Genomic DNA, 72,089 nt, shown 5'->3' with positions numbered 1-72,089 from the left:
ATTGGGGAGAGACACAGTAAAGGATGGTGAAAAGCAGAAGTCTGTGATAGCAATGGATGGTGGGTTGTATGAGCACTACTCTAAATTTAGTACCTGCATGGAAAGCACTCTCAAGGAGTTACTGGGAGAAGAAGTTTCTGACAACATCGCCGTTGAGCAGTCTAACGATGGCTCAGGCATTGGAGCTGCTCTCCTAGCAGCCTCACATTCCCAATACCTGGAGGTCGAAGAATCTTGATGATAACCCATTACATTAAGTAGTGTTACATTTTTGTTTTTTGTATATTATCCCCTCACACTCGACTTCAAATCATCTAGAGCTTTTCAACCTAGTTCTTGTGATGATGCCAGCGATGTCCATATTTTGTGGTAGTAAGTTGAGCAGGAGATCAAATACTCTTTTGAAAAGTGCCATTAGCGGTCCCAAGCTTCAGTGAGGGAGTCTGTCACACTGCTCCTCTTTACTTTTCTGTCGTTTACATGAATTACACAATAAAGTGGGGGATGTAAAACAATTAATATTTTTTCTATGGTCCTGATGGAAAATAAAGTGAATTTTTATGATCATGATTTATTTCCAGGATCAACACGTTGTAGGCTAGAAGCTATATCATTGCCAGATATGTTTTGTTCGTTAGACGAACTATTTTTTCACCTGCATGCATGACTGTTCTTTGTTGATCTTTTGTTGCTGGTGGAAGCCAGGTGGCGAGTATTTTGGGTTTCGCCTTTACATGCGTGCGATTTTAAATGGTGGCCTGTGGCTGTGGGAGAAAAAACGATTCGCAGGTGAAATTATTGTGAAGGTGGCGCTTGCATCTAAATTCATATCTCTCTTGTATATTTTAAATATTTGTATTTTAATTTTATTTTTTAAAATTTTATTTTTATATTAATTTTGGTGTTTATTTTTATAATTATTATTTATTTTTTCTTATTATTTTTTAATTAAAATTTTATATCTATCAAATTTGATCTTTATTATTTTGATTGTTACTTATTTTATTTGAAATAATTTATAAAATGTTAATTATTATTATTTTAATTTTTTTTTATTTTTTTGGATTTGATCTTTATTATTTTGATTATTATTTATTTTAGTTGAAATAATTTATGAAATTATATTTTTTTTTTCAATTTCACTCGCATTCAATATTTTAATTTGTAAGATTTGTTCCTTATTATTTTAATAAACTTGAAAAAAATAAAACATTAATAAGTTATTTTTTCGACTTATTTTCTATAACATAACTAAATACGGAAAAGCGTTTTTCAATTTATTTTTAATTATATTACAAATATTGAAATATAATTTATTTTTCTAAATTTACTTTAGTACACTGTATATCTTCTCGGATATCATGCATCCCAGCTTGGACACTGGTTTTAAAAAGACCGTACAAGCTACAGCATTGCATACTTGTAGCTGTCGATTTTATTCTCTGAAGATTTAGATGGTATCTGCTATCTTAGGCTTATACTAGCTCATTATGTGCCTAACTACGCAAACTATACAATTTGAACTCAGAAATAACACTCTTTATTCTTTAAGGAAAGCAGAGAGTAGTGGTGATTTCTGTGCATAAAGCAGAGTGATCAATTATCGGATGCCAGAGTGCTGTCACTTTCTGATTGCCTCTCGCGTTTTGAGTTCTTAAGCAAAGGAGTGGAATCATACTCACTTCCATTGTTCTTCGCTCCGTAGACCAATGGATGGTTCCTTCCGTGTAAGATCTGCAAAACCTCCTTCATGTGAGGCCTAGCAGAAGGCACTTCGCTGGTGCAGAAAACCCCTAGTAGGAAAACATTGCTCATTTCATCAACGTAACAAGGTTCCGTTATCTCCTCATCCAAGGCATCGACTATGGTTTTTCCTTCTTGCATGTGACGCAATGCCCATTTGGCGAGGCCTGTATGCTCATCACCATAATTTGCTGCTTTTCCCGTTGTTAGTTCAAGAAGGACAACCCCAAAGCTATAAACATCGGTCTTCTCATTTACTCTAACTGTTTGAGCATACTCTGCGATTCGAGTTATAAAATAAGAAAGTTCAATGTTAGGTACTGGAAAAGGAGGGCAAGGAAGCAAGTACACAAGGATAAGACCTGAAGAGTGATCTTTTACCTGGAGCTATGTAACCAAAAGAACCGGCAACAGCTGAGACGGTAGCAAGTTCTTCCTGCTTAATCAGCATCTTTGCTAAACCAAAATCAGCAATTTTTGCATTAAACTCGGAATCCAACAAGATATTGCTTGACTTGACATCTCGGTGAACTATTGGGGGAGAGCAGTCGTGATGCAGGTAGCACAGACCCTGAGCAGCTCCCACTGCTATCTGCAGTCTCTTCGGCCAGTCCAGAACAACATGATTTACTGAAGCTGATGCACTGTTTGATCGCCTTGCTGTATGCAGCCATTGATCGAGACTATGATTCATCAGATACTCGTAGACAAGAAGTTTCGAATTGTCACTGACAGCACAACAGAGCAACTTCACTATGTTCAAATGCCTTATTGTACTCAGTATCTCAACTTCTGCAAGGAACTCCTTTTCAAGTTTCTTCTCCAACGGTCTGTTATTCCAGATTCTTTTCACAGCAACAACACTCGAGCCGTTTGCAGCAACACGATATACTTTTCCTGATCCACCGCTTCCTATCAGGTTGCTTTCTGTCAATCCTGACAGTATGTTTGATTCAGTAAAATTCAACCTATGGAAGTTAATGAACTTCCATTCTGAATCCGATCTATGGTTTCTCTTCCAGTGAACTCTGATAATGATGAATGCAAATAACAATGCTAACAGAAAAGCTGTAATCAAAGCACTTAATATCAAGGCTAGGAGTGGGATTGAAGTTTTGCTTGATTTTTGGGGTCTGGAAAAGCAAACCTTAAGGTATTGCAATGGCCTACTTGCACAAATACCAGGATTGTTCAAGAAGCTACTGGAATATGCTGCATTTTCATACTCAGCTGGGATTTTTCCCACGAGATGATTTGAAGAGAGATTGAGATAAGTAGGTCTCAGCAAGCCGAGTTGAGGTGGAATTTGGCCAGAAAATTGATTTTCTGACAAGTCCAGTTCGAGCAGGTGAGGTAGGGTAGCAATCTCCTCCGGAATCTGTCCAGAAAGCTGATTTTGACTGAGGTTTAGAGTAGTTAAAGATTTCCATGAGATGATGTCAGATGGAAGTGCTCCGGTAAGCTGGTTCTTATCAAGTAAAAGAACCGTCAGATTAGGAAGAGCGGTTAATTCAAGAGGGATAGTGCCAGTAAATTGGTTATTGCTCGCTTTGAAGACTACCAGATTCCTCCAAGAATTCCCTTCAATGGAAATACTCCCAGAGAACTTGTTGTTACTTATCTCGAGCAGTGAAAGACTAGTTGACACTTCATTAGGAAGCTCTCCAGTGAACAAATTATCACTTATCATCAGTTGTTGCAAATTTAAAGCTGTCCATAAACCAACAGGAATATTGCCAAAAAATGCGTTGTTTGAGATTCTTACTGTTAGCAAACTATTGCAATTCTCAAGTGATTTTGGCAACTCTCCACCGAGCTTATTATCAAAAGCTACCACTCCTGTTAAGCTACCTCCATGGCATAAATATTCAGGCAGGTTCCCTGTAAGCCTATTGGAAGCAACCTGGAAGCCTTCAAGGGATGAGTATCGACCAAGATCTGGAGGGATTGGCCCTGATAAATTGTTGCTAAACAACCTAAACTCTTTCAATGCCGGAAGACGACCAATGCTTTCTGGGATCTTTCCAGATAACTGATTCAAGAACAAACTCAAACCTGATAATTTGTCAAGCTTCCCAAAATCAACAGGTATTGTACCAGTCAGATTGTTCTGCGAAAGATCGATGACAATCGAGTTCAAAGCTTCAACAACCTGAGGGATCTGCCCAGATAGCAAGTTTTTGTAAAGAAACAGAACCTTCAAATTCTTCAACATGAACAAGCCGTTTGGGATACTCCCAGTCAATTCATTCATTGATAAATCCAAGTGCTCCAGTGCCACCATTTCCCCAATCATTTGTGGGATCTCGCCAATCAAATTCGCTTCAGACATCCACAACACCCTCAGTTTCTTCAGCTGGGTGAAACTGGAAGGCAACTTCGATGGAAGAAACCCATTGTGAGCCATATATAACTCTTCAAGTTTGGACAATTTTCCGATTTCTGCAGGGAAAGTACCATTAAACAGATTATTATGAAGATAAAGAGTTCTTAGCTCTGGTATCCGCCCAATGGCAGCTGGAATGTTGCCAGTGAAGTTATTAGCACAGAGGTTGAGGTACGAGAGCCGAGACAAACTGTCAATACCATCAGGAATGGTGCCAACAAAGTAGTTTTGAGAGAGGTCTAAGATCTCTAACTTGGAAAAGTTGTAGACAACTTCAGGGAACTTTCCAATAATGCTGTTATTGGAAAAATTAAGAACTTCGAGGTTCTTAAGGTCAGAAATAAAGGGTGGGATTGTTCCAGGGATGTTCTTGTTATCAAGAAGGAGCTGAGTGATGGAGTTATTGGTGCAGGCCACTCCTGGCCAAGTGCAATGAGAGGAGCTTGATGGGGTCCACCGGTCGAGAGACGATGGATTTTGCCAGTGTTGCTTCAGTCTCAGTAGAATGGCTTGTTCTTGATCATGGGGCTGTGGGTTTGCATGGTCGAGAAAAAGAAGGAAGAGGGCAAGGAAGTGAAGTGAGAACATAATGGGGTTTTTCTTCAACATTTTCTGGGAGGTTCGGAGTCTGTTGTTCTTGCTCAACTCTGTTATTCAAGATGAGCTGCCGAGAAAGACTTGGCTCCTGTTTTTTTATTGAGCAGCCTTTGATTTGACACCAGAACCTGAAGGCGAATGGCAATAACTTTGAAACTTCAATTGTGGAATTAATTTTCAGTCTTTGTACCAGAAGCTTTTTCAGTCTTTGTACAGCACACAACAATGGAGCAGCTGTCTGTCTGAACAAGAGAAGTCAGAACCTCTGATCAAGTAATTTTGAGGGTCTCGTAGGTCCATGTTTAACCAGCTACTCTCTACCAAACTACAACGAAAATCACAGTCAAGCTTCCACAGAAGCACCAGCCAATTGTTTTTTGGCTAACAGTCTATAAAACAGACTCCTTTAAAACCGAAAAGTCCTTCCTCACAGCAGACTTTGACAGTAAACTTTCAAAACAAAGAAAAAAACACAAATCTCAAATCGAAGCCAGCCTCTTTTGAACAATTTGCATGGTCAGCACGCCAAATGGAAGACTTTGACGTAGACGAATTTTTACAGCAGTAACTAGAGGATTTAAGCATCTTGACATGGATTGATCGGAGAAGAAAAGAAAGGAAGGACTTTGACGTAGACGAATTTTTACAACAGTAACTAGAGGATTTAAGCATCTTGACATGGTTTAAAAAAAAAAAAAAAAAAAAAAGGAAGGACAAGAGCTGAGAAAAATGTTCACGCCACGCTAATCTCATGCTTGCATCATTATTGATTTTCCAGAAACAGCAATGGTAGTCGAATGAACAGAGAGAAACCTCCAAGGGAAGAGCATCCTTCCCGCATCAATAGATCAATAGTTGATTCCAAACCTTCACTTAAATGGAGGAATATTCCACTTATTATTTCTTTTGATAAATTAAATATTTAATTGTACGAAAAATAGACAATTATTTAATTTCTTAACGTCAACATTTTAGTGCTTTCTTATTCTCTTACTATGAAAAATTAAATATTCTCTTAGACTATACGCACTGCTCTTCTATATCTTGATTCGTGTGTTGAATATTGACTTTTTTAACCAACCAAAAATCAACACACGAATCAAGATGGAAGAGCGCATAAACTAAATAAACATATCTCACCCTTATCCACAAATCATTAATAAATATAAAATAAAAATAACTAAAATCTTGCAGCATTGCATATCCTATACTTGGTCCTAGATAACATCTTAGACACAAACAAATCACAGTATTTAGACTTTGTACTAATTTATAAAGGGGCCACACTATTACTATGGCAGATTGCTTGCCCACATATACAATTTCAATTTATTTTTATCTACTTTTCTTTATAATTTTATTTTACTTTTTTTTTCATTATTTTTCTAGTACCTTTAAACTCCTACAATTAATCATGATATATTATATTTTTTAGGTCTAAAATCTTGCTATTCTACATTGTCACTTTATTTTACAAGATTGCTATCTGTCTCCTCTTGAATTAAGTTTTTATTGTGTAATTTCTTCTCTTTGAAAGATATAAATAATTAGTTAATAATATAATTGATCAGAAGATTATCTAATAGATTAATACATGATATAGGAAGATTGAGTTTAGTGTAATGTTTAATAAACATATATCAATATAGGTTATTGGGAAAAAAAAATATAATTCATATATTTTTTTTATATCAAAGATAACAACCATTTGTTTGTTGGCCTTAACTAAAGAAGGCTATCTTTTAAGAAGAATAACATCTTTTTTTTTTCTAGAGTTTTTATTACGAGAAAAATAAATAATAAAAAGAAAAAAAATATTAAATAAAATAACCAAAACCCTCCTTGTTCCAAAGCTTAACAGCTAAAACAAAATAATCTATAGAGCACTCAGAAAGCCATTATCCATCTTCCAAGCCTCCTTCATGAAATCACTAAACCTCGGATTAGATAACGAAAGTATATGGAGCTGCAAATATATGGGCCTGCGGTCCAATTTTATACTGTACTCCTTATATTTATCGAAATCAGACCTACCAACTTTCTTATTGGAGCATAAAATAACACCAAAATTCACACCAATGGCCCTGACGATTAGAGAACGACTGTGAGAGCCTAATTAACCCCTTTCATAAAAATTAAGTCTAAAAACTTAAATAAAATTTTAATAAATCAATTTAATTTAATCACTAAAAGTTTAATTAAATTTAATAATTAATTTGAGTTAAATTAAAAGATTTAGTTAAGTAAAATGACTTATTTAGACTTTTCATGAGTCAAATTAATTTTATTAGAAACTTAATTGGTGAAGAATTAAGTTTAGAAGCTTAATTTAGAGGACTAGATTTAATTTCTCCAAACTCATTTGGATGAAATTAGAGATAAAATTGCAAGAAAATCAAAGTTTTGAGATCAATTAAGGACCAAATTGAAGAAATTCAGAACTAAAGACCTTTTTATAAAAGGTGCATGAATTTGAAGACCTAATTCAACTGAAAACAAGGGTGAAATTTGAAGAAATTATAAGTTTAAAGGTCAATTAAAAAAAAATTAAAAATATCCAAGATGAAAGAGTAAGATGAAAATGATACTAAACTTAGGGAATCGTTTTGAAACATGATTGAAATTGAATTGATTTTTATAATCAAAATTTAATTGAGGATTTAATTAACTAAATTAAAAGATTAGAGAATAAAGTTAAAAAGAAATTAATGACCTGGTCAAAAATACAAAAAATTACCTACTGTTTTATTTAAATAAAACAACATGTTTTAATATTGTTTTGACCCGTTTTGGTCCGCAAAAACAAATAAAAAATAAAAAAAATCATCTATAAGCACTTAAAAAGCTATTATCCTTCTTCCAAGCCTAGTTCATGAAATCACTAGACCTCGGATTAGATAACGAATGTATATTGAGCTGCAAATATATGGGCCTGCGGTCCAATTTTATACGAATGTCTAACAATAAAATCTGCACTCCATATTAAATAAGTTTCTATCTAGGAACTCTTGAACCCCACCACAGATCATGTAATTCGAAGAGCAACATAATCAAGATCCAAAAAATGTCAATGTTTTTCCCTTTACCAACTCCTCTTCTTCGCGTTACATATATTCCTTTTCATCAGTGAAAAGTGACAATTATCAAAGCATTCCCTGAGGGGTACGGGTCAAATGCAGTGTCAGAAATTGCATCAATAATATTTTAGAGCCATTCTATGTAACAACGCATATAATAGCTAGTCTTTTTATTGTGAGACACACATGCAGCTGGCAGTTGAACACACACACACTGGTAGTTCTTGATTTCTGGTGTTTTTGATCACTTAAATAGAGAAACCGATCGTTAGCATCTGAAATTTACTACTTTTGGTAGAGCTTGTTTTCTGATGTTCGATCTTGATATCACTCTGAGTTTCTTATTAGTTTCCATTGATCTGTGAAATCTTAGCAGTTAGGTATGTAATCAAGGGCGGAGGTGTGCTAAGGGCTAGGGTGGGCTCTAGTCCAGGTTAAGATTTTATCAATATTTTTTGACTAGTTTTATATAAAATAAATTTTTAATTTTTAATTGAGTTATCAAAAATTTTAAAAATTTGCGTAGAGCCTTGTAATATAATACTTTAGCTTGGATTAAAATTTCAGAATTTTTGGAGAAATTTAGAAATTTGATGAAAAATCACAATTTGACTAGTTTTATGTTATTGAACGTAATTTTCAATCTGACTATTAAATTGAGCTGAAATTTTACAAGAAATCTTAAAATATATTGAATAAAATCTAGTTAAAATTTTAGGATGAACGGAGCTTGGTAGTGCTAACAAAAAAAAAGACTATCAAATAAAAGCAAAATAACTCATTAAGGGTAAAATGATTATTTGCCATCAAAAAATAAAACAAATAAGCTCTTCCTTTCTTTTATATGTTGCCGACTGTAAAGAAGCAGAATAGAAAAAGAAAGAAAAGAAAAGGCAAGAGAGAAAGAGAGAGAAGCAAGGGAAAACATTAAAAAAAAAGAAAAAAAAAGCAAGAGAATAACCTTATAAACTTAGAAAGTATAACTTATAAAACCCTAATCTAAGGAAGAATCAAGTGAAGGAAGGAGGAATTGAGAGAGAAAAAAATTTAATTTTTTTTTCCAGTTGACATGAGATTATTATTTTATCTCGGTTAAGGAGTTGTTATAATATTGATTTAGATTTGATTATAAATGAATTATATTTCATAAAATATCGAAGAATGTAACTTTAATAGTGATTTTCTTTTTACTTTTTACTTCAATTTTATGCATTTTTTTAATATTTTAGATAATATATTTGAATTAAAACTGTAATGTTATCTTCAAAAATTTATATACATGAATTAATAGTTATTTTTTAAAAAAATTATACATTTGTTTAATAGCCCAGGACAGGAAAAATTCCTGGCTCCGCCCTTAGGTATGTTCCTGCTTAAACTCTCTGGGAATTTCGTTCATTTTCTTTCTAGTTCTTACTGCTCACGTGTAGTCTGCATCATTTAGTTTGTGAGCATATATCTCTACAGTGTGGAAAGCTCAAATTAATCACTTGTATCTTACTTGCTCTGAGTTATTAATTCTGTTTGGAGGTCGTTGAAGCTTTGTATGGTTTGGAATCTGTTTCATGGTGTTTTGGTTGGAGTTTTCATGGCTGTTTGGAGGTGGTTTTGTGGCCTATTTTTAGGGTGATTTCAGGGTTGTTGCGGGGTTGTTTTGTGGAGGTTTGAGGGCTGTCGTATGGTGGCTGTCATGGGTGGAAGGGGTTGTTGTTGGTTTGAGGGATGTTTTTGGGTTTGTTTCAGGCTGGAAAGATTAAGGAAAGGGTTGTTGTTGCCATCGTTAGGAGGTCTATTCATGACACTGTAACTAACTAAAGACAAAAGCTTGTCTTGCTCTGCAACTAACTAAGAGAGGACTAAGGCTGTTTTTTCAGACAGAACAATGCTGGGTCTGTTTTTAGAAGAAAATCGGTAGCTGTGTTTAGTGCCTTTAAAGCTGTAATTTTGTTTCAGAGTGAAGTGAAGATACCAGAGCATAAGTTGGCATAATATTTGAGTAGTTTAGTGAAGGGTTGAGGGAGATATTATGGCTAAAAGGTGGGCACTTGATCATTTTAATAGGAAGAAAACAATAAATAGTGAAATTATGATATTTTTAATTTGATCTTTAATCTTTTAGATTCCTTGTAATTTCACCCTTGATCTTCTTTAATTGGACCCTTAAATTTCTGTGCTTTTTACAGAGCTGTCATTAGTTTTGAAATTCTTCAATTTGACCTTCAATTAACCTTTAAACTTCTAAATTCTTGCAATTTTATCCTTGATCTTATCCATCCAATTGAGCTTGGAAAAATTAAATTTAGTTCTTTAAAATTTAAATCTTCTCAATTAAGCTCAAATTAGATCTCTAAACTTAATTTTTCACTAATTAAGTCCCTAATAAAATTAATTTGGCTCACTAAAAGTCTAATTAAGTCATTACACTTTGATAATTCTTTTAATCTAACCTAGTTAACTCTTAAACTTAATTAAATATTTAATTAGGCTCATGATTAAATCATTTTTGCTTATTAAAAGTCTAAATTAATTAAGTTTTATCAAATTCGTTTAATAATCATTTAATTTCATATTGAATTTGTATTGTCTTTCAACTTTGGATATAATAGGGTGTAATTAGATCTTTAATTTTTTTCTAAAATTTTATCTTGATTCCTTCATACATTTGAAACCCTTTTTAATCTGCTTTGATAAGCTGCTAATCTTTTTTTTTTTTTTTTTTGCTTTATTTGTTTTTCATTTTTTTTTGGTTTTCTTAAAGAAAAATAATGTTTTTCGGGGAATCCAAAATTAGAATTTAACAGCACTAATCCAATATATCCTTCTATCTTTGAAACTTAGCTCGACTTGGATAAGGTTTCCCTCAATAGCAACCATGGTCGCTATTGACATTATCATCATCTTTACTGGCTGATTTCTCAGGAATTTTGAAAGGGCAAAGGATGATTATGACCAACCTGACCATAAGTGTAACAAACTTGTGGGAACATCTCATCATAAGACACTTTCTGATCGATTTTTCAAGATCAATATCAACCTTTACACGAGCAAATTTCCCTCTCTGATTGGTCTGGGTATTATAATCAATCGTAACCATGTCACCAATCAACTGGTAAGGCAAGGAAAATGCACCCAAAACACCACCCCTGTAATGTGTCCTGATGATGCATGGAGATAACCAGTTATTGTCGAAAACTGGGCAAGAAAGAACTCATTCCTCGGATCCATAACCTTAAAAGGCTTTGCTCTGTTCCAGATAGTTTTAGATTTCAGTCTAGTGCATAAGGTCGTGTCTGAAACTGTGTGACCCAAGATCCTGACAGCAATAGCCAATTCCTATGGCTTCCGTCGGGGGGCTTTATATTTCCAACGCAAGACCCTCCTTCTCCGCCACGAGGATGCCCCCATCCTCCACTTCAGTTTTTCCCATCTTCATCCACTCAGAACCTATGGAGTTTTAGGTGGCATCACCTAGAGGCTCATTTTTCTGGAGAGTTTTTTATTCTTGTTGGAAGTTCTTTTTGCTATATTATAGAAAGCTAGAAAAACTAGTAGAAACTCTATTTTTATTTATTTATTATGTTGGATTTGTTAAAAAAAATTTACAATTTTTAATTTTTTTAAGATATGTTTTTATTTGTTCATGCTGAATCTTTTTTAGCTAGTTTTTATTTTATTTTCAAAAGTCAAAGAAAAGACTTAAGAAATAAATAATTTTATGTAAAAATCAGACTATACAAGATTCAAATGATCACTAAGCATTTCCTAATCATTTTAGTGATAGCAAAAATAAGGAATTGAAAAAAAACAAATAAAGCATATTTTATTTATTTATTGACTTCTCAAAACAAAACATTTTTTTTTCTAGTGTGAATCAAAAACTTGTAAAAAAAAAAAGGCAATTTTCTTCGGCAACTAATTCAAGGAATTGACAAAAGTCCTTAGTGCTTCTTTGTTTTTGAGTTTTTCATCCATTTTTATTTTTCTTAAAATGGAGACCAATAGAAACTGGCATGTGTTCATATAAAAGTTAGAATTAATTACAACAAATACTAAAATAGCTCAATATCCTTTTACTATTCACTTAGACACAGATTATTGTAGATTGTAGCAGTGTGATGATAAAATTATCATCGCCAAAGAAACTTGCTAAGCATGCAGTTGAGGGTAGGATTGTATTTTTCATGGAATACATTTGACATTGAAAGAATTTTTTGGGACAAAATAGTCTGTTCAAGTTTTTTAAGCTACAGTACATATATTGATTTGCCTCTCAGGGCACCAAATTATTATTTATGTTCAGAAATGGTTGAAGCATGTTGAGCAAGTGCCAGAGGGTTGACGCTGCACACGCTATTTGGGTGGCGCGTGCGACTCTAAAAAAAACTGAGCACCGCCTTCAGAGTGGCGTTAGATGCGCTTTGCTACCCCAGGCATAATGGTGAGGTGCTTGAGCAGAGGCGGCCTACAAAGAAGCTCTGATTGGAGGTTTTTTTTGTCCCTCCCTCTCTCCTCTTAGATTATGCTGCCCATTGCAAAAACCCGTGGGTAAGATATAATTACCAAACTTAAAAAAATAGGTCAAGCATGTTTGTAAGACTCAAGTAACTTGGGTCTAGCATATTTTTTATTATTACTATTGTTATTACAATCACAACTACTACTACTACTACTCTTGTTGTTGTTATTTTTATTGATATTATAAATATTTTTATTTTCATTATCGACATCGCAGCGGCCCTAAAAAATAATAATTCTCTTGAATTAATTATGGAAAAAGAACAGATTCTGGCATCCGGTTATTTTAGGAAAAAATGTCTTGTTTGAGGAGTCGCCACCTAGTATTATGGTCACTAGGAACCCTAACTGGTCAACAGAGATTCGATGACTCGGGATTGGTTACGTAAAAGGGAAGATATTATCACCCTTTAAACGTTTTGCCTAAGGCAGACTGCATTGTTGGTTTTGTCTTAAATTGCTAAATATTTATTAATTTATGCTGTGATGATTTGTCTATAATATTCCTGACTCTGGCGCCAGTGAATATTCGAGCTCGAATAATTCCAACTATAGCGTTGGTAAAAATTCATAGCTACGACAAAAATTAGATCAATATATTTTATTCCCTACTCTAGCGCCAGTGAATAAATAAATAAAAATAAAATTTATTTTTACGCATGCACATATTTTTTATTTTTCTAGCTAAACAAAATAAAAATACAACGAATAAAAATAATATAAATTTAAACTAAGATTTTTTATTCCTGACTCTGGCGTTAGTGAATAAACCAATAAATTTACATTATTTTTATTTATGCATACATATTTTTTATTATTTTTTATTTTTCTGCTTTTTATTTTATTTTATTTTTTTTGGGCTGGGTCCAGCTCAGCTCATATGGGCTGGGCTAGACCCAGCCAGCCCAGCCCGGTCACTGGCCCAAGCCAGTGACCCGGCTGGGCCACAGCAACACACGTGTTGCTGCGCTGTGCAAGTGAATTAAAATTCACTTGCACAGTATACTGCTAATAATTTGAAAACAAATGAAAGGCAGGGGAAGCGGCTTACCTGGTTGGCCGTAGGCAACGAAGATGATGACAAAGCTTCTTCTGTGTGATTGAACCACGCTTGGCAGGGCACCCTTTACACCTTTCCTTGCGTTCTTCTCTCTGGGTTTTTGTTTCCTTTGCTTCTGGTCTTGCGCCTATTATCTCGGTTCTTTGAGATGAAAGGATGAAGACGATGGCGATGCTGGGGGTTCTTCTTTTCTTTTATTTGCAGGAGGCGATCAAGAAGACGGTGATGTTAATGTTGGTATTCTGAGTTTGTTGCTTGCTTTTATCTCTGTATACGATTTTCTTTGTCTCTGTGTTCACCGATTGCTTTCGTGTTCCAGTAGCTTTTTAGATGATGAAGGAACTAAGAAGATGAAGAAGACGCTGGCTGGATTTATTTTGACTGATTTCTGGGTTGTTCCTTTTATGTGCAGGAATGAAGACAATAGCAAGGCTAATTCATGTCCCTGTGTCGCTGAGGCCTTTTCTGGATTTTGCTTGAGTCCTTGTTCCCGTTTTTGTTCCCCTGTTTATGCTGGGTTTTTCCTCTGTTATTTGCTCTCTCCTGGGTATTTTTTTTCGCCCCTGTTCGGGGTTCTGTTTTTTTTTTTCTTCCCCCCCGGTTCTGTGTTTCTCCCCCTTTTTTTTCCTCCCTCTCTCTCTCCTGCCGTGCATGGCTTTCTTTCTTTCTCTCCGTTTTTGCTCCCCCTGCGCTCTCTCATCTTCTCTGGCTTTATAGCCAGAGAATACCAACCATTTGAAACGGCTTCAAGGCCATTACTGCCAGAAACGGCTCCTGAAGAAGAAGGCGATGAACAGTGTTGTGTTTAATGGCCATTTGCATTTTGGTCCTTGAAGTTCTGAAATCATGCAATCAAGCCCCTGGATAAAATGCAATTGGATCCTTGTATTTCCGCGCCATTTTCAAGCTGGTCCTTGGATTTTAAGTTTTGCAATTTGGACCCCAATTAAACTCTAAACTTTGATATTCTTCAATTAAGTCCCTAATTTCATTAATTTAATTAAATCCAAAGTCCAATTAAGTCTCAAAACTTATCGATTCTCCAATTAAACCCTTAATTGGATAAATTAAATTAATTCCAAGCTCAATTAAGTCTCAAAACTTATCAATTCTCCAATAAAACCCTTAATTGGATTAATTAAATTAATTTCAAGCTTAATTAGATTAATTCCAAAGTTTAATTAAACCCCAAAACTTCCAATCATTTTGCCATTAACCTAAATTTTAATTCATTCTTCCTTTATTTCATTTTACTTATTTTTTCATCATTATTATTTTTTTCATCATCATTTTTTTTTTATCATTTTCAGTAAATAAAATAATAATAATAATTAAAATAAAATGGTCAAAAATTGGGTTATGACAGTTATTACAATCACAACTACTACTACTACTACTCTTGTTGTTGTTATTTTTATTGATATTATAAATATTTTTATTTTCATTATTAATAATATTATTAATAAATTTGAAAAAACAATTGCTATTACTATTGAAAAAAAATCGTAAATTTCATTTGAAGGGTAGTAGTAGTAGTAATAAAAATTATTATTATTATTATTATTATTATTATTATTATTATTATATTAATAAATTTGAAAAAAAATTATTACTATTGAAAAAAATGATTTGAAGGGTAAAACTAAAAATTATAAGAATTTTGAAAAAAAAAAAAAGAGCAAAGGAAAAAAAGAGAATAACTGGATTGAAAAACATATTATACACAAATTAGAATTAAAGGGCTAAATTGTAAGAAAATAAAACTTGCACAAAAGAGAAAATAACCAAAATCAAAAATCAAAACAAAGACAATGGATTCTAAAACACCAACCAAAAATAGGAATGGATTTAGGATGATTGAAACTACAAAGAAAGAAAAACAAAGTAAGAAATTAAAAGAATGAGGATTGAAACTAAAAAAATAAAACAAATAAGAAATTGTAACTGAAGGATAAAATTGAAAAAAAAAACACAAAAATTCTATAAAAGGAATAATGATGAAATAAGAAATGGGTCAAACCCATAAAACATGAGTTTAACATGTTTGTCAGACCCAAGACGCCTGGACTTGACAGTCAGCTAAGTCCAAAGCAACATGAGTTTGGCATACTTGTTAGACCCAAGTAAACATGAGGTGGACATATTTGATAAATTCAAGGCACCTGGACTTGGCTTTTGCCAAGTCAAGAGTGAGTGAACGTGACAGTCAACCAAATCAAAAGAAAAGTGAGCTTGTCATGTTTGTCAGACCCAAGTAAACATGAGTCAGACATGTTTACTTATTATTATTATTATTATTATTATTATTATTATCATAATTACTATTAACTATTACTATACTACTACTCTTATTGTTGTTGTTGTTGTTGTTGTTGTTAATTTTATAAATATTATTATTAATAAATTTGAAAAAATGTTATTTTAAAAAAACCATAAAATTGATTTAAATGACAAAATTTAAAACTATAAGAACTTAAAAAAAAAAAAAACAACTAAGGGAAAAGAAAAGGAAATCAAAAGTAAAAGGACTGAATTGAAAATATAATATACTCAATCAACCCATCATCACAAGGTCTCATAATTCTAGACCTTATTTCAATCATTATTGTTCAACACCTCATACAATCCACACAATATGAACATAGCCCACAAATCATATTATAAAATTTAAAAATAAAAAGGAATACTAACATGTAAAGAGAGAATTTAAAATATAATAAGTATTCTTAAACATTTTAAAAAGATTAATTACAGGATAACTAATGTACTACATGCTGAGCTAAGACTTTAATATATATATATATCAAAGTTTACACAAAAGCATATTGTATAATCGCGTTAATTCCATTATGATTAAGTTAAATATTTACATAAGCTTAACAAAGTGGAGTCCTCAACTAATGATCTCCTTGTATATTTGATGAATCATTACACAAACAACCTAGTAAGCATACCATTATGTTAATAAAAGAAATATATATGGTCATGTAATGTATACAAATGAAGTATAAATTTCTTATCAAATTCATAGGAATTCTAACAATCAACTTATAATTTGCTTGTGAATCATTTAAATCCAATCAAAACTCATTTATATATCCTTAATTTGAATACTCTTATTTACTTGCATGAACCGAGTGACTTCGCATAGTCCAACCTGAATATTCTTAGGCAATTACATTTATCAATTTCCCCCGGGTCATTCAAACATGGATACCCTTTACAATTCGAGTCTTATCAATCGTTCTTTGGCGTCCCAACACAAACATCATTAGCCAAAGCTAATCTTGTAATTCTTTTCCTGAAAATCCTATCACAAATGCCATTACCCGAAAATAATATTGCAATTCATCTCCTGGAAATCCTATCACGGGTGCGATTAGTCGAAGCTAATCTTGCAATTCGTCTCCCGGCAATCCTATCACGGATGCATTAGTCGAAGTTAATCTTATAAATACACTAGAATTTTTTTACATTGAACATGACATTTATTGTAATTGCATTCACTAGAAAAACTTTAAATTGCATAAGTGCAAAGAGGAGGGAAAATCACGCACTTGCTTCGCCTATCTTGTGACCTCCCCCAACAGAAGGTCCAATCCTTGTTGCTCCTTCTAAATCATAAGGAAGTATTTGGTCATGATCCCTTCAAACCAAATGTTATAGAGAATCCATATTAATTTATTACACATATGTTACTTTCTATGCATGTTCATTTCCTCATAATAACATACATACACATATCATATATATTTTCAGAGTTTGTATCTCAACGTGCAAGTGTCCGCATAACTCAGTTCTTTTATGTGTGTGTGTGTGTAGTTTTCACATGAAAGTCTAATTGTTACTATTTTAGACCTGAACCGTTACTATTTGATCTATTATTGTCTTAGACCTTAACCATTATTGTTTGATTTGTTACTGTCTTAGATCTGATCTGATCTGTTATTGTTTTAAATCTCAAATGTTACTGTTTGATTTGTTACTATCTTAGACCTCAACTGTTACTATTTGATCTATTACTATCTTAAACCTCAACTGTTACTGTTTGATTTGTTATTGTCTTAAACCTCAACTATTATTGTCTTACACCTGAACTGTTACTGTTTGATCTGTTATTGTCTTAGACCCGAAGTGTTACTGTCTTAGACATGTTATTATCTTAGACATGTTACTGTTTTGATTTATTATTGTCTTAGACCTAAAGTGTTACTGTCTTAGACTTGAACTATTATTGTTTGATCTGTTAATGTCTTAGACCTAAACTGTTACTGTTTGATCTGTTACCGTCTTAGACCTGATCTGTCATCATTTTACATATAAATTGTTATTGTTTGATATGTTACTGTCCTAGACCTGAATTGTTACTGTCTTAGATATCTCACCTTTTGTAACAGTCCTGTGGAATTCCATGGGTTTTAGCCACCGATTTAACATTTCTAATGAATTATTAATATCTCATAACTCCATTATATACAAAATCTAATAAGGACTAGCAATCAATTATATTCCTCATCAGGCATCTCCATGAAATTTAAGAAGTTGTAAATAGATATTCGAAAAAAATAGTTCTATTGCCTACATTATTCATCAAATCACATCATGGAGTATAAAGCATTAACAGAGTAGCATAAAACAGGATCGAAAGACTCTCATCATTAGCCGACCACTAGCTCTATTTAATAATCATTTTTTTTACTTTAACTACAATAATTTAATCACTTTACTCTAACTTTCACAGTATTTTCCATAACAATTTACAGTAATTTTTTATTTCCCTCAAGAACCCTAACTTTTTAAATTTTAAAAATTCAATCAATTAAAGACTTCAAGCTATTAAAAATCAGATCAAAAGTCTTTAAAATGCCTTACCAAGCAAGTAATTAAACTCTAAACACTACCAAATTCAAGCTTCCAACTCCTCTTCTTATTTAATCTTGGTCAAACTTCCCTTCTCTTTTTGTATTCACCTTCACTAGATTTTTCTTCCTTCCAATTAATGCTCACTAAGCTTGGTTAATGTTCCCTCAAGATCTCCTTTTAAGATTTTATGTTTCTTCTACCATTTTTTCTCTTTCACATGTAAATGGTAGTTTCCCCTCTTTCTTTTTCTCTCTTTTTTCTTCTTGCTCGTGCCCACACACATGCACACTAATACACACACACACACACACATATTTTTTTACCAAATTCCCTCTATATCCCAAATAGTAAATTTCTTGTTCTAAAGATAAAATTCTTGGATCCTAATATTTGTCTATATAAATGTTTTACCCAGGTGAATTTGAATTTCATGTAGTTACATATTGATAATTTTATTTTCAGGTAACTCACTCTTAGTAATATTTTATTCACTTTCTATATTTATTTATTTATTTCATACTTGGTTTGTTCTAATGCTTATTTGGTATTTCTGATAAATCTATTCTATAAGCATTTAGATTGCTTTTCTACCTAATTTTCAACTGGGATTTACATGTGCAGCCTTGCATTTTTTTTTTTGTATAATTATTATTCAATAAATTTTACATGTGTGTCGGTTTCTATTATAAATTTTATGTTTTTTTATTACAAATTTATTTTTACAGAGGAATTTATTAAATATGACCAAGTAAATTACCTATGTTGCGACAATAGATATCTTAATCTTCATTTTTTGTTTGATTTTCTCAATTTTTTTTATTGTTGATGATTTTTTTTCATTACTTTACACAATTGTTATTGAGTTGTTTAATTAGATGTGTACATAAATTTTTCGATTTACATCTAAGAGATTTCTTGCTATATATATATATGGAGAATCTAGTGGAGGAAACTATTTGGTTAATGCCCAAAAGAGTTTAAAGGCTTTAAGTGCTTTAGATGTTGCTTTCCTTTAGGGAAAAACTTTACCTTCTAAGATGAGTGTTTAAGGTATGTACCATACTCATTTTATACATTAGGTCCAAACATATAGATGGATACATAAAATATTTTTGGAGATACTTAACTAAGTTATTCAAGTCCTTATAGTAATAGAGAGTTAACAAGCATGTGTTACTCTTTACTTGCTAACAGTTGCTAGGATTTCACTTCTCACTCAAAACTTGGGCTTCCATACTCTTTTTGTTCATCATGCCACATTTTATCTCGAGTTGCTCAAACAATATCTAAATTAAATTGATGTCCTTTTACATTTTACAATTTGATTCTTATATTAAATTCGAGACAGTTTAAGTATTTTTTTTAAATGTTATTTATCCGTTACTTGAAAGCCAAATCATATACCTTTTAAAGCTGCCACCTCTTGATTACATGTTTAGAAAGTGTTTTTTCTTTCTTTCAATTGTCTCACAATTAAAAGTAGCGTGTATTTTTAAAAGTAGCTCGTGGTAACACGTGAACAACCTATATAGTTTAAAGAGAAAGTGACTTGTATTGTCTAACAAATCAAATTATAAGACCTAAATTATCCAAATTAAAAGTGTAATGGTGTTTTTATAATATTCAAAACCATAGGGCCTCTAGGGTCATGGAACATGAGGAGCCAATTGCATTGCTTTTTTAGTTTTAACCATTAGTTAAAAAGTGACCACTCCCAGCTATGTTTTGTGGGAGAAACCTATACGTGTGTGTGTGTAAATCTTTGACCAACTAACACAGAGGGGACACCTAATGCTATGCTAATCATTATCAAATCAAATAAAAATCATACAAACAAAGCCACAACGTTACAGGTGCGGATTCCCTCCACTAGAGATTTAGAAGGTTCCACCATTGTAGACTAGTTCATTATATTATTATGCATAACGACTGATATTTTACAATCTGAACTCCAGAGCTGGATATTATTATTCGATTAAGTCTTTAATATTGGATGCCATCACTCTCCGACAACCTCTGGCTTTTTGAGGAGTTGAGCGAAGGAGTGGAAACGTACTCATGCATGTCTCATATTCTTCCTTCCACAGACCCATCGACGGTTCCTACCAAGTAAGATCTGCACAACCTCCTTCATGTTAGGCCTTTGAGAAGGCAACATGCTGGTACAGAACACCCCTAGTTCGAAAACATCTCTCATCTCATCCACGTAACAAGCCTCCTTTATCTCCTCATCTAACACATCGACTATAGGTTTTCCTTCTTGCATGTGACGCCATGCCCATTCGGCAAGGCACGTATCCTCGTCACCAGAATTAGCTGCTTTCCCTGTCGTTAGTTCAAGAAGGACAACTCCAAAGCTATAAACATCAATCTTCTCATTCACTCTTACTGTTCGAGCATACTCTGCAGTTCAAGTTATAAAATATAACGAACTTAGATGAAACTGTTTGGTAGTGGAAAAGGAGGGAAAGGAAACAAATGCACAAAAATGGCTACGTTTTCTCTTATTACCTGGAGCTATGTAACCCAAAGAACCAGCCACAGCAGACACAGTAGCAACTTCTCCCTGCTTAACAAGCATCCTTGCTAAACCAAAATCGGCGATTTTTGCGTTGAACTCAGAATCCAACAGTATATTGCTTGACTTGACATCTCGGTGTACTATGGGAGGAGAGCAGTCATGGTGCATGTAGCACAGACCCTGGGCAGCTCCCACTGCAATCTGCAGCCTCTTGGACCAGTCCAAAGCAACATGATTCACTGAACCCGATGCACCTTTTGCCTTTCTCTCTGAATGCAGCCATTGATCAAGACTACGCTTCTCCATATACTCGTAAACAAGAAGTTTCGAGTTATCATTGGAAATACAACAAAGCAACTTCACTATATTCAAATGCCTTATGGTACCCAGTATCTCAATTTCCGCAAGGAACTCCTTCTCAAGTTTCTGGTCTGAATTTCTGTTATTCGAGATTCTTTTCACAGCTACATCACCAAATCCATTTGCAGCAACACGATATACTTTTCCTGATCCACCACTTCCTATCAGGTTGCTTTCTTTCAATCCTGAAACTATGTTTGATTCAGTAAAATTCAACTTATGGAAATTGATGAATTGCCATTCTGAATCCAATCTATGGTTTCTCTTCCTGTGAACTCTGATCATGATGAATGCAAATAACAACGCTAACAGAAAGGCTGCAAACAAAGTACTTAATATCAAGGCTAGGAATTGGGTTGAAGTTTTGCTTGATTTATGAGGTCTGGAATTGCAAAGCTTAATGTATAGGGATGACCTTCTTGTACAAAGATCAGGATTGTTCAAGAAACTAGTGGCATAAGCAACATTTTCATACTCAGTGGGGATTTGCCCCATGAGATTATTCGAAGAGAGATTGAGAAAAACAAGATTCAGAGAACCAAGTTGTGGTGGAATTTTACCAGAAAATTGATTATCTGATAAGTCCAGTTCGAGCAGGTGAGGTAGGGTAGCAATCTCCTCCGGAATCTGTCCAGAAAGTTGATTTTGACTGAGGTTTAGAGTAGTTAAAGATTTCCATGAGATGATGTCAGCTGGAAGTGCTCCGGTCAGCTGGTTCTTATCAAGTAAAAGAACCGTCAGATTAGGAAGAGCGGTTAATTCAAGAGGGATAGTGCCAGTAAATTGGTTATTGCTCGCTTTGAAGACTCCCAGATTCCTCCAAGAATTCCCTTCAATGGAAATACTCCCAGAGAACTTGTTGTTACTTATCTCGAGCAGTGAAAGACTAGTTGACACTTCATTAGGAAGCTCTCCAGTGAACAAATTATCACTTATCATCAGTTGTTGCAAATTTAACGCTGTCCATAAACCAACAGGAATATTGCCAAAAAATGCGTTGTTTGTGATTCTTACTGTTAGCAAACTACTGCAATTCTCAAGTGATTTTGGCAACTCTCCACCGAGCTTATTATCAAAAGCTACCACGCCTCTTAAGCTACCTCCATGGCATAAATATTCAGGCAGGTTCCCTGTAAGCCTATTGGAACAAACCTGGAAGCCTTCAAGGGCTGAGTATCGCCCAAGATCTGGAGGGATTGGCCCTGATAAATTGTTGCTAAACAACGCAAAATCTTTCAATGCGGGAAGACGACCAATGCTTTCTGGGATCTCACCAGATAACTGATTGGAGGACAAACTCAAACCTGATAATTTGTCAAGCTTCCCAAAATCAACAGGTATTGTACCAGTCAGATTGTTCTCCGAAAGATCGACGGAAGTCAAATTCAAAGCTTCAACAACCCGAGGAATTTCCCCAGATAATTTGTTCTTGTAAAGATATAGCACTCTCAAATTTATCAACATGAACAAACTGCCAGGAATATTCCCAGTTAGTTTATTAGAGGATAAATCCAAGTGCTCCAATGCCACCATTTCTCCAATCATTTGTGGAATCTCGCCAATCAAATTCGCTCCGGAAATCCACAACATCTTCAGTTTCTTCAGCTGGGTGAAACTGGAATGCAACCTTGATGGAGAAAAGCCATTGTGAGCCATAGATAACTCTTCAAGCTTAGACAAGTTGCCTATTTCTGGAGGGAAAGTGCCGTTGAACTGATTGTCATAAAGCCGGAGAGTTCTTAGCTCTGGTAACAGTCCGATGGCTGCTGGAATATTACCAGAGAAGTTATTTGCATAAAGGTTAAGGTACGAGAGGCGAGCCAAGCAGTCAATATCATCAGGAATTGTGCCAACAATATTGTTCTGAGAGAGGTCTAAGATCTCCAACTTGGACAAGTTATGTACAGCCACAGGGAACTTTCCAGTAATATTGTTATTAGAAAAGTTGAGAAATGTGAGGCTCTTAAGGTCTGAAAGAAAGGGTGGGATAGTTCCAGAGATGTTCTTGTTATCAAGGATGAGTTGAGTGATGGAGTTATCGGTGCAGACTACTCCAGGCCAATTGCAATGAGAGGAGTTTGATGGGGTCCATTGCTCAAGAGACAACGGATTTTGCCAGTGTTCTTTCAGTCTTAGTAGAACGGCTTGTTGTTGATCATGAAATTGGGAGTTTGCATGAAGGAAAAGGATGAGGGTGAGGAAGTGAATTAAAAGGACAATGGGGGCTATTTCCGACATTTCGGAGGGTTTGAGTTTGTTGTTCTGGTGTGAACTCGTGCAAGATGAACTACAGAGAAAGACTGATTTATAGAGGTGATGATGCTCAGATTTCGGGCATCTATATTTACTGTATCTAATATTCAACTTGTTTGAGGGATTAAAAAACGATAGTGATCTCCTTCAAGTCTTTCGCGCGCACTCAGCTAAAACACCGGAAGTTAGTGGCGTGGGGGGGTGCTTGCAAAACAGCTATGATTGTTAATCTACTATATAAATAAAGCATGTATACTTATAGCATATAGCTATTAATGGTGTTCACAGACCGTTTGGTTCGGATAAAAAAAACCAACTAGCCAGGTTTTTAAATTTTTAAAAAATTTGATTCGAACCGAATTAAAACCAGTTCAAACCGAACCAGTTCAATTTCAATTTAGATTGTTTTTTCTTTGAAAACCGAGAGATCTAATTCCATCAGAAGAAAAAATAATTAACCCCAAATGAAGCAACGAAAACATAGCTCTACCCGTCAAGTTTCAACAAACACTACTAAAAAATTCAAGGTATACATCAAAAAATATTAATTAAGTGGATCCAATATAACTCTACTAGTAAAATACAACATTGTTATCAATGTTTTCAACAACCTTTATTAGCCTTTCTTTTGACAAGGAGCATAGTCAAGCAAAGGAAGAACTCTTGGCAAGATGGAGTGCATGGTACCATCTTCACCCACCACTTCTAGATTAAGGATCAAATTGGTAACTAAATCCACTATCCAAAATTTTTAACACATGAATTTACCAAATTCAAATAAAAATAAGAGAATTAAGAGAAACCTAAATGAAAATCCCAAATGAGTCATAAAAATATCATTTTTCCCATCCTTAAAAACTTGAAAAATTAAATGAGCAAACATTAATGCAGAAAACAAGAGATGAGGACATGCAAAGAGTTGTTGAGTAGCAGCAACCATCTTAGAGAAGGTGAGACGTATCCCTTGACCTCCTACTTGAAACAACATCCTTTTTCTTTTTTTTTTTCATGCTTTTCAAATTTCTCAATTCAGGTTTCTTAAGGTTTTATGACAAGGAAGTCTCTTGGACTGCAATTAATCAAATTATACCTAGTAAAGAGTACATATATTAGGGAGAAAGATAGGGGTGGGGGAGCAACGGATGGGGGGAGGGAGGGGAGGGGAAGGGAGGCGACTTCTATAGTGATTTAGGATTAGGTGTTTATTTTGGTTGAACCAGCTCACTCAGTTTCAGCTTTATAAAATCAAAACCAACCCGAATCGAATGGTTTTTCTTGTTTTTAAATCATTTTTTTTCTTGGTTTGGTTTTTTTAATTAATCTTTTTTTTTCTTGATTGGTCGAGTTTTTTAAACACCTCTAATAGTTATACTAGAAGAAAAAAAGGGAAAGAGAGAAAGATCTCTCTAAAATGTGTTAATGTCTTCTTTTTATGGGTTTAAATGACTTTTTGATACTTAAATTAGCATTAATGATGGAGGAAAAGAGCATTAAGAGGTTATGTTGTATGTATTTGCAGAGCAAAGTTTAAAATGAAAAAAGATGGAGTTTTTTTTATGAAAGAGAAGATCCTTTACCTTAGAGTTCAAAATTTTTTATACAATCTTGAACCCATGTGAGTGTGTCCATACAAGAGTAGGATAGGCTACTTGTCACCTACAACTTTGGACTAGTTAAGGACATGCCTAAAAGGACAATAAAACATTACAAAGGTTGTTCTTTTTTTAGAAAAAAGTTTTATGGATTGTGTATTATTGATGACAATAATGAGATCAATATTTAAGATACATTTGGACAATAATCAAGCTTTCATTTAATACATTTAAGTTTTTCTTTAAGGTTGGTGTTGAGTAGACCATGTTCGACCCAGAGGTTATGCATCCGGGTCTGGGTGTACAAGCCTTGTCTATGGTTCAGTCTTCATGGAATGTTAGCTAGCCTTATATCTAAGGTATTTGTCTTGTTGGATCATATAGACATCTCAAGTCCAATCTTGTAGGTTTTATAGAACCTAAATTTCATCCCTTATCAATTACCCTTATCTTAAAGTGAGGTTTACTCAATTTGAGATTTCATATATGATGTAATTTGAACAAACCTAGGCTTTAAATATATAACTCATCAAGTTTAAATTGTCTAGCCATCTTGTTTAAAGAGTTACCTGAATGGACTACGATATTGGAGAGTGACATGCAATTCAGAGTATATAAATCAATTGAAAAATATAGATGCTAGATATCCTAAGTTGAATGATCAGTCAAGTGCTTCTAAAGATGTCTAAAAAGCTATCTAAGATGACTCTAAAATTTTATACTAAGTGGAGTAATGCCTTTATTCCTATACAAGATGTAACTATACACCTATGATAGAACATTTCCTTTATACTCGGTGATGTGATTATAAAAAAAAAAAATTAAAAAAATGTGCTCCTTTTAGGCTAAAATGGATTGCAATTATAAAAATATATTTTTTAAGCTATTATGGATTGCAATTATAAATAAATTGAGACTCTTGTGCAGGGAAAGACCTATATAATAAAGAGAAGTCCTTCTAGGACCCAAGTCCTTTTATACAGCCTTAAGCCTCTATAGGTTTGTTGTGTAACCAAATCTTGAAAGATAAATGAGATTATTGTAAAACTAGGCCTTAAAGTATAGGCTTTGCCTTTTGTGAGAACAATCATACAATCAAGTTAAAGGATGCCATGTTTTTTGGATATGTGATGGCATGAATGGCACATATTATTGACTTTTAAGAACATGTGTTCAATATATTTTTTTTCATCTAGAAAGGGTGTACTACTTGTTCAACTGGGTACACTAAATCTTATAGGTAATAATTAATGGTTATGAGTATAATATCTATTAAAGAATGCATGACTAGTCTATTAAAGAAGGATGTATAACCAGTTCTATATGGGAAAGAGAGGTTAGCTTAGCTAAGGGGATATAAGATTAGTCTGATGGATGGAGATGTTTGGTTATTCCATAAGGTTAGTCTATGGGAACATATTACTAATATGTCAATAAGGGATGGAAAACAAGTCCAACTACATGGGCAGTCAGTCCACTAAGGAAGAATGCAAGATAAAGCCTTGTTGAGAATAGGCACACTGCTAGGTTATATGAAAAGCGTACGCGTGATCGATCCATCAAAAAATTATACATTACCAAGTCTTTTAAAGGAGGGACATGTGATCATAGAGAAGACTTTGTTAAAAAGAGGCGGGGCAAGGTGAGTTCCTTTATACTTAAGCAAGCTGGCTCATTAAGCTTAAAGAAATATGACCTTATATTTGGGTAAGGTGTTTTCCCAATAACAAGAAAACTCAGATGCTTTTATAGTTGGGCAAAATACGTACCTTTATAACTAGGCAAGACAAGTCTTTTTATACTTGGACAAGGTGGCTTATTGAACCTTAAATGAAACAATCTTTATATCTTGGCAAGGTGGTTTTTTTTATTAACTAGAAGAGTTGGATGCCTTTATTTCTAAGCAAGGTGGTTTTTTTTTTAAGTTTAAAGGAATATGATTTCTAAAGGAATGAAATTCCATAAGAAATATAACTTTTAGAGAAATATAGTTCCTAAAGGAACATGGATCCCAAATGAATATGGCTATTGGTTCCTAGAGGAACTAGACTCCTAAAGGAATAGGGTTCTTAGAGGAATGTGGTTCTCAAATAATCATTTTTCAATGGACACTAGAGATTCCTTGGTTGAATAGTCAGGCAAGCGAATAATGTATGCTTAAGGTTCCTAGGTTAGAGGACTGGATAAATAGAGTAAACACTTGAGGTTCTAGATGTTTATGCAAAGTACATAGGGAATACATGTTTAAGGATCCTAGGATGGGCTAATAGATAAAAAGAATAGACGCTTGAGGTTTTGGTATGCACGCAAAGTAAGAGAAGAATGTATATATGAGGATCCTAAATTACATTACTAAACATATGGAATGGACCCCTAAGGTTTTTGGTATACATATTGAGCTAAGAGAGAAATTATACTTACTCAAGTAAGATGAACCCGAATGTAATCATGTTTGTTAGATAGGCATGTCTTTTATTGTTTGGCATGTGCTTTGTAGACCTCAGCATTTGACCAAATAATTTCCATTGGTTAGTAAACTTGGTGGCCATATACAAAGTCAATATATTTGGATATCTAACAGATAGAGCCTTTTAAGAAGCTGACCAATTTGATTTGCTTATTTAAAGAAAATATGGCATTCATGTGTTAAGAGGTATTTGATACAAATTGAGTTATATCTTAAAGTTTGGATCAATAAACATGTTGCTCTTGCATTTCACTTGAATGGTATTTGGTACAACTTTGGAATACCGTTCCTATTCTTTATTTCTTACCTTCTAATTGAAGATAAATACTTAGTTATAAGCTTATTTTCTAGTAACTTTTTCTTTATTCTTTTAAGAACTTGTCTGATAAGATTTATCCCACATAATTTTTTTACTCATTCGATGTGGTTTATTTTGTCAAGGTAATGAAAAATAAATGAGACTAAATAGACATTGGATGGAAGATTGGTATGATTTCTACAGGTATTACTTTTTATTTCTGTATTGATTGAGCTATATTTGAAAGTTTGGATCAATAAACATGTTGTTGCTCTTGCTTTTCACTTGAATGGTATACGGTATAACTTTGGAGTATCATCCCTATTCTTTATTTCGTGCCTACTAATTGATGATGGATAATTGGTTGTGAGCTTATTTTCGAGTATCTTCTTCTTTGTTCCTTGTTTGATAAGATTTATCTTGCATAATTTTTTCACTCATTCGGTGTTGTTTATTTTGTCAAGGTAATGGAAAATAAATGAGACCAAATAGACATTAGACGGAAGACTATTATGATTTCTACAAGTATTACTTTTTATTTTTATGTTGATTAAGCTATATTTTAAAGTTTGGATCAATAAACATGTTGCTCTTGCCTTTCACTTGAATGGTATTCTATACAACTTTGGAGCATCATCCCTATTCTTTATTTCTTGTCTTCTAGTTGATGATAGATACTTAGTTGTAATCTTATTTTCTAGTATCTTTTTCTTTGTTCTTTTAACAACTTTTCTGATAAGATTTATCCTACATAATTTATTTACTCATTCAATATGGTTTATTTTTCCAAGGTAGTGGAAAATGAATGAGACTAAATAAACATTCAAGGGAAGACTAATATGATTTTAACAAGTATTACTTTTCATTTCTATGTTGACAAGTCGGGCTCTAAATGGTTGGTCCAATTGATCTTGTATACTAGCAGCTTTTTGTTTCAAGAATTTTAAGGGGAATTTATATGAATAAAAGATAAAGCCAATGGTCTTCGGGAATTATTGTTTGGTTTAGTCCTAATTTCCTGGTGAAAACATTTCGTACCCGATAAGGCAAGCGAGCCCAACTAGATTAGATGATAATTTAGGTTTATATGCTCTTCTAACCAATTTGGTCAAATAAACATGGTCATTTGTGCTTGACTTTCCAAGCAATCATCTCATGTAGAAATACCAAAAAAGCTCAATAATTGGCACATTGTTAGTTAAACTCTTAGAAAATAATAAAATACATGGAAAAAGATGTTAACATCTTGAATGTGTTGAAAATTAAAGTTTGGCCTTATTTTGGTTTATTTCTCCTAAATTGTTTTCTATCATAATAATAAAAATTTGGTAAGGATAATAATTGATATCTTCTTAGCAAAGGTGTTAGGGCACATTCATGCATGCTAAAAAGAGTACATGCGTGTATATCAAAATAAATACATGTATGAGTCAAGTAATACATATAATAAGATACAATGATAATAGAATGTCTCCAATATTTTATGTGTTCATGTTCACGTTTTGCATGCCATATAATTCAAACAATATCATGGCCAACAAGAATGAAACTATATGGGCGTGACAATGATAAAATAAAAAATAGAACAAATAAAAAAAATATTTTATCTTATGCACTAGAAATTGATGGTTATGACCAATCAAGTCAGATTTTTCTCAAAATATATTTATATGTGATATTTGGAGGAGGATGTTAATATGGTTCGCTGAGAGATTGACAAGATCATTCTCATTAATGATGTAACTAACAATGCTCAATATTTTAGGCATTTATTTTTATTATACTTGATATTGATCCTTTTTGAAGGATTGAAAAATGGTGGTAGTGCCTTCCTAAGTCATGTACATATTAAACTCAAACAAATAAAGTTATTGGTATTAAGAAGTGTCTCAATGAGATCATTTTTATGGTTATTACACTATGAGATTAAAGAATATAATGTATAATACATAAAAATAAAAAATAAAAGGAAAAAATGGATAGAGAGAAAGCTCTCTCTAAAATGTGTTAGTGCCTTCTCTTTGTAGGTTTAGGAGACCCTTTGACACTTAAGTTAATCATTGATGATGGTAGAGAAAACGTGTGTGAAGATGATATATTGTGCATGTTTATAGAGAAAAACTTGATTAGGAAGAAGATATAGTTTTTAAAATTCATTATGGGTGTGTTTATTTATAAAACCTCGAAACTATATGGATGTGTTTATACAATGATATGATGACAATGTGATTGTCATTTACAACTTTTAACTATTTAAGGATAAAAACTCAAAGTCACAGTATGTCACTATTCCATTCCTCATTGAAAGGGTTTTCTTACCTAGAGCTTTTTTGGTCTTTATTTAGAATAATACGGGGAAAAACATGTACCCCACCTTAAAAACATTGACACACAGTTGTTGTTGAAATTTTGTTGTCTAAATGGTCTAAATGAACAATAAATAGGGTTGTTGTCTAAATAAATAATAAATAAAGATGGCGATGGATACTCAACAATTGAGTTTTTACTATATCTATATATTATTTATTATTTATTATTAATTAAATTACGTAAGAAATTTTTATATTCATATTCTATTTATCGAGTTTCAAATATTCATTATCTTGAGTAATATTTATTATTCAATATAAAATAAAAGTATGGTGTGTGTGTGTGTATTATCACTCATTCCATCAGTATTCATCAAATTTGGGTTAAAGCTGTCTTCCTTAACAACCATAGCTGTTTACTATGGAACACCAATCAATTGTTTATGGTCGTAATCAATAAAAGCTTTATATAACAAGAATGTCCTTCCCCACCCCACGCCAACACCTTATGTCTCTGCATAATTTAATGATGATGATAATAATAATTGCGAGAATTTTGAAAATGGCAGTCAATCTTTGAATGGCTGCCCTTTGAACACCATACATCGAGGAAGACTTGACCACTTGATAGCAGTGCAGCTCGTGCACAATCAATCTACCAATGAGAGAATTAAAGCCATGACACAATTGTTAACTGGAAGAGGGAAGTAAGAGGAAGAATATGAGCTAAGAAATGCTGATTTATCCAGGTGAAGTCATCTCTTACGGCATGCACCAAGGATTCAAGAGAAACAGAAAGTTTTTCCAAAAATAGGCAATATCATCTTTTCACCATCTTTTATACCTGGAGAAGCTGCAATATGTAACCTTGAGGGGATGAAAGGGAAGGGAAAAACGAAAACACCAGGGGAATATCCTAGGTTTTTGCCTTCTCCCAATTATAATGGAGGAAAAACCATTTCCTTCCTACAGTCTTCCTTACTATTACCAGTCAACTAGCTATCCCTATCCCCGTCGTCTCAACAACCATAGAATTGAATGATTGCTCATTCACCATATATCTCCATTGGATAAAGTATAGTCTAGTCTCCACTTTGGTCCGCGGGAGCTTAGAACCACACACTAACATCGTTGTCGCTTTATTTAAAAAAAACAGAGTACAGATCAATTATGATCAGAGAAATGACAGGCACTATAATATTCCACATTCATTATTCCACAAGCATTGTAGTCAAGTGATAGCTCATTCTGAATGGATGACCATAAGTTTAACCCCCAGGACGGGATATCCCTCTGCACACTCCAAAAATTAATTTGGCCCGATGAAGACGATCCTCACCATGCATGACACGTTTTCTGAGGACAAGGAAATCAGCTATCAAACAACGTAACAATCAACTAAACGTAATCCGAACGGTAAAACTATCAACATGAACCAGGAAGAGACCTCAAGGGATGAGCTGCACCATTCCCGCAGGCAGCTTCCTGGAGGCAGGATGAAGCTGAAGCAAAAAATCCAGATTATACATTACCTGAGCTGACCATCCTAGTATTTTTGAATGCCGTAAGATGTGCATATCCTTCTTTGACAATCACATTATATAAAACAAATTTAGTGCGCAAAATCATGAGAAACAGATTATATAATCAATGCCAGCCCACAAGATAGATTGTTAGCAGCCCTTCTGACATACCGGCTAAAATTGTACAAGATACTGTTTAACATAACAAAAGGCATCATCCCTGCTCGAGTTTTACCCTGCAGAAAGTGAGGGCAGTGGAACACAACACAAGACAATCTAGACAGACGCGGTTGACTTGACTTAACTTAACTTTTACCTGAGGTCCTGAACCACAGGTTCTTTCCCACTTGGTTGTTGGATAATTTCTGTATTTTCCACACTCAAAAGGAGAAAGCGAACCGAGATGGAATTTTATGTCAGATAAAAACAAACAAAAGAAAATCCTGGAAGTCCGCAACAAATAACAAAGACCAACTGGCCAGGGCCAGAATCCATAAAATTGCAGAACCGAGGATTTTGTCCAACTAATAGTTAGAGACAGTCCAATCTCAAGATCCATAAAAGGCAGAATCAGGGATTTGATCCATGAACACAGAGTGACATTCATCGATGATCCGCTAAATTGATTTGGATCACCATAGAGAGGTTCCAGTTCTAGGATAGAGGTGAAGGATCAAATTGTGAGTTCCAAATTGGTGGAAATCAAGCCTCTTTAGCAACTTCAAATAACCAGGCCTTCGGAAAGCTGATTAACAAGAAAGCGCACAGAAAAAATAAATTATGAGCAATATGAAACGCGTAGCATTCAACCAACAGAAAAAACCCATAAGAACTGGTGTAGTTCCAGTTTATGACTTGTCTACCATAAAGACAAGGTCAAATTATAGTTAAGGCATTCTTTGGTCAACACTGAGAAAAACATGACACCCTATTAGCATTATACCTAGGACATTATCCAGAAAAGTGCCGCTTTTAACTTGTTTTCTCCCATGAGGACTTGAGAGAGCTTCTGAGCCGTCCTCTCTTCTCATTTCCACCAGACATTTTATCGTTGTTCTTACAGAGTGTGAAGTGCGGTGGAATTTTGAGTCAACCCAACAGTCTCGGCAAACTGACCTGAGACTCCGAAGCGGATTCTCTGAATGATTTTGTCCGCCGTGCAACCGTGCTAATTCCTCTGGAAGTATCCTTACATGCTATTCCCATGCTTTAAGACCCACTCGACACCTCTATCAATTACTGCCAAACAAACAAATTAATGACCAAATTTCTTTCAAATATCACTAGCTAATTCGGTATAAATAACTTCATCAGTGCCACCATCGTGAGTTCTTTAGACAGTAGTACCCTAGCATTCATTCCTTCGCATTATCTACATCTCCATGCTTTCTAAACTCCAACTATTTTCTTGCTATCGTTCCTTGACACCAAGCATCATAGGGTCCCAATCATTCCTTAATACTAACTCAAGCATCATTGGGTCCCAGTCCTGGGACCCGACCATTTTCCTCTCTGTGAGAGATGGCATTCCTACTCGGCTATGAGACCCGAGAGTGAGAGTGGACTCTTCAAGAAGAAAAGAGAATAACCACTTAGCGTGCTTTGAATGCGGCCGAGAAACCAACTTTTAACAGCAGGTTATTAGATGACTAGAGAGTATAATGCAACATTTATGCACGAGAAAAGATCATCATTTTCTTCGAAGACCTTTGAATCATTCAAAATCGATCTAGACGCAGCACTGTTTGATGTAGTAGGAAACCATTGAACGCAGACAGTTGCTGCATGATGTTTAAGACAACCTTTTTTCTTTCCAGCAAAAATCATGTTTCATGCAAATGATGTCTGAGACGAAAATTTGTAACACAGGCAACTTCAAATATTTCTGCGTCCAAAACTGTGAGGCAGAGTCATTGAGAAAAAACATAGAATTATCCTAGAAATTTCTCCTATTAAACATCTTTTCCAATAAGATGATTGAAATTTAACAAGTCCATATTCGTTATGATATCCAGCTATCGTGAATAATAAGAGAAATTCCAGAGAAATCTTATTAGATAAGATTTATGTCACACCATGGAATTATGGCACCTCGACCATCAACTCACAACACAAAAGCTTGATCCGTCAAGATAACAGCTTGTCAAGGGCATGATAAAACATAGCAAAATTCTAAGCAAAACCTGCCATTTCACCAAGCCAAGTTTCCTAGTTTCTAAAAGCAGGGGAGTACAGAACCCGAAAAACAAATTTCTACAAACATCATATGCCAACCAGTATAACAGTATAGCAGAGTTTCAAAAGAACACATTGTAAAACATCATAAACTCAACATCATAATCCAAACATTCATAACAAAGACTATGTAGTAGTTACAATTATTCCTCACACCTCAATAATGTTACCGGTCTAATTCGCAGCTGAAATGGAAGAAGCCAAATTCTCAAGAGAAACATTATTAAGCCTCAGCTTGGACAAAGGTTTTAAAAAGATCGTGCAAGCTACAGCATTGCATCCTTGTAGCTGCCGATTTTATTTTCTGAAGATTTAAATGGTATCTTAGTCTTATACTAGCTCATTATGTGCCGATTTTAAGGAAAGCAAAGAGTAGTGGTGATTTCTGTGCATAAAGCAGAGTGATCAATTATCGGATGCCAGAGTGCCGTCACTTTCTGATTGCCTCTCGCGTTTTGAGTTCTTAAGCAAAGGAGTGGAATTGTTGCGATGTCGCGGTCGCACAAATTAATTACCCTAGCTTAAAACACACAAGATAGTATAGAGCAAGCAAGGGGTCGATCCCACGAGAAAGTTTGAAGTTAGATTTTTATGTTGTACGTTATGTAATTGGGGGGGATTGATTTGAAATGATTTAAACTATGGCAGAAATTAAACTAGCAAACAAAATCAATTGAAACTGAAATATATCAAGAAAACAAACCTTGGTTGCAAGCACACACCACCAACGGAAATTAGAACCGATCCTTGAAACGAAACTCCAGTTTATATTATGAATTTTATCTTTTCTTAATATTGGTTAATTAACGGATCCGCCGTATAACTATCCCTAACCAACAAACAATCACAGTGTCCGCACTAATGATTTAATCCAATGACAGCTTTAAGATCTAGATAAATTCATTAATCTTAACAACCAAGTTGTCAATTTGTGTTGCTATGATCGAATGTCCTCCCTAAGTTTAATAACGTAGTTCCGCTACAATTATCAAGCTTAGTTGCTTCACAAGTTTATATACCACAACTCCGGTTTTGATATCAAACTTAGCAATAGATTGTTCAGAATAATAACTTAGAGTCCGCTCTAGCAATTATCAACAACAATCATAGGAAATATGCATAGGAAAACAAACATACTCATTCATAACATAAACTGAAAATAAAAGGAAGAATAAATCTCACAGTTCTTGAAATCCGAAGGTTTGTTGTGTCCTTGCAACCAAGAAAACGAGCTTAGCCTTGCATATCTATTGAACAACTACTCCTAAAGATGAAAGAATACATAATTTTTGATTTGTAGAGAGGAGAGTTTGTGTTTTCTTCCTTCTTCTTTCTCTTCTCTTACCTCCTTCTACTCACCCTCTATTTATACACAAATTGTAAGTAAGAAAATATCAAAGCTCAAGTGTGAACATCAATAGATGGTGGTAGTGTGAAGGCTGCTGGCTGCTGGGTTGAGGTTGGTGGCTGCCATGAGGTTGGTGGCTGCCTTCCTTGACCTTCTAGAATATTTACTAGAGGAGCTAAATTGCTGGTGGGTTTGGATGCTTCTAGATGAAATTTGGATTCGTTTCTTCACGCAACCTGCTTGCTGGCAGAATTCAGCTGTCATCTTTGAAAAATCATATATACCTCATATGACATCATTTTTGGCTGAAATTTGTAACGTTTATAGATCTTTGAGTAAGGAATCCAACAAAATTGAGTTTGCATCAATTGGACTTCTGAAGCTCCAGATATTGAATTTTGAATGGGCAAAGGTCAACATTGGCAGACTGCGAGATTTGACTTTGAAGGATGTGATTTCCATGATCTTTCTCTTTTTATTTTTCTTGCATTACATTTCCAGAAAGGTATGGATGTTAGCTTTTTAATGCCACTAGAATCACTTCATTTCGATCTCTTAAACTCACGCTCTGCACAAAATACCGACTGAACGTCAAATCTACCAATTACCTCCAATTTACTCCTTTTTGCATCTTTCATCCAAAAATGCCTTCAAAACATAAAACAAAGAATATCAAGGCATTTTATATAAATAACATATGCAAAACACTAGTTAAATGCGGGTGAAACTATCGAATAATATGGTTACATCAAATACCCCCACACTTAGCTCTTGCTCGTCCTCGAGAAAGGATAAATAAAATTAAATTGAAAATAACTATGATCAATTTCTTAATCTCCCATCAATGTCTAAGAGTACAAGCATTATAAACAAGAATACAATCATGAAGGATAAATAATATAATTCTCATGAATTTATTTACATGCAAACTTCAAAACTCAATCAATCGTCTGGATTTAAATGAAATCTATGCCATGCCAAAGTGATAGGTCCTCTCATTGATATACACTCCAACACTCATGTATTTAGGGTTTATGTGTTTAAATCTCTCAAATTCAATCAAAGAGTATGTTCTACCATAAGCTTGCTTTTCAATCTCATCTCCATTAGCAACTTATTACAAGTATTACATGAATCAAAAGGTCTTATTTTCCGGTTGTAATGGGGCTGAGGTTAAGGTGAGGTAAAAGAAAGTAAAAGGAAAGGTTCAAACCAATGAAAGTAGAGCATTTTAAAAAATGATACTTCAAACAAGATATTCCATCAAAGCTCATAAATTTTTCATCTTTAATCACAAATGTTTAACTCCTTTTGATTTCAAGCTCTTTCAACATAAAGCCTTAAGAACATAAAGGAATACTTTTTTTTTTCTTTTTTCTTTTTCTTTTTTTTTTCTTCGGCAACTTTGCCCATTTTTTCATCAAGCATCACTTCTTTGTTTTCATATAATTTCCAACCATAATTCCATGAAATATTACAAGTATATGCTCTACTAATCCTTGGCCAGGGGAAAAGAAAAACATATATAAAGTTAAGGCTTATACATGGATAAAGCAAAAAAAGATAACCAAGCTCAAAACGGGTTCACTAAGGATAATATGCTTTAGGTTGGCTTTTTGGCTTGAGGGGTTAAAATTCCTAATGCCTTTATCATCTTCATGTATATTTGTAATGGGATATAATCTCAATAAGATATGAAGCAAGTTCTAGAGATACTTATCATTGAAAGAATGCACACTCAAAGAATATAATTTTGAAGGCTCAAAAGCTTGCATTTGTATAACACTATAAAGTCAACATGGCATATTCTCAAAGTCAATCCCTAAACCAATTAAACCTTAAAATTTGCATGCATACTCCTTCATTTGATTTATATCTTCATCTATCTAAATTAATTCTCATATATAATACTGATATTCTCAAAAACCAATGGGAGTTAAAAAGATCAAACACAATTTTTTTTTTTTTTTTTTTAAGAACAAGAAAACTAAAATAAGAAAACCATAAGTCTCCCAATACCCCCACACTTAAAACACAACATTGTCCTCAATGTTGAAATAAAAGCAAAGGAACATAAGAGAATGACAAAGATAAAGTAAAATACGAAAAATAAAAGATAAGGAAAAAGAAAGCAAATCTGATTTTGTGCTGGGTTGCCTCCCAGTAAGCGCTTTTGTTTTATGTCATTGGCTCGACATATTGCATGCTCATTCTTCATAGATTGGTTCAATTAACTCTACAGAAGCGGTGAGATCTGTCGTCCAACCTTCATAGAAAGGTTTCAAACGATGCCCATTGACTTTGAGTATGTTGTTAGTTTCTAAACTTGTAATTTCAACTGCACCATAAGGAAAAACATTAGAAACAACAAATGGTCCAATCCAATGAGAGCGTAACTTTCCAGGAAAAAGTTTCAAACGCGAATGATAAAGAAGGACTTTGTCTCCAACATGAAACTCCTTTCTTGTAAGCATTCGGTCATGAAGATTCTTAGTCTGTTCTTTGTAAATCCTTGCATTCTCGTAAGCATCATTTTGAATCTCTTCCATCGTAATTCCAATCTTTTTGGGCACCAAAAGGATAGGCGCCACCCATTCACTATCCGTGATGGAGTAAATGACTCCTGCATTGTCATAACCCAATTTTGGGTTATTCCCTCAAATTTCACTTTTTTTCAAAATAAAAATAAAAAAAATAAAATAAAGGCTGGCAACGTGGAGAAGATAGGTTGGGAAATCAAGCTGCAATTTTTGGAGGAAATTCAAGGCCTAATTGTCCCCCATTATGCCTAAAACAATAGGAATACAATGCAAATTCAAGGTTAAATTAAATGATTATTGGACGAATTTGCATAAAAATTAAGTCCAATGACATAATTAAATTTTAATAGGCCAATTTGATTTAATCATGGGCCAAATTAATTTTTAATTATGTTTAAGAATTAATTTAGGTCCAATTGAAGGATTTAATTAAGTGAAAGGACTTAATTATACTTTAAATGGGTCAAATTAATTTTATTTGGAGCTTAATTGGTGAAAAAATTAAGTTTGGGAGCCTAATTTGGGCTTAATTGAGAAGAATGGAATTATAAGAGACCAAATTTAATTTTTATCAAGATGATTGATTGAAATCAGGGGCCAAATTGAAAGAAAATTGAAGTTTTGGGGCCAATTAGGGGTTAAATTGACAAAATCCAAAGCCAAGGACCAATCTGCAAAAGGCGCCAAACTATAGGGGTCAAATTGATAAAATCTGGGGGTCAAATTGAAGAATTGGAAAACGGCGCCGTGTTGGTGTTTAAAAAAAAAAAAAAAAAACGCGGGTACTGTTCATCATCTTCCCCGTGAAGCTGCCCGAGTGGCAGACTTCTAGGAGCATTTTCTACCTCGTTTGTTCCCCAAATCCGACAAGGCATGCACCGACATGTTCACCTGAAATCCCTTTATCCCGTGGAGTGGTCCGGTCGGGTCAAAAATCTTGGAAACGGCTCCGTTTATTGGCCCAAAATGGCACCCTCGGGCAGTCTGCAGCCTTGGATTGCCAAATTTTGCAGTTCGAGGTGCACACTTTGAATCAACGGCTTGGATTCCTCGAGTTGAATCAAGGGCTGAGACTTTTTCCCCGTTGAAGACAAGATTACCCTCTTTCCATCCCTATAAATAGGAGCCAATTTCGTGCTTAGAGGGAGGAGAAAATCAGGTCCAAAGTAAGCCAAAAAGCCAGCCTTCCTCCCTTTTCCTGCTGCAGATTTTCTTCTTTTTCTTCCTTTTCCAGCTGCAGCCGCTCCAGCCAACTCCACCGCCGTTTCCACCACCAGCTTCAGGTCCTCCTCCTCCAGCCAGCCATCGCCGCCACGCCAGGTGGTCCGCTCACCTTCCTATTCTTCTTCGCCGTCACTGTTCACGCATGAATAGTAGACGTGAATAATTCACGTCTGCTGTTCATGCCTTTTAGCCTTGTTCATGCCGTCACTGTTCGTTGTTCATGCCTTTTAGTTTTTTTTTCCTTTTTCTTTTTTTTTCAAAAATATTCAAAAAAATTGTGTTTTTCTTAAATATTTTTCCACCAAGTTTGCTTAATATTGGGTTGTATACTTACATTGTAAGATACAAGTCCGGTATTAAAATACCCGGTTTTTTTTGAAATATTAAAAAAAAAATCAAAAAGAAAAAAATATTTTATCGCATACGGCCAAGTCCTAAAAATTTTCCAAGCATTTTTTTTTTTCAAAAAAATTGCATCTTTCTCACGTTTTGAAAAATCCAAAAAATGGATATCATAACTAGTTTATGATTATCCATTAGGGTTTGGCCAAAATATCAAAAACCTTTTTTCCAATCTTTTTTTTTCTAGGATCTAGATGTAGACTTTAATATTTGAAAGGTGTAAAATTACATGATAAAGTACACCCTCAAATATTAAAGATACAAGGTGTAAATAAATTAAGATTTTAGAATGGTTAGGATTTAACCGAATAAGGTAGAGACTTCCTCATGAGGGGAGATCTGCCTTGAACCTTAGAAAGACCAACGAATAGAAATTCGACCTAGAAAAACAATCAAACAACATTGCAGCTTACCTTAGGTAGGGTGCACTAGGGGTGATGCGTCTTCCCCTTGCACAACCAGTCCCTTACTCAGACTCTCGCAGACCATAGGTTCCTAGTGACCATGATACTAGGTGGCGACTCCAACGAACCAAGCAAAACACAAACAATAAAAAAATCGCCAGCCGATGCCGCGCGGATTTTGACGTGCGACATGCATCATGAAGGAAAATTTGCAAAGCTTGCAAATCCAATGTTGATTCATGCATGTTTTGGGGAACACATATATGCCTTTCCATCTCTTCTATCTTGGTAAAATCATAGTCATTGCTCAAAGCCATGCTTAATCCATACTCATCATCAAAATCACAAACTGGCTGCACACACTTATCAACTTGGTCATAACATGTGATAGAATAAACATTGCTATAAGGATATGTCATTGCATCATGAAAATTAAATTCAATTTTTTCATCTCCTACCTCCATAGACAAGGTATCCTTACCACAATCAATCTTTGTGTTGGCAGTTTTCAAGAATGGTCTCCCAAACAATATAGGAGTGCTGGTTGATGAATCACAAGAATCATGTTCCATATCAAGAATATAAAAGTCACATGGAATAACCAAACTATCAATCTTGACTAGGACATCTTCTATCACACCAAGTGGGTAAACAAAACTACGATCCGCAAGTTGCATTACAATACTAGTTTTATTCAAAGGCTCTAGACTAAGAGAATCATAAACATGTTTAGGCATAACACTAATGGATGCACCTAAATCGCATAAAGCTCTTTTAAAACTAGCATTACCAATAAAACATGGGATAGTAAACGCACCTGGGTCTTTTTGTTTCAAAGGCAGATTCTTTTGAACAACAGCAGATACAACTTCACCCATACTTACCGTTTCATGACCTTTCAGTTTGAAAGCTCTCTTGGTAGTACACAACTCCTTCAAGAATTTGGCATACTTGGGAATTTGCTTGATAGCATCAAGCAAAGGAATGTTGAGTTCTACTTTCTTAAAAACCTCTAGAATCTCTTTTTCCTTGTCCTCTTTCTTTGACCTAGAAGAACTCACGGGAAAGGGTGGAATTGTTGTAAAACTGGAATTCATTGAGTGAGGAGTTACCTTTGGAGTGTTGGTCTTTGTTTCAGTTTGTGGAGGAGAAGGATGATGTATCTTCTTTGTACTCAATTCAGTTTCTATCTCTTCTTCTTCCTCCATCTCAATTTGTTTTGACCTTTTCTCTTCAATTTCTTTCCCACTTCGCAACATGATCGCACTAACATGCTCTATTGGATTCAATGCTTGGGAGGGCAATTTTCCATTCATTTGTGCTTCCAATTTTCCCACACTTGAAGCTACTTGCCCCATTTGCTTTTCCAAGTTGTGAATACTTGACCTTGTTTCCTGTTGAAAAGACATGACATTTTGTTGCAAAGTAACAGTATTAGAAGCCAAAGTTTTCATCATCTCATGAAGATCATCATTGGATGACGATTGTCTTGCTTGATAATTCTGTTGGGGTTGAAATCCATTGGGATGGAATTGTTGGCCTTGATTGCCTTGTTGAGGTTGGTTCCCATATCGTAGGTTAGGATGATCTCTCCATCCAGGATTGTACGTGTGGGAAAAAGGATCATACTTACGCTGAGGTTGTCCGTTGAATGCTCCATCAATTGCATGAGCTTGTTCAATGTAATTTTCTTGCATTGTTGGGCACATATTCGAAGCATGTCCTTGTGAGGAGCATATGCTACAAACTTTCACCTGCTGCACATTTCCACAAGCCAAAGAACGCACAAGAGAAGTAAGATCATTAACTTTATTTTCAAGGTTAGAAATACTTACCTCATTTACTCGTTTGTTGGAGAAGTCTCCACGAGTGCCAAATTGTTTTGAGTTGGCTGCCATGTTTGAGATCAATTGGCGTGCAGCCTCAGGTGTCTTATCTACCAATGCGCCTCCACTTGCAGCATCAATGATACTACAGTCAGTAGGCATCAATCCTTCATAGAAATATTGAATGAGTAGCTGATCGGGTATTTGATGATGAGGGCATTGAATACACAATTGCTCAAATCTTTCCCAATACTCTGAAAGTGTCTCTCCATGAGATTGCCGAATCCCACATATTTCTTTCCTTATGTTGGCAACTCGAGATGCTGGGAAATACTTCTCAAGGAAAATCTTCTTCATGGCGTTCCAAGTTCTAATAGATCCTGGGAGAATAGAGAAAAGCCATGCCTTTGCTGCCCCTTTTAAAGAGAAAGGGAAAGCTTTCAACTTAACTTGTTCTTCATCAACTCCATTCGGTTTCATGCCAACACAAACCATATGGAACTCCTTGAGATGAGTATGAGGATCTTCTCCTGCAAGACCATTAAATGTTGGTAACAAATGTATAAAACCAGATTTGAGCTCAAAGTTTACATTATTGTCAATGTTTATGCACAATGGTTGATTCTCCACGTTAGGAGCAGCAAGCTCCTTGAGTGTTTGTTGTCGTGCAACCGCCATGGTGTTGAGGTGAACTTCCTTTCTTAACTTGCGTAAAGTGCTTTCTATTTCAAGATCAACCTGCACTAGACTCTGATTAGTAGAACGGGTTACTGGCATCAATTGCTAAGAAAACTCAAAAGAAAGCAACCACACAAGAGAAAAAAAAAATGCAAATTATATGAAAATCCTATGCTAGAAAACTAAAACTACCTAAAACCTTAGAACACAGTGGAATTTGGCCTCGATAGGGTGGGGCTAGTGGTATACCACTAGTCTTGTTCAGAATGTCATTTCACTTTAGAAAACGAAGGTTAGAAACCTAATTCCACAAACAATTCTGTCTTCAACAGTACCGCTGCGGCAAGTGAACAGTAACACCGCAAGCAAAAATTCTGTTTTTGTTTTTTTTTTTTTTTTTTTCAGAAATGTAAATAACAATCACAGAAACTAAAAATAACAGTACAAGCACAAGAATCAACTAAAATTACCTCCCCGGCAACGGCGCCAAAATTTGTTGCGATGTCGCGGTCGCATAAATTAATTACCCTAGCTTAAAACACACAAGATAGTATAGAGCAAGCAAGGGGTCGATCCCACGAGAAAGTTTGAAGTTAGATTTTTATGTTGTACGTTATGTAATTGGGGGGGATTGATTTGAAATGATTTAAACTATGGCAGAAATTAAACTAGCAAACAAAATCAATTGAAACTGAAATATATCAAGAAAACAAACCTTGGTTGCAAGCACACACCACCAACGGAAATTAGAACCGATCCTTGAAACGAAACTCCAGTTTATATTATGAATTTTATCTTTTCTTAATATTGGTTAATTAACGGATCCGCCGTATAACTATCCCTAACCAACAAACAATCACAGTGTCCGCACTAATGATTTAATCCAATGGCAGCTTTAAGATCTAGATAAATTCATTAATCTTAACAACCAAGTTGTCAATTTGTGTTGCTATGATCGAATGTCCTCCCTAAGTTTAATAACGTAGTTCCGCTACAATTATCAAGCTTAGTTGCTTCACAAGTTTATATACCACAACTCCGGTTTTGATATCAAACTTAGCAATAGATTGTTCAGAATAATAACTTAGAGTCCGCTCTAGCAATTATCAACAACAATCATAGGAAATATGCATAGGAAAACAAACATACTCATTCATAACATAAACTGAAAATAAAAGGAAGAATAAATCTCACAGTTCTTGAAATCCGAAGGTTTGTTGTGTCCTTGCAACCAAGAAAACGAGCTTAGCCTTGCATATCTATTGAACAACTACTCCTAAAGATGAAAGAATACATAATTTTTGATTTGTAGAGAGGAGAGTTTGTGTTTTCTTCCTTCTTCTTTCTCTTCTCTTACCTCCTTCTACTCACCCTCTATTTATACACAAATTGTAAGTAAGAAAATATCAAAGCTCAAGTGTGAACATCAATAGATGGTGGTAGTGTGAAGGCTGCTGGCTGCTGGGTTGAGGTTGGTGGCTGCCATGAGGTTGGTGGCTGCCTTCCTTGACCTTCTAGAATATTTACTAGAGGAGCTAAATTGCTGGTGGGTTTGGATGCTTCTAGATGAAATTTGGATTCGTTTCTTCACGCAACCTGCTTGCTGGCAGAATTCAGCTGTCATCTTTGAAAAATCATATATACCTCATATGACATTGTTTTTGGCTGAAATTTGGAACGTTTATAGATCTTTGAGTAAGGAATCCAACAAAATTGAGTTTGCATCAATTGGACTTCTGAAGCTCCAGATATTGAATTTTGAATGGGCAAAGGTCAACATTGGCAGACTGCGAGATTTGACTTTGAAGGATGTGATTTCCATGATCTTTCTCTTTTTATTTTTCTTGCATTACATTTCCAGAAAGGTATGGATGTTAGCTTTTTAATTCCACTAGAATCACTTCATTTCGATCTCTTAAACTCACGCTCTGCACAAAATACCGACTGAACGTCAAATCTACCAATTACCTCCAATTTACTCCTTTTTGCATCTTTCATCCAAAAATGCCTTCAAAACATAAAACAAAGAATATCAAGGCATTTTATATAAATAACATATGCAAAACACTAGTTAAATGCGGGTGAAACTATCGAATAATATGGTTACATCAGGAATCATACTCACTTCCAGTGCTCTTCACTCCGTAGACCAATGGATGGTTCCCTCCGAGTAAGATATGCACAACCTCCTTCATGTGAGGCCTAGCAGAAGGCTCTTTGCTGGTGCAGAAAACCCCCAGTTGGAAAACATTGCTCATTTCATCAACGTAACAAGGTTCCTTTATCTCCTCATCTAAGGCATCGACTATGGTTTTTCCTTCTTGCCCGTGACGCAATGCCCATTTGGTGAGGCCTTTATGACCGTAATTTGCTGCTTTTCCCGTTGTTAGTGTTAAATAATATTTATGTTGTCTTATTTATTAAGGGTAGAATAGTACTTTCAGTTTATCCTATATATACTTTATTTGTAATTAGGTTAAGACTATGCATTCATAATATACAGTTTATTCAGAATTCTAACCTCCTTTTTGTGTTTGATCTCAATTAGTTTAACATGGTATCAGAGCTGGTTTTATGGAACGAAGCTTAATCTCAAATACAGCTTAGCGATCTCAATTTTTTTTTGGAGTGATATTTTGTCTTCCGCTTCTGCAAAATTAGGTATTTCGACAGTCTCTGCAATTATTTTGGTATTTCGACAGTTTCTGCAATTATTTTGGTATTTCGTCTTCCCTTCAGCTTCTGCAATTTGGTATCTGCGTTCAATTTTTGCAAATTTGTTTTGTGTTTTGGGAGTAATCGTATAATTTCGAGAAGATATTTGTTTAGTTTCTGCAATTGAGTATTTTGTCTTCCGCTGCTTTTGCATTCTGGTTATCTGTGATTGTTGATTATGGCTACTGAAAGAGATGATTCGCTTCAGTCTGTGAGTGTGAGGTTGGATGGGAAGAACTATTCATATTGGAGTTATTCATATTGGTTATCTGTGATTGTTGATTATGGCTACTGAAAGAGATGATTCGCTTCAGTCTATGAGTGTGAGGTTGGATGGGAAGAACTATTCATATTGGATGGGAAGAACTATTCATATTGGATGTGAAGAACTATTCATTTTGTCTTCCGCTGCTTTTGCATTCTGGTTATCTGTGATTGTTGATTATGGCTACTAAAAGAGATGATTCGCTTCAGTCTGTGAGTGTGAGGTTGGATGGGAAGAACTATTCATATTGGAGTTATGTAATGAGAAATTTCCTTAAGGGTAAAAAGATGTGGGGGTATGTTAGTGGAACTTATGTGATACCTAAGAATATTGAGGAGGGGGATGCTGGTTTGATAGATACATGGGAAGCAAATAATGCAAAGATCATTACTTGGATCAACAATTCTGTTGAGCATTCAATAGGTACGCAGTTGGCGAAATATGAGACAGCAAAAGAGGTTTGGGATCATCTGCAAAGGTTATTCACACAATCAAATTTTGCAAAACAGTATCAATTAGAGAATGACATACGAGCTCTTCATCAGAAGAATATGAGTATTCAAGAGTTTTATTCTGCTATGACAGATCTTTGGGATCAATTGGCTCTTACAGAATCGACAGAATTAAAGGCATGTGGTGCCTATATTGAGCGTAGAGAGCAGCAAAGATTGGTACAGTTTTTAACAGCACTTCGCAGTGATTTCGAAAGACTTAGAGGTTCAATTCTGCATCGTTCTCCACTGCCTTCTGTTGACTCTGTTGTCAGTGAGTTATTGGCTGAAGAAATACGTTTTCAGTCTTATTCTGAAAAAGGAATTCTTTCTGCTTCAAATCCTTCTGTACTAGCAGTACCTTCTAGGTCATTCTCTAATCATCAGAATAAGTCTCACACAAGGGTTGGCTTCGATGAGTGCAGTTTCTGTAAGCAGAAAGGTCATTGGAAGGCTCAGTGTCCTAAGTTGAGACATCAGAATCAAGCTTGGAAGCCTGGAAATCAGTCACAATCTAATGCTCATAGACCACCTCAGGGTTATAAACCACAACACCACAATACTGCAGCAGTAGCTTCCTCGAGTTCTATTACCGATCCTAATATTTTGGCTGAGCAATTTCAGAAGTTTCTCTCCTTGCAGCCACAAGCAATGTTCGCTTTTTCTTCCATAGGTCAGTTGCCTCATAGTTCCTCAGGTATGTCACATTCTGAATGGGTCTTGGATTCTGGTGCTTCTCATCATATGTCTCCAGATTCCTCATCTTTTACCTCTGTATCCCCTTTATCCTCCATTCCTGTTATGACTGTTGATGGCACTCAAATGCCCTTAGCAGGTGTTGGTTCTGTTGTCACACCTCACATGTCTCTCCCTAATATTTATCTTATTCCACAACTCAAATTGAATCTTGCGTCTGTTGGTCAAATATGTGATTCTGGTGATTATTTAGTCATGTTTTCTGGTTTTTTTTGTTGTATACAGGATCTGCAGTCTCAGAAGCTGATTGGGACAGGCCGTAGGGAGAATGGACTATATATTTTGGATGAGTTAAAAGTGCCAGTTGCCGCTGCTGCCGCTGCTACTACTACAGTTGATTTGTCTTCCTTTCGTTTGAGTATTTCATCTTCTAGTTTTTATTTATGGCATTCCCGTCTAGGTCATGTTTCGTCTTCTTGTTTGAGATTTTTGGCATCCACAGGAGCTTTAGGAAATTTGAAAACTTGTGACATTTCTGATTGTAGTGGATGTAAATTGGCAAAATTTTCTGCCTTACCTTTTAATCGAAGTATTTCTGTTTCTTCTTCACCATTTGATTTGATTCATTCTGATGTATGGGGACCTTCTCCTGTTGCCACAAAAGGAGGTTCTCGATATTATGTCTCTTTTATTGATGATCATACTCGTTATTGTTGGGTTTATTTAATGAAACATCGTTCTGAATTCTTTGAGATATATGCAGCTTTTCGAGCTCTTATCAAAACTCAATATTCTACTGTGATCAAATGCTTTAGGTGTGATTTAGGTGGGGAATACACTTCTAATAAATTTTGCCAATTGCTTGCCCTAGATGGAACCATCCACCAAACTTCATGTACAGATACTCCTGAACAAAATGGTGTTGCTGAAAGAAAACATAGGCACATTGTCGAAACTGCTCGTTCTCTTTTGTTGTCTGCTTTTGTTCCTAGTGAGTTTTGGGGAGAAGCTGTTCTTACTGTTGTAAACTTGATTAATACAATTCCATCTTCTCATAGTTTGGGTCTATCTCCTTTTGAAAAGTTATATGGGTATATCCCTGATTATTCCTCATTTAGAGTCTTTGGTTGTACTTGTTTCGTTCTTCGTCCTCATGTAGAACGAAGTAAGCTATCCTCTCGATCCGCTATTTGTGTCTTTTTGGGCTATGGTAAAGGTAAAAAGGGTTATCGTTGTTTTGATCCAATAACTCAGAAACTTTATGTGTCTCGTCATGTTGTCTTCCTTGAGCATATACCTTTCTTTTCTATTCCATCCACTACTCATAACCTGACTAAATCTGATCTTATTAGTATAGATCCATTTTTTGAGGATTCTGGTAATGATAGCTCTCCCCATGTTCGATCAATTTGTACTCATAACTCTGCAGGTACTGGTACTTTACTCTCTGGCACACCTGAAGCTCCATTCTCATCTACAGCCCCTCAAGCTTCATCTGAGATTGTGGATCCACCTCCACGTCAGTCCATCCGTATTCGTAAGTCCACAAAACTACCAGATTTTTCTTATTCTTGTTATTCTTCATCATTTACTTCCTTTTTAGCCTCTATTCATTGTCTTGTTGAGCCCTCTTCCTATAAAGAGGCAATTCTTGATCCGCTTTGGCAGCAAGCTATGGATGAGGAACTTTCTGCATTGCATAAGACAGATACTTGGGATCTGGTTCCTCTACCTCCTGGTAAGAGTGTTGTTGGTTGTCGTTGGGTGTATAAGATCAAGACTAATTCTGATGGGTCTATTGAGCGATATAAAGCTAGGTTGGTTGCCAAAGGATACTCTCAACAGTATGGTATGGACTATGAGGAGACATTTGCTCTGGTTGCAAAAATGACTACTATTCGTACTCTTATTGTTGTAGCTTCGATTCGTCAATGGCATATTTCTCAACTTGATGTTAAAAATGCCTTCTTGAATGGAGTTCTTCAAGAAGAAGTTTATATGGCACCCCCTCCTGGTATTTCACATGACTCTGGATATGTTTGTAAGCTTAAGAAAGCATTATATGGTCTCAAACAAGCACCCCGTGCTTGGTTTGAGAAATTCTCTATTGTGATCTCGTCACTTGGCTTTGTTTCTAGCAGTCATGATTCTGCTCTTTTTATTAAGTGCACTGATGGTCGTATCATTCTGTCTTTATATGTTGATGACATGATTATTACTGGTGATGACATTGATGGTATTTCAGTTTTGAAGACAGAGTTGGCTAGACGATTTGAGATGAAGGATTTGGGTTATCTTCGATATTTCCTGGGTATTGAGGTAGCATACTCACCTAGAGGTTACCTTCTTTCTCAGTCAAAATATGTTGCAGATATTCTTGAGCGGGCTAGACTTACTGATAACAAGACTGTGGATACTCCTATTGAGGTTAACGCAAGGTACTCTTCTTCTGATGGTTTACCTTTGATAGATCCTACTTTATACCGCACTATTGTTGGGAGTTTGGTATATCTCACCATTACTCGTCCAGATATTGCATATGTTGTTCATGTTGTTAGTCAGTTTGTTGCTTCTCCTACTACTGTTCATTGGGCAGCTGTTCTTCGTATTTTGCGATATCTTCGGGGTACAGTTTTTCAAAGTCTTTTACTTTCATCCACCTCTTCCTTGGAGTTGCGTGCATACTCTGATGCTGATCTTGGTAGTGATCCCACAGATCGCAAGTCTGTTACCGGGTTTTGTATCTTTTTAGGTGATTCTCTTATTTCTTGGAAGAGCAAGAAACAATCTATTGTTTCTCAATCATCCACCAAAGCAGAATATCGTGCCATGGCATCTACTACCAAAGAGATTATTTGGTTACGTTGGTTACTTGCTGATATGGGAGTTTCCTTTTCCCATCCTACTCCTATGTATTGTGACAACCAGAGTTCTATTCAGATTGCTCACAACTCGGTTTTTCATGAGCGGACTAAGCACATTGAAATCAATTGTCATCTTACTCGTCATCATCTCAAGCATGGAACCATTACTTTGCCTTTTGTTCCTTCTTTATTGCAGATTGCAGATTTCTTTACCAAGGCGCATTCCATAACTCGTTTTCATTTTCTAGTTGGCAAACTCTCGATGCTTGTAGCTGCCGCATCGTGAGTTTGAGGGGAGATGTTAAATAATATTTATGTTGTCTTATTTATTAAGGGTAGAATAGTACTTTCAGTTTATCCTATATATACTTTATTTGTAATTAGGTTAAGACTATGCATTCATAATATACAGTTTATTCAGAATTCTAGCCTCCTTTTTGTGTTTGATCTCAATTAGCTTAACAGTTAGTTCAAGAAGAGACAGTCCAATCCCAAGATCCATAAAAGGCAGAATCAGGGATTTGATCCATGAACACAGTAACTTTCATCGATGATCTGCTAAATTGATTTGGATCACCATAGCAAGGTTCCAGTTCTAGGATAGAAGTGAGGGATCAAATTGTGAGTTCCTAATTGGTGGAAATCAAGCCTCTTTAGCAACTTCAAATAACCAGGCCTTCAGAAAGCTGATTAACAAGAAAGCGCACAGAAAAAATAAATTATGAGCAATATGAAACGCGTAGCATTCAACAAACAGAAAAAACCCATAAGAACTGGTGTAGTTCCAGTTTATGACTTGTCTACCATAAAGACAAGGTCAAATTATAGTTAAGGCATTCTTTGGTCAACACTGAACAAAACATGACACCCTATTAGCATTGTACCTAGGACATTACACAGAAAAGTGCCGCTTTTAACTTGTTTTCTCCCATGAGGACTTGAGAGAGGTTCTACGCCGTCCTCTCTTCTCATTTCCACCAGACATTTTATCGTTGTTCTTACAGAGGGTGAAGTGCGGTGGAATTTTGAGTCAACCCAACAGTCTCGGCAATCTGGCTTTTTCACGACCCGAGTCCCGGGTCTATGACCGACAACGCAGGAGTGGTGCTGAAAGGACACCCCACCTACGCTAAGTCTCAGAACGGACATATCAAAAGAACATTTTATTCAAAAATACGCAGCATTTCATAATCTTTAGAAATATTATATTATTCAAAACTGATAAAACCAAATGATAGTTCAAAACTTCTCATCGGTAATTAAAACAAAAACAATAATTCATAATACTATTTACATTGTCAAAATCCAAACTTAATTAAACCAAGGTAACAGTGGAGTGTCTAAGACATCAAATCAAAACTGAAAGGAAAGCCTCGCAAACAAGCAAGGCATACCGACCAAAACTGAAGAAACGAAAACACTCAACAAAGTCCAATTGCTATCAGAAACTAAGAACCTGAAATAATATTAAGAATGAGGGGTGAGTTCAACCAACTCAGTGAGAGAATAATATTTAATAAATATTTTAGATATTAATAGTTTGCAAGAAGATTTATCTTGATATACATACACATATACATACTAAACATATTATCATAACATAGTGGAATACATGTCAGATATCAGATAACACTCGTAGGTGACCAGATGACCAGCTAGATATACAGAATACTATGTGCACACAGGCTAACTACTCTCTGTTAGCATGGAGTTACTGACAAGTCCCATAATAAGGCATAATAGATATTCACAGAATCATCAAAGAAACATATATCATATCAAATAGAATTTACTTTGACAGATTGCGAGTGCAAATTCAAGAATAAATGAGTTCTTGGGAAATAAAGCAACATATATAAATATTCAAGAAATTAACTAGTTATACTCATCGTATAATCAACATACATATTTATTTATATTATATACATATTAAAGATTATCTCACTCACCCAAAAAATATAGAACTAAAAGGAATGTCAAATGAAAAACTCGAAAATCATATTGAAGATCGTTAGGAGAACGTACAACAATATATGAAATATACTCAAAAACAAATCAAACAAAAGATCCCAATGCATAAAATAAAACCGGGCTTAATCTCCTAAGTTTATGGACTAAAATGACAATTTTCCAAAACAGGGGCCAAAACGTAATTTTACTAATTTTTGAGGACCGAACTGTAAATATATAACCATACTGAAATTTATCCATAATTCATCCTTATCTTTGTCCATAATCTTGAATTATTCCCCAAGGGCCAAACTGTGATTTTATCAAAATTTTAGGGGTCAAATCGTAATTTGTCAAATTGAAGGATCAAATTGAAAATATCATATATTCCTAATTATACTGGAATTTTTCCCTTCAATCATCCTCAGCTCTGTTCAGAACCTCAATTTATGCCCCAGGGACCAATCTGTAATATTTTCAAAGTACGAGGACTAAACTGTAATTTTCATAAATTGAGGGACCAAACTGAATTTTCGTCATCTTCAACCTAAAATCCAGAATTTTTCACAGATTACCTACTGTTATCCCCTGATTTCTAACACAATTTCACCATTCAAACAAAATCATAATTCAAAATCATCATCTTTCAATTCAATCTCTCAAAATCAACCAAATAATTAAATACCCACAACAATCAACCCCTAACCTTCAAATAAATTCATCAATAAACTCAAAACACAATCTTCAAAACTCTAAAATTAATCAAAACTAAAATTTAAAGTTTAAATAACATATTATACACTTCAAACCATAAATCTTACCTTTTAAACTTATTTCCTCTGCTTCTCGTCTCCTTCCTTTATCCTTCTCTCCTTTCTTTTCTTTTCTTCTTCTTCCTCTTTCCCTTTCTCTCCCGCAACTCTCTTTCTCTCAAAATCAGATCCCTCTTTCTTTCTTTTTTCTTTCTTCTTTTTATTTTTATCAAGTTTTATTCCATTACCGTAAAACCCCTTATTCAATTTTACTCACTTCTAAGCCTTTAAGGGCTTTGTTGCCTTTTCCTATTCCTTTTTATTTTCAAAACATTACAATCTCCCCACCTTATAAGAGTTTCGTCCTCGAAACTTAATAGAAAAGATTGAATACTTATCGAGATTATTGAAAAGATGAGAATACTCCTCACGCATCTTATTCTCAAGCTACAATGTCGCTTACTCACGTGAATGACCTTTCCATTCCACTTTCACTAAAGCTATATCCTTCGACCTAGGCTTCCTCAGTTGTTGGTCAATTATAGCTTCCGATTGCACCTCATAAACCATATCATCTCTCAATTTAATGGGATGAACCTCTAACACATGTGATGGATCTAGCATATACTTCCTTAGCATGGAAACATGAAATACCGGATGAATAAAGGATAGATTAGGTGGCAAGGCAAGCCAATATGCCACTACCCCTACTCTTTCCAAGATCTCAAAAGGCCCTATAAACCTAGGACTCAACTTTCCTTTCTTCCCAAATCTGAATATCCCTTTAGTCGGGGAGACTTTTAGGAACACATTGTCACCCATTGAAAATTCTAGATTACGTCTGCTCTTATCCGTATAATTCTTTTGCCTGCTCTGAGTTGTTTAAAGCTTATCTCGAATCACCTTAATCTTATCCGAAGTAATCTGTATTAACTCGGGACCCATTAACCTCCTCTCACCAACCCCATACCAACATACAGGTGATCTATACTTCCGGCCATACAAAGCCTCATATGGAGCCATATCAATGCTCGCTTGATAACTATTATTATATGCACACTCCACCAAAGACTTGTACTTGCTCCATCCGACACCAAAGTCAATCACACAAGCTCTTAACATATCCTCCAAACTTTGTATAGTCCTCTTAGATTGTCCATCTGTTTGAGGATGAAAAGCAGTACTTAACTAAACATTAGTCCCCAAAGCTTCCTGAAACTTCACCTAAAATCGAGAAGTGAACTATGGACCTCTGTCAGACACAATTGAGATGGGCACACCATGCAACCTTACGATCTCGTTAACATAGATTTCTGTGAGTTTTGCAAACCCATATGTCACCTTTACTGGCAAGAAATGAGCTGACTTGGTTAAACGATCAACTACCACCCAAACCGAATCATAACCCTTCTGACTTTGAGGCAAGCCTAACACAAAGTCCATAGTGATCCTCGCCCATTTCCATTCAGGAATCAATAATGGCTGCAAAAGCCCTGGTGGTTTCTGATGCTCACCTTTAACCCTCTAAGAGGTCAAGCATCGAGATACAAACTCAGCAATGTCCCTCTTCATACCATTCCACCAATAACACTCTTTCAAGTCTCTATACATCTTGTTAGAACCAGGATGTATAGTATAGGCAGTTTGGTGTGTTTACGTCATCACATCTCTTTTCAAATCATCCACCTCAAGCACACACAACCTGGAACCAAATCTCAACACACCATCTTCGTGGATAACAAAACCCGGAGCTCTCCCTAACTCCAATTCATCTCGAATTTTACAAAGTCGCTCATCCTTCATCTGAGCTACTTTAATCTGGTCTACCAAGTCTGACTTAGCCTGAAAGTGAGCTAACAATGCTCCCGATTCACAAATCTCAAAATTGACCCTCTCATCTAACAATCCATGTAACTCTTTAATCAAGGGTCTCCCATCTCCTGAATATGAGCCAAACTACCCATAGATTTTCTGCTTAAGGCATCGGCAACAACATTTGCCTTGCTCGGGTGATATTGAATCGTGCAATCATAATCACTTAAAAATTCCATCCACCTTCTATGTCTCAAATTCAGATCCTTCTGCTGAAAGATATATTGAAGACTCTTATAATCTGAAAATATCTCACATGTCTCCCTATACAAGTAGTGTCTCCAAATTTTAAGGGCAAACACTATCGCAGCCATCTCCAAATCATGTGTGGGGTAATTTTGTTCGTGCTTCTTCAACTTTCTCGAGGCATAAGCAATCACATTACCATTCTGCATCAAAACACAACCCAAACCAATCCTGGATGCATCACAGTACACGGTAAAACCACCAGACCCTAAAGGTACTGTCAAAATTAGAGCCGTAATTAACCTTTCCTTCAACTCCAGAAAACTCTTCTCATATTCTTCTGACCATTGAAACTTGACACTTTTATGTGTCAACTTAGTCAACGGAGCAGTGATTCAGGAAAAATTCTCCATGAATCTCCTGTAGTATCCTGCTAAAACCAGGAAACTCCTAATCTCAGATACCGTAACTGGTCTAGGCCACTGCTTAACTGCCTCCACTTTCTGTGGATCAACCTCTATTCCATTCTTGGACACCACATGTCCCAAAAACCCAACACTCTCTAACCAAAACTTGCTCTTCGAGAACTTTCCATACAACTGATGATCTCTTAGAGTTTGAAGCACCAATCTCAAATGCTTTTCATGTTCCTCTTCACTTTTTGAATACACCAAGATGTCATCAATGAACACAATAACAAACTTATCAATAAACAGCCTAAAAACCATGTCCATCATGTTCATAAAACTCGCAGGTGCATTCGTTAACCTAAAAGACAACACCAAGAACTCATAATGCCCATAACGAGTCCTAAAGGCAGTTTTAGGAATATCCTCATTTCTAATCCTCAACTGGTGATACCCTGATCGTAAATCAATCTTTGAGAAACATTGAGCTCCTTGTAATTGATAAAAAGATCATCAATGCGAGAGAGTGGGTATTTATTCTTAACAGTCACCTTATCCAACTGCCTATAATCTATATACATCCTCATTGATCCATCCTTGTTCTTTATAAATAAAACAGGTGCCCCCCATGGAGACACACTCAGACGAATAAACCCCTTATCTAACAAATCTTGAATCTGCTCCTTCAACTTTTTTAATTCTGTTGGCGCCATCCTATAAGGTGCTATAGAGATTGGTTTTGTTTCTGAAACTAGATCAATACAGAATTCAATTTCCTTATTGGGAGGTAGTCCAGGTAAGTCATCGGGAAAAACATCGATGAATTCCTTAACTATTGAAACTTGTTTTATCTCCGGGACCTCCATATTCACATCATGCACATAAGCCAAAAACCCTTGCATACCTTTCGTACCATCCTTCTCGTGATGGCCAAGAGAATACTAAATGGAGATGATAACCCATCTCTATAAAAAGCAAACTATGTCTCCTTATCAGGCTTGAAAACCACTATCTTATTCCAACAGTCAACTGAGGCATGATGCCTTGACAACCAGTCCATACCTAGTATCACATCAAAACCTATTATTTCTAAAATTACCAAATCACCTAAAAGGTTTCTACCTTGCACTTCAACTTCAAAATCAACATAAACATATTCCCCAAACATAACCTCATCTGAAGGGGTAGCCACACATAAAGGACTCTCTAAGAAAATAGGTTGTTTAGTAAACATTAAAGCAAAATATGATGACACGAAAGAGTGAGTTGCCCCAGTGTCAAATAAAACTCTAGCCTCGAAGGAACATATCAAAAGTGTACCTGAGACAACAGTATTGGATGCCTGGGCATCCTGCTGAGTAATGGCAAAAAACTCGTGCTTGTCTCTGACTTGTTGGCGCAAAACCTCTACCGCTTATTCCACGGCCCCGCTGGCTACGCTCGCCAGCTCCACGACCACCCTAAAACACAGAATGGCTAGCTGACTGAGTCTGAGTAAGAGATGTAATCGGTACAAAAGCACCAGGCTTAGACCACCGCTTGTTCAGACAATCCCTCAATAAGTGATCAGTCTGCCCGCAACCGAAACAAGCTCCTATCTGCCTATAACAGACTGTGCCATAATGCCTAGACCCACAAGATTGACATTGAGGCCTCCCATTTGAACCTTGTGGTGTTAACTGAACAATACCTCGACTCTGAGTCAGACCAGCTCCACTCATGCTATGTCTATTGTTTCCCTCTACAGTAGACCTTGACAATAAATTCCTTGACTGACTTAATTGGCCCTACCGACCTCCATGTCCCCTGTTAGGACCTGTATCAGACCGTTGCTAAAAAGAGAACTGATTTGCCACCTTGGGCCTCTTGACCGAACCCACTGATAATTCATCCTCTAACTCTCGTGCCTCAATAGCTCGGGCACGATCCACTATGGCCGAGTACGTCTTAAACTCATGAGCCCCAATAGCTTTGAATAGGTAGCTATTAAGACCCCGAACAAACCTCTTGATCTTCCTCTACTCAGTCGGTACCAAATTTCCAGCAAATCTGGACAACCGCATGAATTCCACTTCATACTCTATCACAGTAAAGTCACCCTGAACCAACTTCTCAAACTCATATGATCTGGCTTCCCTCACACTTTCAGGTAGAAAACGCTCCAAAAACATCCTAGAAAATTCCTTCCATGCCCTCGGTGGAGAACTAGCTGCCCTTTCACCTCTCTTGAACTCATACCAGTTCACAGCCACCTTGCCTTCTAGCCTAAAAGATGTTAAAGTCACTGCACGATGATTCGTGCACCCCATGGCCTCACACCTACGCCACACTGCATCTAAAAACTATTGTGGGTCCTCAGAGTTATCTATACCCTTAAAGGTAGGAGGTGCCAGCTTAAGGAACTCTGACAATGGCACTTTCACCCCATGCACAGTATGGGAAGTCGAAGATGCATTCTTATCCTTCTCATTTTCTCTCTCAGTTAAAAGGTCAGCCAGGTTCTGCATGGCCTGTCCAATCTTATCCAAAGCACTATCAGTATAAGGCACCCTATTATGGGATTCCTGCTCCTGGTTCTTACCAACATCCAGACCATAGTCCTCCTTAAATTCAACCTCATCCTGAACTTATGCTTCCATTGGTTGAGGTGAAAGGGTTCTAACCCTCTTTTTGCGCCTCTCCTTCCTAAGTTGAGCGATATGAATGTCCTCTTGATCATTACCAACATAATCGGTATTAAATACATGTTTAGCTCTCGGCATATTTCCTAAAAGAATGTATTCTTATATATGTATCAACATAACTATAAGGACAACACACCAAACACTAGATTGGAGAATTATAAGATGAATGACATCAAGACAAGATAGATCCTAAGCTCCACATATTACGAGGGTTTTGAATAATAATAAATAAATAAAATAGATTACGAGGTTTTAATAAAATCATGCTCTGATACCACCTTTTTCACGACCCGAGTCCCGGGTCCATGGCCGGCAACGCAGGAGTGGTGCCGAAAAGACACCTCACCTATGCTAAGCCTTAGAACAGACATATCAAAAGAACATTTTATTCAAAAATACACAGCATTTCATAATCTTCAAAAATATCATTATTATTCAAAATTGATAAAACCAAAATGATAGTTCAAAACTTCTCATCGGGTAATTAAAACAAAAAACAATAATTCATAATACCTATTACATTGTCAAAATCCAAACTTTAATTAAACCAAGGTAACAGTGGAGCGTCTAAGACATCAAATCAAAACTGAAAGGAAAGCCTCGCAAACAAGCAAGGCATACCGACCAAAACTGAAGAAGCGGAAACACTCAACAAAGTCCAACTACTATCAGAAACTAAGAACCTGAAATAATATTAAGAATGAGGGGTGAGTTCAACCAACTCAGTGAGGGAATAATATTTAATATACATTTAAGATATTAATAGTTTGCAAGAAGATTTATCTTGATATACATATACATATACATACTAAACATATTATCATAACGTAGTGGAATACATGTCAGAGAGCATATGACACCCGAAGGTGACCAGATGACACCAAAGGTGACCAACTATGGGATGATCAGTCCGTCACAGGCTGATGCCTCTCTCACCAGCTAGGGATACAGAAATTATTTGTGCACACAGGCTAAACTACTCTCCGTTAGCATGGAGTTTCTGACAAGTCCCTTATATCAAGGCATTTTAGATATTCACATAATCATCAAAGAAACGTTATATCATATCAAATAGAATTTACTTTGACAGATTGCGAGTGGCAAATTCAAAGAAATAAATGAGTACTTGGAAAATAAAGCAACATATATAAATATTCAAGAAATTAACTAGTTGTACTCATCGTATTAATCAACATACATATTTATTTATATTATATGCATATTAAAGATTAATCTCACTCACCCGAAAAATATATAAAACTAAAAGGGGAATGTCAGACGAAAAATTCAAAAATCCTAATTGAGGATCGTTAGGAGAACATACACATATATGAAATATACTCAAAAAAAAATCAAACAAAAGATCCCAATGCATAAAATAAAAACCGGGCTTAAATCTCCTAAGTTTATGGACTAAAATGATAATTTTCCAAAATAGGGGGCCAAAACGTAATTTTACTTAATTTTTTAGGACCGAACTGTAAATATATAACCAATACTGAAATTTATCCATAATTCATCCTTATCTTCCTTGTCCAGGAATCTTCTTGAATTATTCCCCAAGGGCCAAACTGTGATTTTATCAAATTTTTAAGGGTCAAATCGTAATTTGTCAAATTGGAGGATCAAATTGAAAATATCATATATTCCTAATTATACTGGAATTTTCCCTTAAATCTCCCTGAGCTCTGTTCAGAAACCTCAATTTATGCCCAGGGACACAAATCTGTAATATTTCCAAAGTTCGGGGACTAAAACTGTAATTTTCATAAAATTGAGGGACCAAACTGAATTTTCGTCATCATCCAATCTCCAAATCCAGATTTTTCACAGATTACCCTACTGTTATCTCCCTGATTCTAACATAATTTCACCATTCAAACAAATCATAACTTAAAATCATCATCTTTCAATTCAATCTCTCAAAATCAACAAATAATCAAATACCCAACAACAATCAACCCTTAACCTTTAAAATAAATTCATCAATAAACTCAAAACAACAATCTTCAAAACTCTAAAATTAATCAAAAACCAAAATTAAAGTTTAAATAACATATTATACACACTTCTTCTTCTTTCCTCTTTCCCTTTCTCTCCCGCAACTCTCTTTCTCTCAAAATCAGATCCTCTTTCTTGTTCTTTTTTTCTTTCTTCACCCCGGGGTGAACAAAAAAACGCGAAAAAAAATAACCGAAAAAACCAAACCATGAAAAGAAACCGGATTAAACCGATTAAAATTTTTAGAAAAAACGACCGGTTCGGTTTGTATCGGTTTTATAAGCTTAAAAACCAAACCGAACAAAACCTGGAAAAAAGCCAAGCCAAAATAAAAAAAAAAAAAAATCGAGCCAAAAATGAAAAAACCGAGCCAAAAATAAAAAACCAAGCCAAACTAGTTGAACCGGTTTTTCCCTAAAAAATAAACCGAAAACCAGCGGGTGCGTCGAACGCAGGTGTTTCGGTTCGGTTTTGGTTTTTTTTTTTTTGAAATATAAAAAATTTCAGTTTGGTTACCTTTTTTTATAAAAACCGAACCGAACCAAATTTATTCACCCCTACTTTCTTCTTTTTATATTTATCAAGTTTTATTCCATTACCATAATACCCCTTATTCAATTTTACTCACTTCTAAGCCTTCAAGGGCTTTGATGACTTTTCCTATTCTTTTTTATTTTCAAAACATTACAGACTATCGTTCCTTAACACCAAGCATCGTAGGGTCCCAATCATTCCTTAATACTAACGCAAGCATCATGGGGTCCCAGTCCTGGGACCCGACCATTTTCCTCTCTGTGAGAGATGGCATTCCTACTCGGCTATGAGACCCGAGAGTGAGAGTGGACTCTTCAAGAAGAAAAGAGAATAACCACTTAGCGTGCTTTGAATGCGGCTGAGAAACCAACTTTTAACAGCAGGCTATTAGATGACTAGAGAGTATACTGCAACATTTATGCACGAGAAAAGATCATCATTTTCTTCGAAGACCTATGAATTATTCAAAATCGATCTAGACGCAGCACTGTTTGATGTAGTAGGAAACCAGTGAACGCAGACAGTTGCTGCATGATGTTTAAGACAACCTTTTTTCTTTCCAGCAAAAATCATGTTTCATGCAAATGATGTCTGAGACGAAAATTTGTAAACACGGCAACTTCAAATATTTCTGCCGGTCCAAAACTGTGAGGCAGAGTTCATTGAGAAAAAACATAGAATTATCCTAGAAATTTCTCCTATTAAAACATCTTTTCCAAATAACGATGATTGAAATTTAACAAGTCCATATTCGTTATGATATCCAGCTATCGTGAATTATAAGAGAAATTCCAGAGAAATCTTATTAGATAAGATTTATGTCACACCATGGAATTATGGCACCTCGACCATCAACTCACAACACAAAAGCTTGATCCAGTCTAGATAACAGCTTCAAGGCATGATAAAACATAGCAAAATTCTAAGCAAAACCTGCCATTGCACCAAGCCAGGTTTCCTAGTTTCTAAAATCAGGGGAGTACAGAACCTCGAAAAACACATTTCTACAAACATCATATGCCACCAGTATAGGGACAGTTTATAGCAATGAGTTTCAAAAGAACACATTGTAAAACATCATAAACTCAACATCATAATCCAAACACTCATAACAAAGACTATGTAGTAGTTACAATTATTCCTCACACCTCAATAATGTTACCGGTCTAATTCGCAGCCGAAATGAAGAAGCCAAATTCTCAAGAAGAAAACATTATTAACTCTCCAGAGCCAAAATAAGAGCTTGAGTACCTAAATTCCCTTCACCATGAGCCTTAAGAGACAAATAAAGCTGCTGGGCCAGAGCTAATCCTGGCAAAGCAAGTTCTTAAGCAAAGGAGTGGAATCATACTCACTTCCAGTGCTCTTCACTCCGTAGACCAATGGATGGTTCCCTCCGAGTAAGGTATGCACAACCTCCTTCATGTGAGGCCTAGCAGAAGGCTCTTTGCTGGTGCAGAAAACGCCAAGTTGGAAAACATTGCTCATTTCATCCACGTAACAAGGTTCCTTTATCTCCTCATCTAAGGCATCGACTATGGTTTTTCCTTCTTGGACGTGATGCAATGCCCATTTGGCGAAGGCCTCCATGCCATCATCACCCATAATTTGCTGCTTTTCCCGTTGTTAGTTCAAAAGGACAACCCCAAAGCTATAAACATCGGTCTTCTCATTTACTTCTAAATGTTTGAGCATATACTCTGCGATTCAAGTATAAAACTAAGAAACTTCAATATTAGGTACTGGAAAAGGAGGGCAAGGAAGCAAATACACAAGGATAAGAACTGAAGAGTGAACCTTTACCTGGAGCTATGTAATAATAAGTACCGGCAACAGCTGACACGGTAGCAAGTTCTTCCTGCTTAATCAGCATCTTTGCTAAACCAAAATCAGCAATTTTTGCATTAAACTCAGAATCCAACAAGATATTGCCTGGCTTGATATCTCGGTGAACTATTGGTGGGGAGCAGTCGTGATGCAGGTAGCACAGACCCTGAGCAGCCCCCACTGCTATCTGCAGTCTCTTCGGCCAGTCCAGAACATCATGATTTACTGAAGCTGATGCACTGTTTGATCGCCTTGCTGTATGCAGCCATTGATCGAGACTATGATTCACCAGATACTCATAGACAAGAAGTTTCGAATTGTCACTGGCAATACAACAGAGCAACTTCACTATGTTCAAATGCCTTATTGTACCCAGCGTCAAAACTTCAGCGAGGAACTGGTCTGAATTCTGTTTATTTCGAGATTCTTTTCACAGCTACATCACCAAATTCCATTTGCAGCAACTACGATATACGTCTCCTATCCACCTCTTCCTATCAGGTTGCTTTCTTTCAATCCTGAAATTATGCTTGATGCAGTAAAATTCAACTTATGAAAGTTAATTAACTTCCATTCTGAATCCAGGCTTCTCTTCCTGTGAAATCTGATAATGATGAATGCCAATAACAACGCTAACAGAAAGGCTCCAAACAAAGCACTTAATATCAAGGCTAGGATTTGGGTTGAAGTTTTGCTTGATTTATGAGGTCTGGAATTGCAAACCTTAAAATGGTATAGGGGATACCTTCTTGTACAAAGACCAGATTGATTCAAGAAACTAGTGGCATTAAGCAACATTCTTCATACTCAGTGGGGATTTGCCCCCATGAGATTATTGGAAGAGAGATTGAGAAAAACAAGCCTCAGAGAACCAAGTTGTGGTGGAATTTTTACCAGAAAATTTGATTATCTGATAAGTCCAGTTTGACAAGTCAGGTAGGAAACCCAAACTTTTCAGGAATCTGTCCAGAAAAGCCTGATTTTGACTGAGTTTAGAGTAGTTAAAGATTTCCATGAGATTTGATGTCAGATGGAAGTGCTCCGCTCAGCTGGTTCTTTATCAAGTAAAAGAACCGTCAGATTAGGAAGAGCGGTTAATTCAAGAGAGGATAGTGCCAGTAAATTGGTTCATTGCTCGCTTTGTAAGACTAACCAGATTCCTCCAAGAATTCCCTTTCAATGGAAATACTCCAGAGAACTTGTTGTTACTTATCTCGAGCAGTGAAAAGACTTGTTGACACTTCATTAGGAAGCTCTCCAGTGAACAAATTATCACTTATCATCAGTGTTGCAAATTTAAAGCTGTCCATAAACCAACATTTAATATTGCCAAAAAATGCGTTGTTTGAGATTCTTACTGTTAGCAAAACTACTGCATTCTCAAGTGATTTTGCAACCCTCCACCGAGCTTATTATCAAAAGCTACCACTCCTGTTAAGCTACCTCCTCATGGCATAAATATTCAGCGCAGGTTCCCTGTAAGCCTATTGTAAGCAACCTGGAAGCCTCAAGGGGCTGAGTATCGCCAATATCTGAAGGATTGACCCTGATAAATTGTTGGCGAAACAACTTAAAATCTTTCAATGCCGGAAGACGATACCAATGCTTTCTGGGATCTCACCAGATAACTGATTCAAGAACAAACTCTCAAACCTGATAATTTGTCAGCTTCCCAAAATCCAACGGATTAGTACCAGTCAGATTGTTTCGCCGAAAGATCGACGGAAGTCAAATTCAAGCTTCAACAACCCGAGGAATTTCCCCAGAAATTTGTTCGTCGTGAAGAAACAGCACTCTCAAATTATCACCATGAAAAACTGCCAGGAATAATATTTCCCAGTAGTTTATTAAGGATAAATCCAAAGTGCCCAAGCCACCATTTCTCCAACATTTGTGGAATCTCGCCAATCAAATTCGCTCCGGAAATCCACAACTCTCAGTTCTTCAGCTGGTTGAACTGGAATGAACCTTGATGGAAAAACCATGTGACCATAGATAACTCTCAAGTTAGACCAATGCCTATTCTGAGGAAAGTGCCGTTGAACTGATTTCATAAACCAGAGTTCTTTACTCTGGAACAGTCCATGGCTCAATATTACCAGAAAGTTATTTGCATAAAGGTTAAGATGAGAGGCAGCCAACATCAATATCATCAGAATTGTGCCAACAATTAGTTCTGAGATGTCTAAGATCTCCAACTTGGACAATTTATGTACAGCTACAGGAACTTTCCAATAATATTGTTATTAGAAAGTGATAAATGTGACTCTAAGGTCTGAAAGTAAAGGTGATATTCCCAGATAGTGTTCTTTTATCAAGGATGAGTAGTGAGGAGTTATCGGACAGACTACTCCAGCCTCAAGCCAATGAAAGGAGTTTGATGAGTCCATGCTCAAGAGACAACGATTTTCCAGTGTTTCATTCTTAGTAGAACTGGCTTGTCTTGATCAGAAATTGAGTTGAGAAGGAAAAGGATGAGGTGAGGAAGTAATTAAAAACAAATGGGCTATTCCGACATTTCGTGAGGTTTAGCTGTTGTTCTGGGTTGAATCGTGCAAGTATGAACTACAGAGAAAGGATATTTATAGAGGTGATATGCTCAGATTTCGGCATCTATATACTGTTATCAATATTCAACTGTTTGAAGATTAAAAAAAGTCATTAGTGATCTCCTTCAAGTCTTTCGCGCGCACTCAGCTAAAACACGAAGTTGCGTGGCGTTGCTTGCAAAACACTACGATGTAATAACTATATAAATTAAACATATACTTATAGCAATTAGCTTTAATGGTTCCTTGACCGTTTGTCAATAAAAGAATAAAACCAACTTAGTAAGGTTTTTTAATTTTTTTAAAATTAATTTAAACAAACTAAAACCAGTCCAAAACTAAAACAGTTCAATTTAATTTAGTCGTTTTTTCTTAAAAACTAAGAGATCAATTCTATCAAAAGAAAATAATAATTAACCTTATATGAAGCAACGAAAACATATATAATCCCTCAAGTTTCAACAAATCACTCTGAAAAAACTTATATATATGGAACACCAATCAATTGTTATGTCGTAATCAATAAAAGCTTTATATAACAGAATGTCCTTCCCAACCCCACGCCAAACACCTAAATATATCTCGCATATTTAATGAATAATAATAACAAATGCACCATCCCTCTCGAGTTTACCCTGCAGAAAGTAGGCATGTGATCACAACACAATACAATTCAGAAAACCTCTAATAATTATACTAGAAGAAAGTAAAAGGATAGAGAGAAAGATCTCTCTAAAATGTGCAAGTCTTCTTTTTATGTTAAAAACCTTTATACTTAAATTAGCATAATATAGAAAAAGAGCATTAGAAGCTTTGATTATGGTGGAAAAGAGCATTAACGTGTTGTATGTATTTGCCAAAACAATTTAGAAATGACAAAAGATATGTTTTTTATGAAAAATTTTTTTATTATCTTTATTTAGAGCAACATTGTTATACAATCTTGAACCCATTTCTGTGCCATGCCAAGAAGTAGGCATAGGGCTATTGTCACCTACAACTTTGGACTTAGTAAGGACATGCCTAAAGAGACAAACAAGACGTTACAAAGTTGTTTTTAAAAAAAAGAACTTTTATGGATTATGTATTATTGGATGACAATAATGAGATATATTTAAGGGACATTTAGACAAATAAATCAGCTATTCATTTAATTACATTAACAAAGTTTTTCTCTAAAATTAGTGTTGAGTTGACCATGTTTAACCTGAAGTTACGCATCCGGGTCTGGGTGTAGAAGCCTTATTTATGTTCAGTCTTCATGGGAATGTTAGCTAGCCTTATTATCTAAGGTATTTGTTGTGATCATATAAACATCTCTCAGTCCAATCTTGTAGGTTTTATAGAACCTAAAATTTCATCCCTCGTCAATTACCATTTTACTTAGTTTAAATTCATATATGATTGTAATTTGAATAAATCTAGACTTTTTAAATATATAACTCATCAAGTTTAAATTGTCTACTATCTTGGTTTGAAGAGTTAACCCTGAAATGGACTACGATATTGGAGAGTGACATGCAAATTTGAGTATATAATAATCAATTCGAAAAATTATAAATGCTAGATATTGGACGGTCCTCACCATGCATGACACAGTTCTGGGACAAGCGAAATCAGCTATCAAACAACCGTAACATATCAACTAAACGAAATCCAAACGGTAAAACTATCAACAGGAACCAGGAAGAGACCACAAGGGATGAGCTGCACCATTCCCGCAGGCAGCTTCCTGGAGGCAGAATGAAGCTGAGTCTGAAGCAAAAAAAATCCAGATTATACATCACCTGATAACAGCTTGTCAAGGGCATGATAAAACATAGCAAAATTCTAAGCAAAACCTGACATTCACCAAGCCAGGTTTCCTAGTTTCTAAAAGCAGGGGAGTACAGAACCCGAAAAACACATTTCTACAAACATCATATGCCAACCAGTATAACAGTATAGCAGAGTTTCAAAAGAGCACATTGTAAAACATCATAATCCAAACACTCATAACAAAGACTATGTAGTAGTTACAATTATTCCTCACACCTCAATAATGTTACCGGTCTAATTCGCAGCCGAAATGGAAGAAGCCAAATTCTCAAGAGAAACATTATTAAGCCTCTCCAGAGCCAAAATAAACTTGATACCTAAATTTCCCTTCACCATGAGCCTTAAGAGACAAATAAAGCTGCTGGGCCAGAGCTAATCCTGGCAAAGCAAGTCCCATATTTTGACACTCCTTCAAACAAATCCCTAAATCTTTCACAAAATGATTGACATAAAATCCAGCTTCGAAATCCCTCTTTAAAATTCTACTCCCATATAAATCAAGTGACTTTGACCCTGCTGCCCCGGTTGAGATTGCATTTAAATAAGATTCAACATTTAATCCAGCTTTATGGGCATAAATAATTCCCTCTACTAATCCAACCATTGTTGATGCTATCGTTATTCTGATTTTGCCAATTTTGCGAAATTGACCTTTCCCGGGGGCACCCATGTAATTAACCCTCCCCATGAGGGCAAATAGGGGACTTAGCCTCTCGATGACTGTTTTATCTCCTCCTGCGAAAATTGCGAGGCTACCGTTCTTGGCGCCGCGGTCGCCTCCGGATACGGGGGCGTCAACGGAGTGGCAGTCCTTTATAGTGGCGGCTGCTGAAATCTCCGCGGCTAGGGAGGGTTTCAGATGTTGGTCATGGTCGACGAGGACGCCGCCGGGGCGGAGTCCTGGGAGGGCGCCGGAAGTGGAGTCAAGGAGGACGCTGCGGACGTCGGAGGGAAAGCCGACGATGGAGAAGACGACGTCGGATTGGGAAGCGACAGCGAGAGGTGATTGAGCCAGGCGAGCTCCCATGTCGATTAAGGGTTGGGCCTTTGAAAGGGTCCGGTTGAAGACGGTGACTTTGTAACCAGCTTTTATTAGATGGCCGCACATGGAGCGGCCCATGACACCAGTTCCGATCCAACCCACGCGCGTGTTTGATGGGCTTAAGGACTCGAAGTTGGCGGTGGCGGCGGCGGCCATGGTGCGGTGGAGTAGTGGGAGAGAGGAGAGGGGAAGGCTGTGAGAGTTACAGTGAAGAGCGTGTGGAAGTAAGAGTGACAGTCGCATCGCATGTCCTCGAATATCAAAATGTCTATAATATCTGGTCATGATATCTGTCCATGATCTGTAAATCTGTTTAGTTTTGGGGGCTTTTTGGACAGGACAGTACAGTTACATTGGGCCGGCTTAATGTGTTTTTGTCTTCGGCTATATACATCAGAGAAATTTTTGGACTGGATTTGGTTTGGATTATTTTTTTTGTTTTTAAAATATATTTAAAAAAAAATTAAAATTATTTTTAATATTAATATATTAAAACAATTCAAAAACAATTAATTTAAAATAAAAAAATTTAAAAACACTTTTTAAATGTAAAAAACAACTCTTAATTAAAAGGCATTTGTTATACTTAAAATATTTACATGTTTTACTGTGTTTGTTTTTAAAAAAAAAAAATTAAAACAAAGTATGTTTTTGTCAATTAAATTATTATATGAAGTTTGATTAAAAAAAATATTTTATGAAAATCTTTGAAAGCCGACAACAACATAAATGAAATAAAAAAAAATTCTCGTTCTTAAGAAAAAATAAAGAGGTAAATATAGACAAAACTCTTTAAGGAAAATGATGTTTAGTATATATGCTTTTGATTTGATTGGTTATATATGATATTGATTTTATTTATAGAAATATATTAATTTTAATAAAGGTTTATTTATTTTTATATTCATAAAATATTTAATTAATTTAATATTTGATTAATAAATCTAAAATAAAGATAAAGTTTTTGAGACAAAAAATACTTTGTAAAGAAAATTATAAAGTTGTTATAAAATTAACATAAATAAAAATTATTAAGATTAACACATATTATGAAATTAAAAATTTTATGAATATTTTTATGATTTCATTATAAACTTATAAATTATGAAATTTATATTCTAACAAAGCATTGTTTTTAAATATTTTTTATTAATGATCTATTAAAATTGAATATATTGATGAAAGTTGTTTGAGACTAATCCATATTATATTTTTTATATATAAAAAAAATAATTATTTTATAAGTTAAGATACTAGGAGATGAAGAACTAAATATAGATAGATATCATATGAGCTGTAAACTAAATAGACCCATAAAAAAAAATTATATGAAGAAATCATCTGTGTTATGAAAGAGAGGAAAATAGACAAAAAACACAGGCGCGGCGGCGGCGGCGGCAGCCGAACTAGACTCGAGTTCAGAATGATGCGCAAGGAAACAGATTGCAGTGGAGGATATGAGAATCGCATCACTGAATAAATAGCAATGAACCAGTGAGGGTTTCAAAATCAGCAGGAGAACTCTTCAACATTCGAGTATAAAACACTGGACTATATATATTTATGGATATCACAAATAAAACATATGTTCAAATTTACCAACATGGCACAATTTTGGGAGAAAAGCCTGCACCAACGGTGCATATTTACGGCTCCATATAGCCTGAATTTGTCTTGCAGCGTGGAAGAAAAACAAGGGCATCGATTGCATCATTCAACAAACAAATATTGGTAAAAAAAAATTATCAGAACACATGCAGAAGTAGACCAACATAGAGAGGAGCAATCATACCAACTTATTCTCAGTAACCAAGTAGCTATAATACAGGCAATAAAATGACATTAACGCAAATGAATTCTGCTAAGAGGGTTATGAATCCTATTTCTTTTGGTATACTAACAATTGCAAACCCATCAAAAGGAAACGCAGTCAACAACACATCCCTTTTCCTCCACCTAGAATTAACACAAATGGGGCAGCAACAATGAATCAGGTAACAGGTAATGTCAAGTATAAAGTAATCTTTACAGGAGTATGAATAGGAGCTGCCCAATTTTCCGACTGCTGTGGTCAATAAATTAGCACAACTAGCTAGCTAAAGTAAACGCCGTTCATTCTCAACATATTGTATCTCCAGCTATATTTGGTGGCTCAAACAACTCGTCTTCCCCTCACCCTTTTCTCCATCTTGCTTTTCCTAATGCAAGCAATTTCAATGAGCACAAAACAAATAAACATGTTCATTTACTGCTGTTGGTAAATCGCTAGTTTTCCATGACTGAAGAGGACGAGACTCGAAAGATGAGCAACAATACCAGTTTATATTCAATGTGGCCAAGAACAAATGCATAGACAAGAAACCCAACAAACAAATACATATACAAGGAGAAGGCACAAAAAAATCATGAATTCGTACAGGGTCAATGAAGCCCTGAGCTAAAAAAAAACAGAGAGAGTAAATTCCAATCCGCATATCCCTACCAACTTGGCAAAGAAGCAGACCCTTAAGATCCACTGCAAAGGCACAAGATGAAGCTACAAAAGAACGCACTACTAATTGAAGTAAACATAAGAATATCAAATTCAAACACTCAGCACAAAATCTTTCAGTAGCCAATAACATTAAAAGATAAAGGCACAGCCAAATACAGACTGTTATTGTAAAACCAAATTTCAACAAGCCAGAGCTTTGCCTCATGACATTGAGATACTATTTCCCATAGCTAAACCATTGACATTGAGAATAATCATCCAGCAGAAAACTGTTAATCTCAACAACAAAAACTTAGAAAAAAAATACAAAATTGGCAGTGAATTATTATACATTGATGCAACTCTGTTTCATAATCCAAACAGAGAAATTAGATTTAAAGCGGACAACAATCCAGTACAGCAAGTTTGGACCTTCGCAAGTTCCAAAATCTTTTACCTCCTAATAACAAGTTGATAGAACCCTGAACAAGCTCATCCTTTTCATTTTTTTGTTACTTGTATTCAAAATTTGGTACTGGTGGAGCATCAAAACTCTCTAAAATCTCGGTCTTGCTTCCACTACTACTCGCCTCTGATTCCTTCTTCTTCCCTCCTCCAAACCACCCACCGAACCACGAACCCGACTCCGAACCACTCACAGATGCACCCTCTTGGGCCTGGGCGTGGGGCTGGCCCATAGGAAAACCAGGCCCACCGGCCATAGCAGGAACAGGATCTTCAATAATAACAGGCATATCCTGTTGAGCACTCATTACCTTATTCAGCATAATCCCAGCTCCTTCAATCAAAGCCAGTAACACGCCACCAAACATAGCCGAGCGAGCCGACGCGCCAAGTCCTTGCCGCATGGATAGGAAGCCACCGGTGGAAGCGCCAGCTATGATTGAGTTCCATGGATCTTCCTTCTGCCGGAGGTAAACCATTGAGCAGTCAAAGGCGGAGAAGAGGCCTCCCCAGACGGCAAAGCTACCACCAACACGCGGAGCGTTCATGCGAACGGCCTGAGTTCCCCCGATAAGCCTTGTACCGGTTGGAGAGCTGTGGACGCCTTTGATGAAGTGGAAAACGGAGCCGCCGACGGCTCCCATGCCGAAAGCGCCGCCAATATCATCGAGAATACGATCAGGACACGGCTCTCGAGAAGTTTCAGGTGTTCCCATATCGGCGATTTGATTATTAGAGAGGAGGCTTTGTTAGGTTATTCGAGTAAGAAGAAAAGAGAAAGCGGTGGATCGTTTTATTATTTATCGTTTTATTATTTAGCTTGAAGGAGGGTTGGAAAAGGATTGATTTTACGAGAGTGTCCTTGAAACCGGGATATTTCCTCTTGTATTTCGGTCTGTTTTGTCGGCCGCTTTTATGCTGCCTACTTTAGATTTAAAACATTTTTCAAAAATAAATATTATGAATCCAAACTAATGATTTCAATTTTATGTTGAAGATTTTAAATAAAATTACTTAAGGGGTATTTGAAAGTATAGTGGAAATTGCTTTTCAAAATATTTTTTACTTGAAAATGCATCAAAATAATTTTTTAAACAAAAAAAATTATTTTTTAGCATCAGCATATCAAAAGGATCTAAAAATACCAAAAACATATTAATTTGAAGTAAAAAATTTAAGTTTTTTTCAAAAATACTTTTAAAACATAAAAATAAACATGAATATTAATATTGAAGTCGTTCCAAACATCTATTGATTTAACTTTATCCTCAAAGATAAATACACAAATACTCATATTATAAGATATAAAGTTGGAAAAGCATAACCTACATATTTAAAAGTGTATTTAATTTTTATTTACACTATAAATGAATATTCATTTAAATTATATAACATTATAAATAGGTAATTCAATTATTGAAAATCAACCTCATATACATAATTTCTTTCTATAATTTATTATTTATTTATAGTTTTTCTTTTTCTTACTTTTATTTATAGATTTTTCTTCTACTTGTTTATAGCTTTCTTATATTTTATCTAAATTACATTACTTTAAATTCTTTCTTTTTTTCTAATCTATTAAAGCCAAGTAAGAAACTCTATATTCTATTTGATTTGCGAGATTGCTTTTTACCTCTACTAAGTTAGTTTTTCTTTATTAAAATAAAGAAATTAGAAATATAGCTAAACAGTTTTTGGTATTTAAACTCATTGGCTTTTATCATCCTCTTATAAAAGTGATATTGTCTTTTGTTTTTTTGTTTTTTTGCTCATCATGTCATCCCAATGTCTTTATTTTTAAAGTACGTGTAAGAATACTGAGTAGCAACACAACTTCATTGAAGTAAAATCTGAAATTAAATTGCTTTTTTTTTAATCATAATCCATATATTTTCCTTCAAATGATTTTTTAAAACAAGTTATTTATAACAGTAAAAATTACTTTTTAAAATAATTTTTACTTAAAAATACATCAAAACAATAATTTTTTAAAACAAATTATTTATAAATTCAAACTTAACAATTGAAAACTTTGAAATTACATAGAGGATTTGTAATGAAAAATGGTGATGTTCATGTCATCTTTGATATCAAAACAGAAGATAAGATATTAAAATTATAAAGTAATATTCATTACTTATTTTTTGAGAAATTATCAAATATTTAATTTATTAATAAATTTTCCAAATACAAGAAAAAAAAATGAAGAAAAAGGATCTTATTCCAAGTAATGTGTTCGTACACATTAAAGGATCCGTATTATTTTCGGCACCA

General features: G+C 35.4%; 5 protein-coding genes and 1 pseudogene across 7 annotated transcripts in view; 1 reads left to right on the top strand and 5 right to left on the bottom strand.

Moving 5' to 3' along the window:
* LOC118051596 (hexokinase-1) overlaps positions 1 to 567 on the top strand; it is a 6,182-nt gene extending 5,615 nt beyond the window's left edge. For both annotated transcript variants that reach the window (XM_073406266.1, XM_035062269.2), the window contains one exon: positions 1 to 567. This exon is cut by the window's left edge and continues 110 nt beyond it. In XM_073406266.1, the coding sequence (XP_073262367.1) occupies positions 1 to 238 (238 nt within the window). In that variant the 3' untranslated portion in view covers positions 239 to 567.
* Positions 568 to 1,384: 817 nt separating this feature from the next.
* Positions 1,385 to 5,105, bottom strand: LOC118051598 (uncharacterized). The gene is made up of 2 exons (XM_035062270.2): positions 2,125 to 5,105; positions 1,385 to 2,021 (listed from the first exon to the last, which is right to left on the bottom strand). Exons 1-2 carry the CDS (start codon positions 4,736 to 4,738, stop codon positions 1,597 to 1,599), a joined length of 3,039 nt encoding a protein of 1,012 aa, XP_034918161.1. The 5' UTR covers positions 4,739 to 5,105; the 3' UTR covers positions 1,385 to 1,596.
* A 14,942-nt stretch (positions 5,106 to 20,047) lies between these two features.
* LOC118051599 (uncharacterized) lies at positions 20,048 to 23,653 on the bottom strand. Of its 2 annotated transcripts, XM_073406158.1 has the most exons (3): positions 21,683 to 23,653; positions 20,753 to 21,307; positions 20,048 to 20,644 (listed from the first exon to the last, which is right to left on the bottom strand). In XM_073406158.1, the coding sequence occupies exons 1-3, from the start codon at positions 23,358 to 23,360 to the stop codon at positions 20,298 to 20,300; spliced, it is 2,580 nt and encodes an 859-aa protein (XP_073262259.1). In that variant the 5' UTR covers positions 23,361 to 23,653; the 3' UTR covers positions 20,048 to 20,297. The 2 variants fall into 2 exon arrangements, with proteins under 2 accessions (XP_073262259.1, XP_034918162.1); XM_035062271.2 differs by having other exon boundaries at positions 20,753 to 23,653.
* Positions 23,654 to 60,918: 37,265 nt separating this feature from the next.
* LOC118051705 (uncharacterized) lies at positions 60,919 to 63,920 on the bottom strand (annotated as a pseudogene).
* A 1,734-nt stretch (positions 63,921 to 65,654) lies between these two features.
* LOC118051600 (probable 3-hydroxyisobutyrate dehydrogenase-like 1, mitochondrial) lies at positions 65,655 to 67,144 on the bottom strand. The gene is made up of 2 exons (XM_035062273.2): positions 66,047 to 67,144; positions 65,655 to 65,769 (listed from the first exon to the last, which is right to left on the bottom strand). The coding sequence occupies exon 1, from the start codon at positions 67,115 to 67,117 to the stop codon at positions 66,116 to 66,118; it is 1,002 nt and encodes a 333-aa protein (XP_034918164.2). The 5' UTR covers positions 67,118 to 67,144; the 3' UTR covers positions 65,655 to 65,769; positions 66,047 to 66,115.
* A 2,475-nt stretch (positions 67,145 to 69,619) lies between these two features.
* Positions 69,620 to 70,607, bottom strand: LOC118051601 (mitochondrial import inner membrane translocase subunit TIM17-2). The gene has a single exon (XM_035062275.2). It carries the CDS (start codon positions 70,526 to 70,528, stop codon positions 69,860 to 69,862), a length of 669 nt encoding a protein of 222 aa, XP_034918166.1. The 5' UTR covers positions 70,529 to 70,607; the 3' UTR covers positions 69,620 to 69,859.
* Positions 70,608 to 72,089: the final 1,482 nt, after the last annotated feature.

The sequence above is a fragment of the Populus alba genome, chromosome 18, assembly GCF_005239225.2.
Source record: "Populus alba chromosome 18, ASM523922v2, whole genome shotgun sequence".
Classification (NCBI taxonomy): Eukaryota; Viridiplantae; Streptophyta; class Magnoliopsida; order Malpighiales; family Salicaceae; genus Populus; species Populus alba.
Note: the sequence above shows the minus strand (reverse complement) of the source record. Positions and strands in the feature narration are given on the sequence as shown.

Excerpts from the sequence above, each read along its gene's own strand:
- LOC118051598 (XM_035062270.2), bottom strand. The coding sequence starts at position 4,738 with ATGTTGAAGAAAAACCCCATTATGTTCTCACTTCACTTCCTTGCCCTC. Across the intron at positions 2,022-2,124 it reads TTTTGGTTACATAGCTCCAG|AGTATGCTCAAACAGTTAGA; the intron begins GTAAAAGATCAC and ends CTCGAATCGCAG.
- LOC118051599 (XM_035062271.2), bottom strand. The coding sequence starts at position 23,360 with ATGTCGGAAATAGCCCCCATTGTCCTTTTAATTCACTTCCTCACCCTC. Across the intron at positions 20,645-20,752 it reads TTTGGGTTACATAGCTCCAG|AGTATGCTCGAACAGTAAGA; the intron begins GTAATAAGAGAA and ends CTTGAACTGCAG.
- LOC118051600 (XM_035062273.2), bottom strand. The coding sequence starts at position 67,117 with ATGCGACTGTCACTCTTACTTCCACACGCTCTTCACTGTAACTCTCAC.
- LOC118051601 (XM_035062275.2), bottom strand. The coding sequence starts at position 70,528 with ATGGGAACACCTGAAACTTCTCGAGAGCCGTGTCCTGATCGTATTCTC.